Source organism: Gossypium raimondii, chromosome 4 (assembly GCF_025698545.1).
Source record: "Gossypium raimondii isolate GPD5lz chromosome 4, ASM2569854v1, whole genome shotgun sequence".
Lineage (NCBI taxonomy): Eukaryota > Viridiplantae > Streptophyta > Magnoliopsida > Malvales > Malvaceae > Gossypium > Gossypium raimondii.
The window spans coordinates 7,215,426-7,287,514 of record NC_068568.1 but is presented as its reverse complement, the minus strand read 5'-3'; the positions used below and the strand labels follow the sequence as shown (position 1 = coordinate 7,287,514).

Here is a 72,089-nt window from a genome sequence, read left to right as displayed (position 1 = left end):
GAAGAACTCGGCCTTACGGTGTTGCATGAGCACCATACTTAAAAGACCCACACAATCTACAAAATATATGAGGAAGAGTCCTTAATGAAATCTATTAATCCATCACATCTGGAAGCCACCTCATCTAGTCCATTTAGGTCAACTACAATAATGACCTAAGCTAACATTTGCTAGCTTATTACAACACCTATAAGATAGGGAACTCAATAGTTGGGTCTCACTCTTAACTTCCTTTCCTCTATAAATAACATCTCATCACTGGGTAAAAATGACAAGAAACATACATGATCCTTACTCTAGAAAACAACCCCTATTCACTCCCTTCAAACCTCCAAACCTAGTGGCTCTCTACACCCTCCACAACGTGAAATGCCCTAAACTTAATGGCTTTCACCACCCATTATAGTGTGAACTGTGATAACAAATCACCTCAAATTTTTTACTGTAATAATAATAAACCCACAACTTTCCCATTTTAAAAAACCAACATCTCACCATTAGCATCCACCTTTTTACTAGATTCCTCCAGCAAAGACTACCATATATTCATAACCATATTTATGAGTCAAGAAATTTTTTTTTTACATAATTATTTATTTCCATTGATTAATTGCAACATTATATCAAAAAATATTTATTATTACTTTTTTAGTGATCAAGGAAAGTTTTAATTATAATAAAAATGTTAGAGATTGACCCGATTAAGTAAGGAACAAGTTAAAATAGCAAAAGCAATTAAGAAATTGAACACACAAATTTAACGTGGAAAAACTCCTCCAAAGAGGATACAAAACCACGGGCAAATATAATTTTACTATAATGGCAAAAGAAACGAAGAGTACAAAAAGATGGAGATAAAAACTAAACCCCGAAAACTCGAAAATAAAGAACCCTCAAAACGTAAACACAAAATTCTCTAAATGTGTTATGAGTTCTAATATCTAATGGGTGTATTTTCTAAGGTTGTAAAAGAGCCTATTTATAGGCTAAAATCATATGTCAAATAATAATAATATAATATAAACTAATCAGTGTTTAATTGAAACAAATAAATAGAGTTTAACTAGAAGATTATTTCTCAAATTTGACTAAAATAAGAGTCATACTTAACAAATCTCCACCTTGACTCATATTTCTACAACACCATCCTTGCCAAAGCTCGTCATGAGCCTATCTTGAACTATGCAGAGAATTAACTGAGTCGAATTTGTGCTTAGAAACTGGAAGACTTCTAGTGTTCGAGTTGTACTCTGCCAAATCAAAACTAACCTGGGTCTGATTTTCACAAACATAGTGTCCTAACTTTTCAAAACTTGCATCCAAAAGAGAACCTCTCTTCAACAAAACGGTCATACATTTTTCCCTCCTATGGCCAAGTTGCTTCCGCTCCAAACGAGTTGACTTAGGCTCCGTAACGGACGAAGGACGTCCGATTTCACCAGTCACTGTAGAACCTTCCAAAATATAAAGAGTGCCAGTTCTTTTACCTTTTAACAAAATGAGAGCTCCACGAGATGCTTTAATGTCGCTCGACTTGATATTGATTCTGCATCCTTTCAAGTCTAAAATACTCAATGAGATAAGATTCTTTCGTAAATCAGGTACATACTTGACATCTGAGAGTGTCCTAATCGTCCCATCATGTATCCTGATTTTAATAGTAATGCGTGCAACTCCACCTTCAACCGAACTGTATGTGGAGAACCATTCTCTATTGGGACACATGTGGAAAGAACATCCCGAATCTAGGATCCACTCGAACGTGAGCTTAGAGTTATCGCTCATTGACACTAACAAGAAATCATCACCACTTTCATCGGCCAAATTAGCACCAGCTACATCTTCCTCGTTACTCTCAGCAGCTCTTTTATTTTGCAGTTTATAACAATTTGCTTTGACGTGACCTAACTTTTTACAATAACGACACCTTTTATCTCGTTTCTTTGATACTATCAAAATGGAAGCTTGCCTATCTGCCTTGCTATCCAAATGAAGATCATTTTCGAGTTTGTCTCTACTCAACAAATGACCCTTCAGATCTTCGAACGAGAGTTTGTCTCTACCATAAATCAGGGTCTCCCTGAAAGACTTGTATGAAGGGGGTAAAGAGCACAATAATAGCATAGCTTGATCTTCATTATCAGTATGAACCTCAACATTCTTTAAATCATTTAAAAGAGTAATGAATTGACTGATGTGATATCTAAGAAGCTCACCTTCGTTCATGCGAAATGTAAATAGACGTTGTTTTAACACAAAACGGTTAGCCAGAGACTTAGTTGCATAAAGAGTTTCTAACATTTTCCACAAGGCAGATGAGGTCTTCTCCATCAATACCTCCTGCAATACCGTATTCGCGAGGCACAACTAGATTGTAGACAAAGCATTTTCATCAAACTCTTCCCATTCTGTTTTATTTAGATTCTCAGGCTTTTTCTCGATAACAACCTTTTTCAAACCAGATTGAACTAGAATTGCCATCATCCGAACTTGCCATAGATTGAAATTTGTCTCACCCTCGAACTTTTTAATTTCAAACCTTGTTGTTGCCATATCTGAATGGGCTGATTTATGAAAATTGAACTAGCTCTGATACCACTTGTTAGAGATTGACCCGATTAAGCAAGGAACAAGTAAAAATAGCAAAAGAAATTAAGAAATTGAACACACAAATTTAACGTGAAAAAACTCCTCCAAAGATAATTTTACTATAATGGCAAAAGAAACGAAGAGTACAAAAAGATGGAGAAAAAAACTAAACCCCGAAAATTCGAAAACAAAGAACCCTCAAAACGTAAACACAAAATTCTCTAAATGTTTTTATGAGTTCTAATATCTAATGGGTGTATTTTCTACGGTTGTAAAAGAGCCTATTTATAGGCTAAATTCATATGTCAAATAATAATAAAATAATCTAAACTAATCGGTGTTTAATTGAAACAAATAAATAGAGTTTAACTAGAAGATTATTTCTCAAATTTGACTAAAATAGGAGTCATACTTAACAAAAAATTTGTAGGATTTTCCTAGAGTTTATATTTGCATTTGAATGACATAGAAATAGAATTTTACTAAAGTTATTTTTTAATTCCTAAAATGATAATTATAATGATAGAAAATAATATATGTAATTAGTATGAAATTTTAAAAGAATTATTATTATTTTCTTAATTAGAATAATTGTTATGTTATGTTTTCAAAACTTAATGATATTATTGTATTTTTTTCTTGTTTTCTTACAAATATTAGGATTTTTTATGCAATAAATGGCATAAGGCTTTTAACACTCCATAGTAATGAAAGAACCTAGATATTATGCTAGCACATATATCTTTTTGAAGCAAGCTGAAAAGTTCAGGCTTCAATTGATTGAATGTGTAATACCCCATACGCAGTCCAATTGCAAAACCCAAGCTATAGGATGCTACAACAGTAAACGGAAACATTCACATACAATTTACTCAATAGTATTCAATAAATCAATATATACAAGTTAAGTCTATGTTAAACATGCATTACAAACAAAATCGAGTTTTAATCAAGCTTACGAAAGCCCTTAAATCGGCTCAAAACCAAATTGGAACCATTTTGAATCTTTTACAAAAAGATAGGTAAAAACGTAAAATAGGAGTCACACAACCGTGTGGCCAGGCCGTGTGATAGGCTAAGGTCGTATGGTGTTGTATCACACAGCCGTGTCCCTGAACTGTATATCAGATTATTGTTGTGTAATCCAAAGTCACATGACCGTATAGCTAGGTCATGTAACTTGTTGTGGTTGTGTGGAACCAAACCCATCTTGAACAAACAGAGCATACGGTCGTGTCACCTACCCTTGTCTGACACACAGCCATATGGAATACTGTGTACAGCATATATAACAATTTTACTACAAAGAACATACCAACCCTACAAGGTCACCTAAAATGCCATTTTAGACCATTCAAACCTAATCCATAACACACACATTTCAAAGATAAAATATCCATCTATATAACCATCTAAACATCCAACCAATATGCCCTCATTGGCACCAATAGATGTTCAAACTCAAATCATTATGATTCAACCCAATTCACCTAACCATTTATTATGACAAACTCAACAATGCAAAACATAAACACTTACTAATTTATATACATAACACCATTCAAAACTTTGCATTATCATTAGCCTTCTAATACCAAACTTGACACAAACCATATCACACATATTAGGTTACCAAATAAACTTTTGTACAAGCATAACTATGCTAACACATTCATCAACTAAAACAAGTTTTAAACATCTTATGTACATGCCACAAATAACCAAGTTGAAACATCAAAAGCCTATCGAATCGAGAGACGATAAGTGTGTGCTTCTAACTGATCCGATCAACACGTTCCAAACATCCAAAATCTACAAAAAAGTAGTAACACGAGTAAATATTTAAAATACTTAGTAAGCTCATACTATATAAACATTAACTTACCTCAATCACTCAATATATACACAATTCATTCTATGAAATAATTATCCCTATCAAGGCACAATGCAATATCATTAATCACATAAGATTTTTAGCTCCAACCATACATATAACCTCATTAGTTCATATTCCATCATAATCCAACTTGTATCAACTATCTATATCATGAACATTCTTTCAGCCAACATCAACCTCATATCGTCACATTTCCATTTATTCATTTCCACCAGATGAAACTTAGTAAAAGAACTTCGTATGCAGGTGAAAATAATAGTGTCTGGCTACCCGTTTGGGTCAAACCTACACGATAAATAGCCTAATTAAGGCTTAGTGAACATGTATTCTAGTTTGCCGATGTAACACCAAATTGTCTCACCGTATCAGCGAGAATGTTATTCGAACCCTAATTTATTTTAACTAGTTTATTGAACCTCATATGTGATAACCAACCCGAAAAGTATAATTTTGGTCGTACTCTACTTCACTCCAGTGTCTTTAGTAAAACAAGTCTATGATTGGGCTTTATTCTTTACAGATGGTATACTGTCGGTATAAGTTTTTTCATCTTCCATGTCAAGTTACAAAATACCTATCAAGTTGCTCCTTCAAATGCCTATGACACCATGTGAATTTCAAACCAATGAAACCAAGGTCCTTTAGATTATTATCAAACACAAACTCCTGAAACAACTTACAAATGATGCTTTTCCCTTTAGAGCCCTCAAGCTTCTCATACGTGTTCAACAAGGTATTAAAGTCCCTAAGTAAAACCCATGCATTGATTAGTTTTTATGCAATCCCACTCAAACCATCCCAAAATGATTGTCTTTGTTTGGGATTCAAGCTCTTATAAATCGCCGTAAAAAATAATTGCTTCTTCGAACTATGTGATGACACTGGCATATGGATAAACTGGTTGTGCTTAATCAAAATATCTATACTCACCAAGTTATCCCAGAAAACCTAGATGCCTCCTAAAAACCCATGTACCTCAATTCTATAGGACTTTTAATAACCCAACTTCCAAATAACCCTAATCGCTTGTACACCACTTATCTTTGTTTCAAACAAACTAAAAATAGATGGATGATGTTCCAAATAAAAATCTAACAAGACTCGATTGACCAAGGGTGACCAACCCCCTGAAAATTCTATATGAATAAATTCATGGACATTAATAGAGAAATAAAAAAGACGAAAGTCACACCAATTTGAACTCAAGCAAGCTACTACTTACTCGCCCCCATCAAATTGCTATCTTACAATCGTCTTAGCCTATTAAATATAATTCGCACCATCATCCATCATGTCCTCAAGCCTACCCATAATCTCCTCCATAGCCACTAGAGTACTTATCGGCACTAAACCCTACCTGATACGAAACCTTGACCATGAACTTCCTTACGAACCTTACGCTACTTAACCATGTTGCAAGGCCATTCCCCAACAACACTAGACTTCAATTGTCCATCCTAAGTATTATCATCTTGATGCACCATGTTCGAATGCATATTGGGTAAGACTTTTCATCCAAGAAAACCATCATATGATTAAGCGGGGGTCCAATGAAAACCCAATCTGTTGTCCACCCTAGCAAGTTGAGCTCCCTTTCCACTTAAGAGTCAACTCTCGAATGGGCCCACCAATGAAACTTTCCCCACTTGAGCCTCTTGTCTTCTCACTCGGCCTACCATAAGCTTGTCATCCCTATTAGCTCCAGCAACAACAACCCTCTTCCCTTTTGCTCTTGAGCCCATTGTTCTGTGCACATTTGCCTAATCTTCTAAGTGGCACAAGGAGTCCAAGTTACCAATATTCAAACTTTACTCCACATCCCCTATTGATTCGTCCTCAAGATTAGATAAGGCATCAAAATTTGACTTATTAACCTTATCACCCAAAGCTTGTTTTCCCCTCATTCCGCCCCTCGCCTATTAATTTGTCTTCCACCCAGGGGTTAAAATTTTTTGTCTTCCACCTATTGATTATTACTTTTTGGAATACCATTTGCCGGTTCAAGCTCAGCCTCTGGCATCTCCCTCTCATTATTTTAGGGGCACAACTATTTCAAATGTCCATAACAACCACAAGTAAAATATATATTTAATAATGACTCATATTCTACACATTGCAATTGATCATCAATCCTAATTTTAGACACCAAAGGTTTCCAAAGATCCATACACAATGCCCTCCTAACAAGCTGACCCCTAATACTCACCAATCGCCTTCAAAATGCTCATCTTGTACAACATCCCAGCTAATCCTGGAAGACGAACCCAAACAACAACTTCAATTAGTCAAGTACTTTCCAAACACAACCCATAGTCCTTCAAATAAGGCTTTTGTGTAGTCCTCCACTACTTTAAACTTTGCCATAAAATAATCATTCTCATGGTCCATTAACTGAAAGTGTTGAGCTAGCTTCCAAATCGCATAAAGCTTACTCTAAAGTGCATATATCCAATCCTCCTTCCAAGTAGCTTAAGGATTACTTCCTTTGACATACTCTTTTCTATAATTTGATGAGCCCATGGAGAAAACTTAATTGACAAGACACCATTCACAACATCCTTTATTACATCCCCTTCCTTTAAAATAATGTCATCATCAGCTATATATGGGTCTGCGGACTACAAGTCTTACCATCCCCCATTAATGTATACTTGAACAATCTTATCAGTGTAACTATGCTAGATTCTATCACCCCTAAATCATTCAGGAAATCAAATTAACGAAACCTAACTTTCTTGGTTGCTTGTCCAACCCCTATAGATGAAACTGAGAGTCCATGCACTATATCCCCATGCTTGTCGTCCCACTCGCCAGCACAAGCCCCCGAATGCTAGCATCACCCATAAAGCTTATTATATATATATATATATATATATATATATATATATTAACTTTTTACAAATATTAGGATTTATTTTATATGCATAACCCATTTTTACTATAGCCAACAATGTATATGACTTATGAATTAGTGTTTCGTGTAGTGACAAATAACTTATCGTACTTAAATACCTTTTGATATTAGATTTCGAATTTAAACTTGAAAAATTATATGATGTATAGATGGTATATAATTTTATGCATTATTATTTATTATTGAAGTGGATGGTGTTACTTCATTAAAATAATTTTTATTTGTTTCAAAATTAATTATATAAGTTATCTTACTCACAGATAATGTATAAAATAATAAAAAATTAATTATATGCTATCAATGTAAAAATTATTTTTTACATGTTCCAAGTTGAGATTGGACCATAAAGGAGACTTGATACATCTATCATATAGTATATTCTTTGGCACTAATGTTATGTTATTAAAATTGTAAAAGGGACATTTAAGCTACCAACTTTGAACTTAAGTTTCTAAAATAGTACATCCATGTGGTGCATTACCACCATAGGCAACAACCCAGATTTTAAATTCGCTGTCGGGAACCCGAGACATCATTGTCTTTAGGGTTCGCCGACGCATGGTGGCCCAAAGATATTCCAACTTCTGCTATTATGGAAATATTGAAAAAAATGGAAACCAATGCAGCAATTTTCAAAACTGCTCAAAGCCGTATATAAAAGTAAACATAGTCAATGAAAAGCAGTAGCAGTGAGTAAGATGAATTGAGAAATGGTAGTTTTGGCCGGTTTTTCATCAAAAGAGATGGTGATGATGATGATGATGGCGCTGGTCGGTAGGAAAATAAAAAGTTGCATATTGCTATGACCAAGAATATAAGAAAAAGGAGGAATTGAAAATCAAGAAGATGATATCTATTTATGATGTTCATTGAATAATTCGGTATTCGTCGATTTAGTCAATTCGATTACTACAATTATCTGTTTTGACCATTTTCATTTGATACTTTTCTTTGTATGCAACCTTAATCAATCCTCCTTTACGATATGGCCATATTTTAAAAAAAATTTATAATACATAATATCAAAAAAAAAAAAGTGTAAGTAAAATATATTAGGTTATGTTATATTTAGGATGTAGTTAAAAATAATATTATGTAACAAATATATTTATAAAAAAATTGATATAATAAAATAAGATTATAATTGAAACGACAAAGTAGAGAAGTTGACGCATTTAATGTTTGGAGTTTAAATCTCATTATTTGTGTATTTTTAATATTAAAGATATTAAAAGATAAAAACACTCTCAAGATTATATAATTTACTTTGTGAAATAATAGTATTTTAATCATTATCCGACTAAGTTGGTGGTGTCCGATTAACTCGTGTTACTTTCTTTTCTTATCAAAATTCTTCTTTATTAATTTTATCAAAAATTATTTATTAAAATACTTTAAGCAATTGAATTTTTATTATTAATATTGATTTTGATTAATTTATTTTATAAAAATAATTAAATTATTTTTAAATTCACATTTATATAATTATTAATTATTCCGTTTTCTATCAAGCAAGAGTTTTTTAAATATATCATAATAACATCCTAAAACCACTTTTGACCCTTTTTTTATTCTAGTGACAGTAGATAGGATATGAGAACCCATTTGTCAAAAGCTCAAAATCAATTTAATTTTTACTACACAAAATTCTTTATTCACCTTTAACCTTTTTTTTTTTTGGGACCATGTTTCACACCTTAATCTTTAAAGTTTAGTCAATTGTTGTTTTTGAATGGAAAAATAGTTGGACTAATAAAATTTTAATGATGGTGACGTGACAAATTGCATAATAATTCATGTATATTTTATCACGACATAAAAAAATTTTGAACTTTCTTTTAATATTTTTGAATTTTATTTATTTATTTTTATGGAGTACATACATGGACTACTATGTGTGCTACTATGTTTAATATTCGTAATTATTTCTCTCAACAATGTTATCATTAAAGTTTAAACTTGTATTCTCTAATCGAGAGTATAATGTATTTTATTACTATATTCAATACTTATTAATAACTCTATTTAAATTTTAATGGTTGAGTTAGTTTAAATAATAATAATTTAACTAGGTTTAGAAAGTTGAGGATTGAATGATAATTAAAATTAAAATGAACCCTAAATGTATCCTCATGTCTATATATTAATAGATTGAAATTCTCAAAACATGTCTTCGTCACATCCTCAAAACATTAATTAGTTCTGGGCCTAAGCCCAAATATAATTTAAAAGGTAAACCCTAATTATGTTGTTCATCTTCCTATTCGTTTTTCCGTTGCTCATCATTTCACTTTTTCATAGGACGCTGTTCACTCTTTTTACTCTATTTCTTTTCATTTGGCATCCCCATAAAATTTTATACACATGTTTCCTTTTCTCGTTTTCAGATGGTTTTTTTTTTTATTGTATTTGACGCATGTACAACTTAAATTTTCTTCTTCTTCTTTTTTTGTATTTTGAAGTATTTATTACGTACTCAAGCATGCACTGCGTCAAACATCAATACAACACAAAAATAAGAAATATTTGACGTGTCAATGCTCTATAACACATAAATATTTATATACCTACTATATATAGAAAGAAAGTCCAAAGGTCAAACATCAATACAACACAAAAATAAGCAAAAAACTTAATGCTATGTAGAGATGATCATAAGTCAAATTGGATTCTGGATTAACTGTATCACAAAAAATTTTAGATCCAGTTGATAGGCTTGGCCATAAAAATAAGTCTAAAATTTTTATCAAGCTCAACATGTCAAATTTGAGCCAGGCCCAATTCGTATTAATTTTTAAAAAAAAAATTTTATTATATAAAATAAAATTTTAAAAATAACAATATATCAAATACACTAAAAATATTAAAATAAATATTTCCTAATAAATTAAAAATATATTAAAAAGTCTATATACTCGAGGCGGATTTAGGGGTTGAGAAGTCCTGCCCTCCTAAAATGAAAAATTTATCATTTTGGTTTTAAAATTTAAAAATTTTAAATTAGTAAAGGTAAAATTGCACTTTTCCCCTTTAAAAATGATAAAAATTTGATTTAATCTTTTAAAAATATAAAGATATAGAAAATTTAATTTCGACCTTCTAAAATTTTTTCTGGCTTCGCAGCTGTCTATACTAAAATCATTTTACAGTAATTAGATTAATAACAAGGAAAACATATAAGGTGTAATTAGAAATACCCTGAATATTCATTGGATTTCTATAATTTTCAACGATTAAAATATATTTACATAACTAACTTAGGTCATAACCTTCGACATACTTCATGCTTAGCCTGCATTCATTTATTTATTTTTAAAATAAAATAAAACCCACCATAATTTGATGAGTTCTAAAAGAACCTGCATTCAATTAAAAGCTTAAAATTATCTAGTGGCAAGTTGTTTCCTGATCATAGCAGTCCAGAGCAAGTCAGTTTTGACATTGCGAAAAGCCAACTAATTAAAAACCTATATTTCTCCATAATTATTATTATTTTAATTTTATCAAATGAATATTGCTTCACATGCACAGCTTCAGCACCATATGAGTTGATAATATAAATTTATTATTAAAATAATTAATAAATTTATTCCGGTTGGGCTGGGCCCGGGCTTGAAAATTCTTACCCGAGACTTGTCTCATTTAAAAAATAGGACTCATTTTTTGAGCCTATATTTTTTCCTAAATCCTCTCACTTTTCAGGTGGACCTCCGGGCCGAACCGGGTAACTCGACCCATGATCAGGTCTTATGCTATATAGCACATAAATATCTATCTATCTATCCATCTATCTATCTATCTATCTATCTATCTATCTATCTATTTATCTATCTATCTATCTATCTATCTATCTATCTATCTATCTATCTATCTATCTATATAAGGACTTAGGACCGATCTTGGTTGACACGTGTGTCACTTTTTTTGTTTTGCATTATAAAAAAGATAAAATTTTAATTTTGGTCCTTAAATTATCTTAACCTATATACAAGGGTCACTTTTTTTTCATTATTTAGAATAATGGCGTAGCTTAAGTATCAATTGTGAAAAATAATATGTTTAGGTATCAAATTGAAAAATGGTATAGTTTAGGTACCAATTTATGGGTTAATCTTTTTTAAATAGACTTAACAATTTGATTAATGAAAGTACTAACTTGAGAAAAAAGTTTTTAGGTATCATTTGTGAAAAAAAAGAGTTTATGCACCAAGATGAGAAAATGAGTATAGTTTAGATGCTAATTTATGGGTTCTGCCTTATTATTTTTTATCTCTGAAAAATTGATGTAATAAGTTTAGTTATATGATACTTTTTTTTTTTAAATCTACTAATGCATTTAAGTGATGGAGAGCAAAAGTTTATTACAAAACCCTAAACCTACCTCAGTCATCCAACAATCTCACATGCACTGGTTGACTTGGGAGGTGCTAATAGAGAGAAAAAAAACAAATAAAAATAATAATTATTAACTCCTACTTTTCCTAAAGAAATGCAAACAAAGCCCAAAACAATAAATCAAACCCTAAAAGCTCTCTATTTTATCTTCTCCAAGACTTTTCAAGTTCCATTTATTGCATAAATTCTTCGCCAGTCAACCGGGTCTTTTCATACCATCAATGTTACCTTTCTTGATTCCTAATGTCTTCGTTGAGTTCTGAGTTCATCGGAAGATTAAACCTTCATTTGCCTCCGGTCTCAGACTCTGCCATTACCCACAACCCTTTCATCAGCACTCTCCCTTGTCTCTGTTAACCACCCCTCCCACTTCCTTCGGGACTTACTCTATCCAATACATCAGAGTATTGTATTTGCATCTTTCCGTTGCCAGCACATGCACTGTGTAACACCCCTAACTCGTCTCCATTGTTGAATTAGGATTACAGAGTATTAGATACAAATAAGAACATTTAATTTCAAACAGAAGCTGAAAATAAACTCTTTTCAATGAATCAGAATAGTGGTTTCAGACCACAAATCTGATGTAAAAATATTTATTTTATTAATATTTTAATTTCTACGGTGGGTTAGTAGTGTTGCATAAAAATTTCTAACGAAATTTTTATGTTTCCATGTTTAATTAAGTAAAAAGGACTAAATCGTAAAAGGTGCAAAGTAGAGTTCTTGTAGCTAAAGGTATCAAATAGCTATGAAACTTTAAAATAAGAAGACTTAGATGGTAAATAGACCATTTATATAGTTAGTGGATATTCATGGATTGGTTTTATTAAATTTATTAATGTTTTAAAAGGGCAATTTGATAAATAGGTAAATAAATCATAAAACAAAAGAAAGAAAAATAAAGTATCATCTTCATCTTTGTTTTTCTTCAACTGAAATCACCATGAGAGCATGCTAGGGTTCAGCCAACAAGTCTCACTTGCATGGTATGATTTTTTATTCCGTTCTGAACGATTTTTATGTTTTTGGGATCGTTGCAGCTTAATTTAGCTAGCCTAAGGGCTAATTTGCAAAATTTTTAAAGGTTTAGAGTTTTACCATGGATGTACTTGCATGATTTTTAAATTTTAATGGAAGATTATGAGTCCTTGTTGTTAAATAAACAAGTTTTGTAAAGTGATTTTTGATGAAAATGTCATTTAGGGGCTTATTTATAAAAGTAGTAAAATTCATAGTGAAATTGTGAAATAATGGTTTATATGGGTTGATATAGGTTCTTAATGGTTTCGGTTAGCATGGAATAGGGATGAAAATGTTTAGATTTTAAATTATAATCTTAAGGACTAAATTGTAAAAAGTTAAAATGTTCAGGCAACACTATAATTATGCATAAATATGAATTATGGATTGAATTGAATGTTGAGATTGATTGAAATACTTAATTGAATATAATTATTTATTTAGATCAAGATAAATCTCAACCAGAACTAAATTGAGGAAAGGCAAAAATCACAGATTAGCTCGATCGCATTTCAACGCTCTAGTTGTTAATGTAAGTTCATAGCATTTCAATACGTAATTGAATTTCTATTTGTAAAATTTTACATTATAATTAATAAATTAAAAACTTATAATTAATTATACTCTGAATTGCACATATGAGCCCCTGTTTGTACTTCGGTAACCTTGAATTGCACATATGTGCCCTTGGTTGTACTTCGGTACCCTTGAATTACAGATAGTACCCCTGTTTATACTCTGGTACCCCTGAATAGCACATACGTTCCCCTATTTACACTCTTGTAACTTTAAATCGAGTAAAATATGAGTTGTACTAAATTGTAGTTAAGCTAAAACATATGTTATGTTCTTATTAAGCTCTATAAGATTATATATTTTTATATATTGTTTTGTAGATTGATATTGCTGACTCTTGGATGGATCGAATCTTCGGCTTGCACTATCCATCAATGTTGGTAGTTCTTGTTTTCCTTAGGGTCATGGCATGTATATGTTGCTATATAGGTTGTTATGGTACATTAGGACAAAAATACTAAACTAAAATGTTAGGTACTTTGTTAATATTGTAAATAGGTATCTTCTTAGTACAATTAGAAATGTATGGATTTGATCACTTGTGATTTGTTTTGGCTTGTGAATGAACGAAGTGCTATGCTTGAAATGGATCAAAATTTACATGTTTTAGTTGTTGATGTTGGATATAATTGTGGTGCCTATGAAAGGCATATTGGTTGGTTGTTTTTAGGATATCAGTATGTTTATGTCATGTTGTGTTGCTTGTGGTCTCAATTGTGATATGCTTTAAGATGATATTGAATTAGTTGTGTATTTTTTAAGTATGGTAATGCATATGTTTAGGTAAGATAGTTTGATCGTGATTGAGGTGCCTATAAGACATATTGGTTTAATGGATTTTGGTCTTTTGAATTGTCATTTTAATGCATGTTTTGGTATGTTTTGATTGCATTAGTTAAGGTTGCAAATGGCTTATAGGTACATGCTTGAAATGGGTGAAGGAAATGGCTTGATTTTGGCCAATTTCTTGTCCACACGGGCGTGTGAGGCCATTTTGAGAGTTACACGGCCTGCCACACAGGCATGTGGCTTGGCTGTGTGACCCAAGTCAGTGAGTTACACGGGCATGGACACGGGCTACGACACGACCGTGTGTCCTTATTTCAATTGTTACACGACCTATGACACGGGCGTGTGTCTCAGCCATGTGAGTCACACGCCCTGGCTAACATGTCGTGTGACCCTTTTAGTTTGAATTTTTCTAACTTTTTCCTCAATGTTTCAAATGTTCCTGATTTAGTCCCAAATCGTTTCTAAAGTGATTCTAAGGCCTCAAGGGCTCGATTAAGGGACAATATGCATGTATATTAATAAATTATGCTATGTTTATTGACATGTTTGGAAATGAATGATTTTAAGTTATGTTTATTCTGTAATACTCCATAACCGTAATTCATCGATGGATATGGGTTAGGGGTTTTATAGAAGAAATATAAAAATTACATAATAACATTCAATAATTTATTTTAATCAAGCAAAAATATACTTATGGGACTTAAACCGAGCCTACAAGGCCCTAAAAATAGTTTGGGAACGTTCGGGGATCATTTTGAAATAAATTAAAAAATTTGAAAAAATTGACAATTTTTTAAAACAAAGGTCACACATTTGTGTGGCCATGCCGTGTGCCACAAGGACATGGCCTTGTGGCCAATCGTACGACAGACCGTGTAACTTTCGAAATAGTTGCACACGACCATGCGACAGACCGTGTAACATTCGAAATACCCTCACACGACTATGTCACAGGCCGTGTGCTACACCATGTTCAATTTGATGATAGGTCACACGGCCTTGTCGCATGTTGTGTCCCAAATTGTGTAACTTATTGTCTTGAAACACATGGTCATGCTAAGAGACTGTATGCAACACACGGCCATGTGACAGCCCGTGTCCTAGGCCTTGTGCCCCTAATTTTTCTTTCAAATGCAAGCTTACCAAAACATGCTTACTTGAACATCAAGCAACTTATTTACCAAAAATTAAACCTGTTTAAAACATACTTAAACAAGCCCAAAACATGTTAAAATCATCCAACCTAAGTGCCTAACCAATGTGCATTCGTTGACACCACAATTCAATTAACAACTTAGCCACAAATCATATTAAATAAGTTACACTCTAACCTATAAGTTCATATATAAAAACACATATCAACTTACCATTTTATTCTATCTATTCAAATTCAATTCTACCACAATCCAAACATTTCCAAATGATTTATATCAACCAACCAAACACTAAGGTTATATGCACACTTCATTCCAAACACAAAAGGCACATACATAAGTGTTCTAAAACCAAGTTTAAACAACTTTACATCAACCAAATATGTAACACATAAAAATATGTATTCAACATAAATACAAAACACACCTATTACATGTCATATAACCCAAAGATGAACATATCAAAAACTACCAAAAAAATATCCAGATAGTATGATTCTTTGAGTTGATCCGATTGCTTGATTCCACAAAAACATAATCCACAAGAAAATAAGAGAAAATACACGAGTAAGCTTGATAGAGCTTAGTAAGTTCAACGGTTAAAACGATAACTTACCGTAAAAACATATTAGTCACACATTAACAGTTAAATAACTATATTCCTTTCAAACACAACCATTTAACAGATGAGTCTTATATCAATACTCATAATAAATAATCAATTCAATTATACTAGATCATTTAATATCAACTCAAGTTACGGATTCGGATATGTGGTTAACCATCCAAGACACACCAAGACGCTTAAATGAGCTAGCCAATGAAGAACACACCTGGGCATCAAGTGCCGAGGCCACAGGCTAACATCCCTCCGAAACACACCTAGGCACTAAGTGCCAAGCCCGAAGGCTTTACATTTTCCCCCGGTAACACACTTGAATCACTGAAAATATAACACGATAGTCTGCAACAAATGCTGGACTTCGGATATTCAGTAAACATGAATAAAATAGAAATCATCATATCATCATCAGAAAATCCCGTAAGGCATGCGATTTAACCTATTAGCATGCTTATTGTATCATATCTTACGTTCATCGGCTCAATTAATTATTTACTTTCTCAAAACATATCCACTTACTACAATTCAATACTTTCAGGAAATTCAACGATTTCAATTCATAAATAATATAACATTTAAATTTATACAAAATTTAACCGTACAACTTACTAGGGATAAGCTGCAAAAACAAAACAAGTTCAGGGACTATTCTGTAACTTTCCCTTTTCCTCAGTTATCTACTTGTTCTTAATCTTAATATAATTTTATTTCAAATATTAGCCTCAAATTCATATAATATTCAATTTAATACATATGACTTCTTATTTACAAAATTTCACATTTGCCCCAAACTTTTACACATTATTCAATTTAGTCCTTAAGACCAAAACTAGCTTATTCTACAATTAAATCTTATACCCATGCAACCGAATTTTTGTTCATCTTATTAGAGCCCTTTAATTTCAAAAATTCACAAGAAAACCAAGCCAACTTCAATATTTTACCTATTTAGTCCCTAAACTCAAAAATACTATAAATCACTTTACAATTTAAACCACCTAACATAAAAAAATTCAAAATCATCAATGGTAAATTTTTAAACGTTTGAAAGTTTCACAAATTAGTCCCTAAAGTAGCTAGATATCAAGACAATGATCACAAAAACATGAAAATCATAAAAAAATGGGTAAGAAATAACTTACATGCAAGGACTCAAACACAAACTGAAGCTTGGAGCTCCCCCAATAATGGTGTTCGGCCAAAAAAAGAAAAACAATGAAAAAGATGATGAAATTTCATCTTTTTGTTTACTTTAATTTGTTATTTAATTACCAAAATAACCTTTAAAATTAATGAAAATTTCAAAATAACCAAGCCAACACCACCCATTATAACTATTATGGTCTATTTACTATTTAAGTCTATAAATTTTCATTTCCATAGCCATTTAGTATCTATAAATAATAGGAACTAATTTTTGTAACTTTTATGATTTAGTCCTTTTGAGTTAATTAACTGCCTAAACATTAAAATTTCATAACTAAAATTTAATACGCCGCTAATGACTTCGTAAATATTAAATAGTTAATAATTACGAATTTACACGTCAAAAAAAGGGTCCCGACACCATTCTTTTCAACACCACTAAAAAACGGGCTATTACATGCTGCTTCGTCTGCCTTCTGAGGTATGTATTGGAATGGTATTTTCCTATATATCAATTTCATGTTCTTTATTTCATTGATCCAATTTCCAATTTTGATTGATTTTGTTGATTACTAATAAAGCATCTCCTTCAATAATGATCTCTCAAAATCCTAGTTCATCAGCAAAAACAACCGCTTAAAGACATGCCCTCATTTCTGCCATAGACGGGCTCGTGACATTCAACCATTGGTAAATACATAATGCCATAACTAATCCTTCGCTATTCCTTAAAATGATCCCAGAAATTGCTTTGTTTGGGTTCTGTTGATCGGCTACATCAAAATTAACTTTAAGTATATTATCATCTGGTGGTTCCCATCTGTCACAAACTTGTGTGGGGGTTGGTATAGTCGACTCTCCCACCTGCTGAATTTCTAGGCTATAGGCATTAATAAACACAACCACATCCCTAATTTTGTCCCTTATCCCCTCATGGTAAATTCTATTTCTATTATACCATATCGCCTAGTAGGATAGATCTAGCTTTGTGCATGTTTGAATACTTTGATTTTCTATTTCCAGTACTAACCAAAGCTTCCATTCTTGGTTTATGTTTGTCCATGAGGATATTACTCCCACTTCCTACAGGACCGATCTTGTGAAGGCACACTCTCGGAATAGATGAACAAGTATTTCCTCCACTCCACATACTAGGCAGAGGGAATTTATTACCAGATTTCTTTCTTTCAACGTACCTAGAGTAGGCATGTATTCGTTTGTAATTTTCCATAAGTTTATTTTAATCTTACTGGGTATATTAAGGTTCCATAGCTTCACGTAAAAAGTATTTAGGGCCATTCAATGTGATGTATTAATTTCCCCCAGCGTAGATTGAATATCTTAAGTTTATTTCAACGCAAAATCCCAACTCAAAAAAATTGGACACTCACCCTTGTACGAAATAGCAATGCACGAGACTAACTCATTGAAGGGACATTACTGTCAATATCCTCGCCTAAAAGAAATCCAATCGAAACTAAAACCGAGAAAAATCAAACGAAAAAGCAAGAATCAATTTTTTTGGCAAAAACTAAGAAGAACGAACATTAACAGAAATTCTATAAAAACTTACACAATTAACCTCACAGTCGAACTACAACGAAATGCTCTACTTCCCCAACCACACAATAGCAAAAATTTACAGCAACTTCAGAGATCAAGAAAGAGAAGAAAAAGAAGTAAAAAGAAAAAGGAACAGAAAAAAAAAAGAAAGGAAAAAAAACGTAAAGGAGAAAAGAAAGAAAAATGTTTTAATTATTATGTTTTTTTATAAAATAACAAATAACTAATCCTGAGGAGCGATAAAAATAGATCTTCGCTTCTCTTACACAGAGACTCGAACATAGGACTAGAGGTATACAAAAGATTAACCATTGAACTAGCAGACTCATTCTTAACACAGATTAATGCAAAAATAAACTTAAGTTGAAAGTTCAATGGTAGGGCTTAAACCAAAATAAATAGTAAAAATTCAAGAAGGAAGACTCGAACCCCCGATCTCTAACACATAAATCGCACACTTAACCACAGATACAAAAACTTAATTATTGACATAATTTATCAAACAAATGTTCAAAATTTGGGGCGTTATATAGGTCTCATGCCATTATTCAAAATAATATAATAAAAATTTTTTAATAATAAAAACATATCAAATAAAAAGAAAAAAATAATTTAGTAATTAAAATCGAATCGAGATCCTTTGAACGTCGGGTTCGCTTCTTAACCTGGTGGGTTATCTTTAAAGATAAAAATAAAAAGGGAGTGAACTATGAAGTTCAGTGTGAGTTTCATCACAAGCAAAATCAGTGCAAACGTATAAGTATATAGAAACAAAACACATAAAACAATTCACAATAGCAATTTTAGAATATCTGTATTTCAGATCACTCAATAATTTAAATATGTCATCTCAGAAAATCCAAGTTGTATGCATATGCTTTATGAATGCCATACAGTTTCGATTTAACAAAAAAGATCCTACCCCACCACTATATACCATACTATGAGTCCTCCAAAACTTATCCAACCTTATAACTCAGGGTTGTGGTTAAACCACCGCTAATTTACAATTACTGCCACTTGTAGGTGTACAACATATTTGGAAATTAAAGAAACTGCCACTTGGTTCGTGATTGAACCACATATTTGCAGTTACTACCATTTGTTATAGTTGCAAAACATATTTGTAGATTAAACAAACTGCCATTTGGTTCATGATCGAACCACATATTTGCAGTCACTGTCACTTGTTGTGGGTACACAACATATTTTCAGATTAAACAAATTGCCACTTGGTTCATGATCGAACTACATATTTGCACTTACTGCCACTTGTTGTGAGTGTACAACAAATTTGCTGATTAAATAAACTGCCACTCGGTTCGTGATCGAACCACATTGTTTGCAGATTAAACTGCCACTCTTCCTCTTTACATATCATCCCACCCCATGCAATGCAGTATGACATGCTTTGTAATAGGATAAATCAACACTAGTAATAATCATGCCTTAACAGGTATTCAATAGGGTGGTGTCAAAATTAATTCTAACAGATTATATGTTTCACACTGGTAGTAGCATGTAATATACCTTTCATATACGCTATAGCCATAATACTTCAATAATCAAATCAGCAGCTTCAGACTATCACAATATCATGGTCTTAATTGAGCAAATAAAAACTCTAAAAATAATTCAGGACATATACAGGGACTAAACAGAACATATCATAAATTTCTGGGCAAAACTATAAAATTTGTAAAATAGGGGCCACACAGCCATGTGGCCAGGTCGTGTGGAAGGCTATAGGCCAAGTAACAGGTTGTGGTCGTGTGGAAAATGCAAAAATTAACCTACAGGGAAGACACAACCATGTGGAAGGTTGTGTGGTTCACGAACTACACTAGGGTTTCCAGGGAATATGGTCATTTGGTGGGTCGTGTGGTCCGTACAATCGTGTGGCATTAATCCTAGGCACGATTTGCCCCGATTTGCTTGTAAAAGAACACACACCTTTCATTAGAAGTACGATCGATGTTCCCCACAATCAAATCTAATTTGATTCACCTAAATCGGGTCCTTCAAATGAAATTTATACACGATTTAACGATTGATTTCAAGATTTATCAAGATTATTGAAAGATTCAGCAAGAACCGAATCATAATTCACCCCTATGATGCAACTTAGTATTAGTTAAACCTTAGGTAATTAATGAGCCAATATTTTCTTATTTATTTTTCTTTTAATGCAGAAACCATGGAGAACACATATACAAAATATAATAATTAACTATGGAAATTTATTTAACCAATTTGTTCGAAAAATTAAAAGCACAATGACGAAATCACTAGACTAAGGGCACAAAAACCTAACATTGTAAAGTTCTAAAATATTAGCGTAACATCTAAGAAGGTTTTAAAATATTAGCGCACCCTTGATATCTCCTCCTGCATATCATAAGGGGGTGAAGAGAAAGATTAAAAAACTTCCAAAAGGGTTATAAACATGAACAAAGAGAAAAAAAAAGGTGTTCTTAGATTAAACCTTCCTTCGCTTGATAAGAATCTCCTACCTTATTGAAAAAGGTGATCTAAAGAGAGTACAAGTTAACAAGATAAATAACACCCAATGGTATAGTTCTAACCCTCAGTGTAAGAAGAATGCTTCAATAAGTCAAAAGGATCAATTTAGCCATCTTACTTTTCAAATCTTTTTACTGGAAGCAGCATGATCGTAGCAGTCAAAGAATGACATGACAGGAGATGAAGATAGTTCCAATACCTGTTTATCATAGGGTATAAAAAAGATGAAGACCTAACCTAGCATTTAGAAAAAAAGCATCAAAAGAACAAGGCAAGGCCCCATCTCTCTTAAGGAGTCAACTCAGGTGCGAGCTTTTCTCCTTTTTATGTCCTAAATGGTTAAGGTCAGAGGTCCCGTCCCCCTTGGTAGAATCAATTAAGGGCCAAGGCATGAAGTCTTGTCCCTATAAGGAGTCGGCATAGGTGCGAGGTTTTATCTCCCTTACGACCTTGAAGGATGATGTAAGAGGTCTCATCCCTTTTGAGCAATTGGCTAAGGTGAGAGGTCTCATCCCTCTTATGCATTTGAAGGCCAAGGCGAGAGGTCTTGTCTTGTTGGTAGAATTAGCCAAATGCCAAGGCATGAGGTGTTACCCCTCTTATGGAATTGGCTAAGGTAAGAGGTCTCGTCCCCCTCACACCCCTGAAGGCTAATGAAAGAGGTCTCATCCCTCTTGGTAGAACCAACCAAATTCCAAGGAATGAGGTCTTATCCTTTTTATGGAATTGGTTAAGGTGAGAGGTCTCATTCCCCTTACACCTTTGAAAGCTAATGCGAGAGGTCTTGCCTCTCTTAGTGGAATCAGCCGAAGGCCAATGCGTGAGGTCCCATAACTATTGAGGAATTGGCTAAAGTGTGAGGTATTGTCCCCATTACACCCTTAAAGTTCAAGGTGCGAAGTGTCGTTCCCTTCAAGAATTGGATAAGGCACGAGGCTTGTACCCTTTATGCCTTTGAAGGCTAAGGCAAAAGGTCAGGTGTCCTTTCGAAGAATCAACCAAAGGACAATGTGAGATGTCTTGTCTCCCTTAAGGAAATGGATAAGGTGTGAGTTCTCACCCTATTATTCCCTTAAAGGCCAAGATGAGATGTCTCGACCCCTAGGTAGAATCAATCGAAGCCAAATGTGTGAGATCTCGACCCTCTTTAAACTCTAAAAATCCAGGGTGAGAGGTCTCATCCCTTTCGTAGAATCAACTGAAGGATGAGATACAAGTCTTGTCCCTCTTGAAAAATAATGGTCATAGAAAAATACCTATGCGTAAGGACTTTTGACCTTCCCGCAAGAAAAAAGTTACCTTTTTAGACCTCAACAAACTTGCACAAAGCTATAACACCGCCTATTTAGGCCACACATGCCTCACCAGTCGTATAACTGTACAATTCACAAAAATATACAACACATCGATTCAATAAGACACCAATGCAAGAATAAAAGTGTGAGAAAAAGAGGACTAATTTCAAAAGCAGTAAAAGCCACAAAAGCATTTAAAGCCTCCTAATGACAAAGACAACAACTCTTAAAGGTAATTTTATTTTTCAAAAAAAAAAAAAGAATGACAATTATATAATCTATTCATCTATTCTTGTTCAAAATATGTATATTGAGAAACAAGGTTAGCCATTTCTTCAGCTCATTGGAAAAAGGATATTAAATATCAACTAATCTTTAAATGTTGTGCAAGGTACTAAGCCTAACCTCTCACAAATAAAAAGGAGCATAAGCAAATTGAATGTTACTCACGATGGTGTTGCTAATATTCATGACATTCTTGGGAAAATCTTGTTCAACCTAAGCATAAAAATGTTTAATATTGACTTGATATGTCTCCATGCTAAACTTTGCTTGCAGCTCTCTCATCGTTGACTCATCTTGAGCTTTTAACAGTTTCTAAAACAATGTCTTTAAAGAAGCATATAAATTAAACATTTGTATCATATAGATTACCTTGAGGGATATTGGCTCAAACAACTTGCTCCTCATTAGCTTTAAACTCTTTTTTTCACGAAGCAATTTGACTTGTCATTTCCTCCAACTCCTACTCTAGTGATGAAATGCACTAAAAGAATCAACACCAACTTCCCTTACATGTTTTATCACCACTATTGCACATGGCCTAGTGAATGAACCTATACTCTCTACAAAAAGATAACCAAATTAAAAATACCAATTAAAGGCTCACAAAGCAAAAACAATAGAGTTACAAACCATCGTTACATGTATCTGTCTCAAGTTAATTGCATTGTCGAACAACAATCTAGCCTATGCTAACCTTTGCCACCATGGCCTCTATTCATAGGTGTCTGCGTGCATAATAGGATACAAAGCTTGTAGGTTCTTCCTTTCTACTCAGAATCAACCTCGCCAAGTAATCCTCACCGTCACAAGGCCATTGTAGATGTGCCAACAGAGGAACACCTACAGTAGATATACTTATAATTTCTAATGTTTCATTTGGAGTGGTTCATTTGTGCTACATTCCCTAAAGTAGAACATAAAAAATTTGGATAGTGTCTACATGTTCTTAACAACAACCTTCCCTTACCAAAGGTAACAATGCTACCACTACGATGAAGTCTCCACCAAAGGAAGGGTGAGCTAGCAAGAACCAAAATGGTCTACTATAAAAAAACAAAGAAGAAGGAAAGTCCACTAGCTTATTGCTTATCATGACATAATTTTAAGGGAAAAAGGTAATATATTGAGAAAATTGATAAATAACTGACATCTCCTTCTCTCTTAAAAATAAAACTCCCTTATACTAAGAGAATCAATGAAAGCCAAGGAAAATAAGTTTTTAAAATTATAAATTGAAGGATTCTCTCGCATCTTTATATAATTAAGAAAATATAACACCTTTAAAAGATGTCCTCGATAGTTTCCCAAACATGACGTGATAAACCTACAAAATATTAGCATCCAATGATGGAGAGGTAGATGAAAACTCGCTTCAAATAAGTACATTGAATGAAAAAAATATCTACCCTTGGCCGTCACCTCACTCATATAGTAGACACCCAACGAAATGGTGAACTCATCCTTGTAATGGATTAATTAGAAACACCAATATTGCATCATGGCCACCATCTCTTTTGATGTCATCGTACACTTTAATTCATCACTGAAACACCCTTTACTCGACCCGATCGCCAGATCCGAATAACGGAATGTCACATTCGTTGCAAAAGCAATCCACATCAAGAACATTCAAATTTAAATACAATTTATAATTATTACAAATCATATACCATACATACATATTAAATTGAGATCAATAAGGACCTAATTATAAAAATCTAGAAAGGAAATGGGATTAGATTGTAAAATTTCAAAGTTTTAAAGTCAATATGAAAAGTTCATAGTTGGTATTGATGTCGTATCAATACCTTTTTAAAAATTGATACCAAATTACGATTTTACTTTTTTTGCAAATCAAAGGTATCGATATTTATCAATTGGTATCGGTAGTTTATGAAAAAGTATCGATACTTATATAAATATCGATACCATTTTGGCATTCTATTTGTTTCAAAATTGTTCATATGGTCAAGTATCGATACCAAATGCCAAAATATCGATACCTAAGTCCAGAAATGGTAAAATCTCATCTTTAAAATGTCCATTTCATGCCAAAAACACCTAAACCCAAATGTTACCTTATAAACACAATTATAACATAAAAATCATCAACTAAGGACCTTCCTATTCATTTCTAACATGTCAAAAACTTCACTTTAAAAATCAACTTAATTGGCTAATCAATACACCGCAATTGGCACCTCAAAACTTTGAACCTAACATGCAATCATCCAACCATTCAAACCATCTTTCAATTGATCCCATATTAGCCTTATAACTTGGGTGCAAGAATTATCAAATCATCTCAAACATTGCATAGCATAAGCATCATTATTCCATACTTATATACTAGTATATCATCTAAGTATCTTATAATCAAATAACATGCTCATCAACAACTTAACAAGTTACCCTTACCATGATCTTTACCATCACACACAAAAATATATACATATGATTCACAAAATGCCAATATAACCCAAAATGGACATCATATAACCATAAGACTTATTAGGTACATGCCAAGACCCAAAATGATACACATCACCAACACTTGAGTTCGAGATTGTTGCTAGATATTAGAATGAAAATCAAGTCTTTAAGTACCTTACCTAGGCACGAAAAAAAAATCGTACGCTGAATATAACTCAGTAGTATTTCTATAATCCGGAAAAATAAATCTAACATAATTCGTAAAGGTGCATAAATTAGAAAGAAAAAATGATATGCAATTAATTAAGTTTAATATGCCATTTCACATAATCATAAATTCAATACCATCTTATTTCTCCAATATTAACATACATCTATCACATTTCACAAGTTAATGATCATACAATTCATATAAGGCACATTTCATCTCAAATTCCAATTTCATATTTTTTTATTGAACATAACATATTAATGTTCCCAATTCAATCCGCAAACTTTCATTTCATTTCCCCAATTGCAATTCCAATTCTCATTCCTTTTGCTATATCAAAATCATATAATTCATTTCATCATTTATTTCCCTATTAACACGAGTTGAACTCTAACTGATACAAGGATCCAACCAACATACCAGTTTGGAATCCAATATACCAGTTTGGAATCCAATGCCTCGTCGGATAAATCCGAAGTAAATAGTTACGCCCAGCACTATAATTAAGTTGATACCCAATGTCTCATCAGTTAAACCGAAACAAATTGGCACCCAATGCCTTATCGACTCGTAGTCAGAGTAACCCTAAACAGTTCCTATCCTATGGCATGCCAACTATATCTATCTTTACCAGAATAGTTAATAGGGTTTCCGTTATATGATTCATTATGTTCAACAATCATCCCAATCCATAATTACTTTAATCATAATTACATTTAATCAATATATAGCAATAATAGATCATCACATACATACTCAATTTCACATTTGTATAAATATATACATTTTTCATATATATTCAATATAGTCCTCAAACATATCAACCAATCCAATTCAACTCAATTCATTACATTATCACAAATGAATCACCTAATATTCTTGCCATACACAAACAGTTCAAAATGTAACAATTTACGTAGAGTTAAGATTATAGAAACACAAACTGTAAACTCTGAACTATTCGTCGACGACTTTGTCTTTTCCTTTCTCTTTCGAGGAATTGGGATCGACGTTAGCTGCAGATTAAAACAACACATCAAATTATCAATTTACAACCATTTTCACATTCAATTGCTAAATTATGCAAATTTATCATTTTATTCAATTTAGCCCCTAAAATCGAGACTAACATAACTTCCAAATTTAACCCCAAATTTTTATTACAATTTCACTCTAAGCCTAATTTAACTTCTTATTTCTCATTTTTACTCCAAAATTTGGAAATTTTCATAATTTGGCCCCTATTGCACAAAATTAATTGACTTTACAATTTAGTCCTTTTTCAATTCTAAACTTAAAATCTATCGAATGAATCCTTAAAACTTTAACTATTCAACTATAATGACATTCTCAAACTTTAACAATACTAAAAAAATATGATATGGGTCTGCTAGCTCAAAGTACCGGGATTCCTAAAACATAAAAATTACAAAAAAAATGACTAAATTGAACTAACCAAATTAGGGCCTGAAATATTAGAAAAACCTAGCCATGCGTTGAGCTCTTCTCTCTCTAGTTTGAAGCTTTGAAATTGGAAGAGAAAATTAGTTCTCTTTCAATCGACTAAATGTTTTAAGTTTTAGTATATAATTTATTAATTAACATTATTTTATTAAAATTTATAACATTATACATATATATATCACTTACCAACTGATCACTATATACTTATTAAGGGTATATTTACCTTATAAATCCCTTACATGAGTTTTAATTAAAGATTCCTTAAGAATTGAAATTTTGGCACTTTTATGATTTAGTCCTTGTACTTTAATTAAACACTTTTTTGATGAAATTACCTATCCAAAATACAATTCACTTCTAATATAACTCCGTAAATATTTTTAATATTTACGAGTCTGATTTACGGAAGCGGAGTCCTAAAACCACACTTTCTGAGACCATTGACTTCCGGGTCGTTACAATCACCTTCCACCACATCTCTGATTAAAGAGTTATTGGCCATTTGAAAGAAAAAAGGGGACAAATGAACAAAGTTAATATTGGAGAATCATTGTGAAATATGAAAGATAGCAAAAGAAACACTCAATTAAGAATGTTCTAAACAATAAAATATTAGGAGAGAAAATGAATTAATATGCCAAGCAGAAAAGATGACATCCAAACGAATATCACTTTAATTAACAAGAAACCCCTACCGCCAAAATAGACAATGCCTCAAGACAGATCACTTTATAACTGCCTTTGACCTATGGGGGAACAATTTGTTATACCCTCATATTCAACTCAGATTAAAGTATGAAAAGCTCACTAATATAAAGCTCAAACTTACGATATCCAATTTAAACGACTCGACTTGGATCACGCAAATGCCACCTCACAATGCCCTACCCTTACAAACCGTGTCTAGGAAGCTTCACACTTGAAACCTCTTCACACCCTGGCCCAAACACCATCTTCTTAGAACCCACACAATCCGAAAAAGATATATTGGGAATACCTCTTTCAGGAACTCATCAACCCAATATCACGTTCAATAGCTCCCCCATCTGGTCTTTTCATGTCAAGTTCAACAATACCCTAGGCTAGCACTCACCACACTACAATGATGCCTAGGCTCACTGAATAGGGGTCGATGACTAGCCTCTTTTTCCCTTATAATTACCTCCCCAAATGAAAAAAAGGGAGAAATAACATTTAACCTTGTTTTTTCTAAGTCCTATCAAACTACCTTCTTGTCAACAATGCACCTCTCTCAGTGTGAACCCCCTTCAAAGCAATGACTCTATACACTACAGTCGTTGTGAATTGCCCTTGCTAATCATCCCCTATTTTTATTAATCTCATAAATTGAATTATATAAAATATTTAATAGTAACATTGAAGTGTATGTTAGGAAATAAATTCTTAAATGACAATCATGTAAATAATCTAATGGTTTGAGATGCCAAATCAATGTTTTATGAAGAGTATCATGCTTTGATCAGTCAGGAAAGAATCTTGAAAAGCAAGAATAAAACATGAAAAATAATTATATATTTTCTTTTTTACTTTTTATCTGCCTATTAAACACATCAATAGAAAATAATTATACTTGCCTATTTATTTTCTATTTTCCGACATATTTTATTCTTCCATCTCTTCTACGGAAGAGTCTACATTCGCCGAGCCTCGTTTGTGGACAGCAGTGTGTATATGTTTAGGAGGCATGCGCAGGATGTGCTTGACATTTGACAAACTCCTACCGCGACTTTTCGTACATAAAAAAAAAATGATTTGACAAAAAGCTTTAGAACAAACTGAGACTGAACCCTACCGGCCATCAAATTCTCGAATTCAATGCAATCATTCAAAGATGACACCACAATTGCCTCCTTTTTTCTTTCTCTTAAATTGCATTCTCCAAATTTCTACATTTGATCGAGTCTTTGACTGTCACTCTCACTGGCTCTATCTGATCCACAAATCATATCTAAGCACAAACGGCACTCGTCGTTAATACTCCACTAGCCTATTTTAAGTAATATTCTTAAGAAATTTTTTAAAAAATATTCTTAAGTAGTTCACATGGATTCAACTACCGAAAGAATGCCAAGGATTTATGTCAAATATTTAGTTTTAATCTCCAACGACACTTACCTTTCTTTTATGAGAAGAATTCCGTTTTTTACAATTTAAAACTAGTTTCATACCCGTATTATGTACGGGTTTATCATGTCAAAATATTTATTTAATTTATATTTTTAAATATAATATATTTACATAAAATAGAGTTTTGAAATTTAAAAAAATGGTAGCTAAAATATTGATAAAAAGGATTAAATAATAAAATATATAATAATGGTCGTTATAACTTATAAATGCATATTCGTTTTAAAAGGGTTTAAATATTAAAAACGGGTCAAAAATCAGATTCCATCTTAATCATGAAAATAAGCATAAATTGGACAGTATGAAAGTTTTGAGGAAATTGCACTACTATATAAACCTGATTGATTATAAAACATTAACATTATACTCTTAATTATTACATATTGTAATTTTTTAACATTAATTTTATTATAGTTTTTTTATATCTTCTCTTTTTATACAATGTCTAGAACTACTCATAATCCCTCTCCAACCCATAAATAGGAGGATAATATGTTTCAATGTATTTTAACCCACGTTCTCCTGCAGCGATAATAATATCTATGTTAATCGAACCCATAGTTTTATGTTAAATAATTTTGTAAAAATGATTATTATTTTTAAGTTTAAGTTTAAAAATATTTATTTGTTAACATTGTAGATTAATTTTTTAAGTTTTACATTATTTAAAAATTATAATTTAAATCATTTTAAATTTAATTATATATATTAGAAACTTGTTTAATTTAAAATATTGATAATTTTAAAACAACTTTTAAATAACTTGAAACAAATAAATTTATATTTACAATTATGGTCAATTATGGTCCGTTTATTTGCATGTAAAATGTTCTCCGTAAAACAATTAATTGTTTTACAATGTTTGTTTGGTGGAAAATGAATTACCAAAGAAAATCATTATTCAAAAAAGGGTAAAATCAATACTATTTTAAGGAAAATGTCTTACAAATTTTTTCCATAAGACATTTTCCAAACTGATAAGACTCTATTCATTGTCTTCATTGTCGAAGAAAAAAATGAGAAGCTCTCTTCACTGTCGAAGAAAATAGTCCTTTATATCCTAATTTTATATTTTTACGATTTAGTCCTTAAAATTCAAATTTCTACTATTCTACAATTTAATTCCTCAAAATATATTTTCTTATTCTACAGTTCAATCCTAAACCTCATTTTATAAAGTTTTGCAAAACAATCCATTTTCTAATATTTACAAATTTTATAATTTAGTCCTTAGAACTAATATTGTCGAATTTCAAAAATTAGTCCATGATTTTTGAAAAATTAAACTTTCATATTATATTTTCAGAATTGTAAATTCTCAAATAATTAAATTAGTCCTAAAACTCAAATTTTGAAATCTTTACAATTTAACCCTATAATTGCAAACTTTATTATTTTATGCTCAACTTTCCAAATTTTCATATTTCATAATCATATAATTTAGTTACTACATCAATGTTTCAGATTTCACTACTCAAACCCTTAGAATTTTAAAATTTACAAATTTTACAATTTGGTCCTTACTTCAATTTTATTAAATTAAAGCATTTTTCAACTAACTCGTCCAAATAATATTCAAAATAAATATTTACCACTTTCAAATTAATTAAACATAAATTTATAGATATAAATTTATACTCTCTAATGTATGAAATTAACAATTAAGCTTAATTAAGTAAATTAAGATTGATTATATTTGGGTAATTTTTCCAATCAGAATAAACTTATACTTCTTTGCAAATATATATTATACTTTGATATTTCTAGATAAGCCCAAAATTTTGGGAAAAAATAATTTTTAAAATATTACATATATAATAGTGGCTAAATTAGGCATTTATGGCCGTTTTTTTAAAATTGACTTTTTAGGCCGTTTTTGGAGACCTGGACGTGCATTCCTACCAACTGTGCACAAAGTGGGCCCACTTTACAACTCGAGGACGTACCTTTACAACTCGATTTACCAGTGGATGGGTTAGTCGTTATGGGGTTAGCAGTTGTTCCCGGTCAAGAGGACCTTTGCAAGACATTTTTGGGGAAGGTGCCAAATAAGTTTCAAGGTTGTTTGATAGATATGAAGTGGTTGGAAACCAGTTTTAAATATCTTCCTCTGAACGCACTCAACATCGTTAAAGAATAATACTCCCGAGCATTCATCTTAAGGTTAATCGTGGGCATCCTAATGCCTGATAAATCTCAAAATTTGGTACATATAAGGTGGCTACTACACCTAGTCGACTTCAAATAATGTGAATGAATGAGTTGGGGATCAGCCGTGTTGGTCACGTTGTACCGAGAGTTGTGTCGGGCGACAAAACCGGATAAAATGGCAATCGATGGTTACCTGCTCTTGCTGTAGTCATGGTTGTGGTGGCGGCTACCATTTCTACATCCCCGAGTGAACGACCCATATACATTTCCATTGGTGACAAGCTAAAAATCATTTGATAATAATATGTAGTTAGTATAGTAAATGTAGTTTATTTATTATATGTTTGAAGTAACATATCGCTTGAATAGGTGGAACTATGGACCGAGTTATGTGGGACTATCGGAGCAACTCGAAGATATTTGACTACTATTAGATCAATGCTCGAAAGCTGAGGCTTGTTATTTTTTTAAACCTATAAAAATTACGCAATGATTCATAATTTAAAATTTCGTACATAACGGAATTTACAATTGTGCATTGCTGTTTGAATGGATGTCATACACCGATTTGGATACCATAGAATGCATCCACTTGAAAATTTTTGCCATTCGGAGCATGTGGAATGCGAAGTTGCTATTGATAGTGTACGTGATGGTGGAGATGCATTAATCAGATCGAGTGATGCGATAGTTCAGATGGAGGCAAAAAATTCCACATCCATCGAGAGACATGAAAGCACTACACAGGTTGGATTTACGAAGGAAGATCGAAGAGAATTGGTAAGATTACCACAAGGAGTACATCGACATTTGGGACAATAAAATGGAATTCTTACCTATCCGTGAACCCTTTTTCTCATTGGACACGGTGGTCTATTTGGAGTACATGTCAAGTTTCAGAGTTGCAGGCAAGCCATATCTGCTATTGGTGGAGGCAAGGAGTAGGCAAAATTTTCAAAATAGGTGATGATGACTGCTTTAGCAACATAGGTCCAGAGGAGGTGTCACAACGGGTTCATCCCCAACTTTGACCCAAAAAGTGCCACCGATGTCTATGCCACATCCGAGTTAGTTCACTCCAATTATTCATGTCCATCTCATTAACCCTGTGTTTTTTCACAAGCACCACACTATGCACCATTGCAGCACCCTATATCTACACCTCCCGTAGGTATTTTTTTGGGGCACCTCCATTCCCGACCCCTTAATTCTACCTATAAACTTTCACGGTTAGAGTCGGCTTGGAAATGTTATTCGCCACGGTTAAGTATTCGCCAATGATATGGAAGTGCCTTCCCAAATGTCTCGGCGTGTAGAGTTGGTGTATTAGTCTATGCACATGAGTTTATAATTGTAGTATTATTCTCGCTTTTGTATTTCATCAAAAGAGTTGAGTCTTTTCTTTTCTGGAGCTCACTAAGTTCTTATGAACTTACCCCTCTTTTATTTTCCCCTCTTCCAGGTGGTACTCCATCTTAGATTGTTGAAGGGACTCAACCAGAAAGAGCGACCTTTATCGTGAGCTTCGTCTGTATTTGTTTTGTAACATGAATATATTCTATGGGGGTGGCGTGTAACTCTAATTTGAATCTGAATTTGTAATAAATTACATTTTATTTAACTATAGTTTTATTTGAATGATACCCTTGAAGAATTTGATAATTTTTATGAATTATGTTTCGTGAAGTATTTTTTGCTTATATACACCAAACTATTTTATATGTTATGACTATTGCTAGTAATATTGTATTTTCAAAGGAAAAGATTTTCAACTGAAAGTTTAAAACTCAATTGCATATACAACATGGCATATACTAGGTTGGAAACTTGTGTTTTTGAAACTTTTCCAAGTTAACAAACCATTGTAATTATTGTTCCTTGAAATTATGTATAAGTCTGCTTTCCGTGTAACACCTCAGCCGAACGTTGAGGATTGGAGTGTTATAAAACCCTAATCTTAACCCCAAAAAAATTAAAACACTCTATCCTTATGAAAATTGGCGTGAAACGCATCCAGCTAGGTGCGCTGTAACAACCCAATTTTGACCCTAATCGAAACAGTAATTTCAGGACCACAAATTCGAGTCTAAAAAATATTTTAAAATTATTTTCTGATTTTATTATGTGTGAATTTACTTGTGTGAAAATTTTGTGCTTTAATTTCGTCGTTTGAGTGTCCGATTAAATAAAAGGATTAAATTGCGTAAAATAAAAATTAGGTGGTTATTTCTAAAAGGGATGAATAGTCGTTGTCTTTATAAAATGGAGGTATTATGTGGCAATGAGGCCATTTTAATGTTAGTGGACGGCTTTAGGTGATAATATATAGTTTTTATATTATTAATATTATTTATAAATTTTATAACAATGTATATTATATTACTATGATATAATAAAACATTATAAGCCATTATCATTTTATTTCCTTCATCTTTTATCACCGAAACTAAAAAAAAGAAAAAGAAAGAAAAAAACCTAGCTACATTCGGCCATATTGAAGTTTGATTAAGGTTAGTTCTTTATTCGATTTTTGATAATTTTTATGTTTTTGAGATTGTTGCTTCGAGTACTATCCAGCCCATGCTAGAATTTTTTATTTTGATGAATATTTTGAGTTATGCCATTGATGAATAATTGTGTTTTGTGATGTTTGATGCTGAATTATGAAATATATGTTTTGGATATATATGTTTTGTATTGAAATTTTTTATGATTTTGAGTAATTAGGGCTAAATTGAAAAAATAATAAATTGAGGGACTAAAATGTGAAATAAATGAAATTCATGGACTTGTATGAATACAAGGAAGATTCGGCCTAAATATGTTGTTGTGAGATTTTGCGTATTTTGTGTTTGGTGAAATTTGGACTAAAATGTATAAAGTGTAAAATGTCAGGGGCAAAATGGTAATTCACCCATTTATGTGTTTTTGGACTAAATTGAATGGAATTATTTTTAAATTAGTTTATTTTGAATACATTTAGATCAAGAACCAAAGAAATCGGAGTTGGATCGGGGAAAAATCAAAGTCGTTGATTAATCGTTAAATTAGAGTGTATGTGAATTTTATATGATGAATTTAATTGTATGAATTTTCATATTAATAGCCGAATGTATAAATGCTTGTGAGATTTGGGTACAAGTTCGATTTAACTAAGATACGACGTTTGAAAAGCTTAGTATGAACCTTAAAGTATAATTAGGATTTCCTATATATGAATTATGTGTAAGACCGACTTTGTATCAGTGATATTCGGGCTCTATGCCTAGCAGGCTTTATGCTCGTGAATTATAACAAGCTTTATGCCTAGCAGGCTTCATGCCGGTGTACCATATCAGGCTTTATGCCTAGCAGGCTTCGTGCCGGTGTATCATATCTAGCTTTGTGCCTAGAAGGCTTTATGCCGGTGTATTTTAATAAGCTTTATACCTCACAGGCTTTATGCCGACGTGGTATCGAATGTGATTAATGAGTTAAAATGATCAGGTATGTGATGTTTAATTATCTATTTGATAATTAGGTAAGTAAGTTTGTTTGATATATAACAAAAATAATACATAATGTTGTTATAAGTATGTGTGTGTATATGAAAGGTATGTTCAACCTTATGTTAATTATAGGTATATGATTGGAAGCTAGTGTATAAACGATTAGCCATGACAAAAATGATTTGAGATTTGTGAATGTATTAGTAATGTTTATATATGTGTTTATTTGGCCTTGATAAATTGCTTATGAAATTATATGTTATATATATTTGCTTAAGGCTTACTAAGCTAAGTTAGCTTACTTTGTATATTTATTTGTCATTATTTTTTTTTTAGATTTTGGAGGTCGTTACATGCTCGGGGATCCTCAGTGAAGTCATTCACACTGTCGTCTACTTTCGGTACTTTTAAAAGTTTTATTTCGAACTTATGGCATGTATAGGCTAATATGTATTTTGGTCTGATTTTGGACATGTATATAATAAGCCATGCGAAAATGGCTTGTTCATTTTCTAAATCTTGAAATTTATGCCTTTGCTTACTGATTTTGTATGGTTGCAGTTGGTTGATTAGGTTTCGGTATATATATATATCTTGTGTCTAGTAATATGTTAAATTGGTTAATGATGTATTTTGATTAAAGGTTGGATGTGAGTAGTGAATATACTTGGTTAATATTCAGTTATGTTTTGTATTTATATATGTGAGTTTTGTTGGTATATTTTGCTAAGAATTATTTATAAATTTTTGGTATTGATATTCTTATTATAAACATGTAAGGTGTTTAATTCATTTGTGATTTGGCTATTTGGTTTTGGGATGTGATGGAAAGTTTATATATATATATATATGTTATGTTTAAATATTAGGTGTTTATGTTTAGTTTAATATGACTTATTTTATGAGTAAGTAACATGTTCTATAATTATTTTAATGGTCCGATTAAGCTTTGCATTATTAGATGAAACATATTTCATTTAGATTTATTAAAATTGTTTGTGCTTAGCCGAATAGAAAATTTTAGGATTAGTCTTAATATGACACTTGATACATTGCAAATTATGAGAGATTAGCATGTTTAATTCGGTTGGAAAATTTCAATGTATTAGCCAAATGGTTGCTAAGTTATTTGCTCGAACACATAGTTTTGATGTTTTTAATATGGTATGAAATTTTTGCATAATATACGAATTGACTTTATACAGAATTATATGCATGTTTATGTTTGGCTAAGAATTTGGTAAAGCACCAAATGAATAGTATTTTGGTTCAAATATGCATAATTGTTTACATGCAAAGTTGGCTTGTTCGCATAATGGTATACTTTTGAGAAATATAGTAATTCATGCAATAAGAAAATAAAAGGGTTATATGCTAATTAGGTAAATTTTGAGTTGTCATTGTTTGAATTGATTTTCTTTTAAATAAATCCCTTGGTTTAATTCTTTTTAACCGAATGGATGTTTTTACAAAAGGTAAAATATGCATATTTTGTATGCTAAATTGGTTAGTCCTTTTGATTTATAAATCAATGTGATCATAAGTTGAACAAGCTAGATATGCCGAATATAGTATGGTTTAATGATAGGTGCATTGAATTATTAGTTTTATATGATTCATGCATGGATTAATAGAATGAGATAATTTTATTATCTTAGTTGTGCGCACATGCTTATGGGATGTATTTAATTTTGGTGCTTATGATTTAAGTGGCTACATATATATTAGTTATATGTTAAAAAAAGAAGAATAAGAGAGATTTGTAAGTGATTATTTAACTGTATTATTTAAAGTTGATTTATTCAAGAGAATTAAACATGTGTACATGTATAATTGTTCAAAAGTTGTGATTTGTTTGGTAATGCTTCGTAACTCCTTTCCAGCGATGGATACGGGTTAGGGGTGTTACGCGTGCCTTCCTGCCACCTGTGGAAAAGGTGCTCCCAGTTGGATGTGCTTTCACTCACTCTTTCTTGAAAATCAGTCCATTTCCCTAATTTAAAAAAATAACCTAAAAGGCCAATTAATTTTTTTTTTGCATATACCTCTAATTTAGCCTAAAATAGTGTAAATAAATATTCGAAATTATATAAAGGGAATATTTTTCTTAAGTACAATCAAAGTTTATATACAATATGAAGGAGAGAAATTTAATATCACAACTTAAACCTTAAACTTTAAATCTTGAGGTGTCAACACAAAGTTTAACCATGTATTCTCTTTGAGTTGTTGGACAAAAGTATATATATAATTATAATGCTACCAACTGAGTGAGATTCTTGAATATTTTGTTCAGTGCATTCATTTGAGGCTGTAAAGAAAAATCTAATAATAAAATACAACATGTAAAAGAATAAGTCTCACTTATCAATTAAAACAAACTGAGACTGTTGAAAAACATATGAAAAGAAGGATATTAGAAGCAAAATTTTAGAGCCACCTATTTATTGATCTTGCAATCCTTTTAAAATGAATGTTATAATATTTATAGAATCAGTGATGAGTAATTAAATTTAAAAATAATTAGGATTTAAATATTTAAATATTAACAGATAATAATGATTAAAAAAAACAAAAAACCTTGAAAACTTAAAAGATAATAAATGTTAAATCTAATCTATACTTTTTGAGAGCTATATAATTTAATAGATAATGAAAATTTAAATACAAAATAAATTTAAATAATTCCACATTATATTCTTTTGTGGCGCAATAAATAACATAGATAAAAATTTTAAAATTTTAATCTGATAGATAATAAAAATTAAAAATTATAGAAATTAGATAAAAAAGAGATCGTCACTTGTCATTATTAGATGCTTTTGTACCTTGTTATATAATATATATATATATATATATATATATATATTAGTTTGTATATTCTTTCAATGCACGGGTTAATGTTATGTATTAATTAGTATCAATTAAAATATATAAATTTATTTTTATAATTTTTAAAAATTTATAAAATTTTAGAAATAACATTAGTAAAAAATAAAGGAACAATATTATAAATGTTTGATATTATGACCAATATCAAATAAAATAATTAAATTAAAAATTAACTTTTCAATATTTCATATTTTAAATGTCTGCCATTAAAGTTGCTTCAAGATGAAATTATAAGTCCAATTATGGAAAATATTACTAATGATTTATTATTGTGTTTAAATCATTTACATTTGTGTAAATAAATTAAATAATTATAATTCATGATTTGAAATAATTTATTTAATCACTTTTACCTATTTCTTTACTATTGCAAGGTGTTCTCTTTTATGTAATAAATGACATTAGATTCCAAAGTTTGAAATGTAAAAAAAAAAACAACAATTGTTAAATCCATTATCACCATTCATATATAAGAATTTTTAAAATTTATTTATCTAGTTAAATGTTTATTTTAAATATAAAATCAAAAATATCAAATTAAAAATAGCTATAGGGTTTAAAGTTTAATATATGCTAATAATTAAAATAAATAAATACTATATATATAATATAAATAGTATATAATTTAGTAAATAAAAATTATTTAATTTAATTTAAATAGAAAATAAATAATTTAATTTAATAAATAAAAATTATTTCATTTAAATTATTAACTTAAATTTTATATTTATCTAATATAATATTTACTTTAACATAAAATTAACTTAAAAATTAATTATAGATAATATATAATTAAATCATTTTTTATTTAAGTTAAATTAAATGAGTACATTTTATTTAAATAAAATAAAATAAAAGTTGCATTATGTGTCACGTACCTTCTTATATTATATATATATGATTTCTTTAATAATTATTTTAACTATTTGATAAATTAATATTTTTAATAAATTGTAGGCTTTAGGGTCAAAAAAGTTTAGCATATAAAATCAATTAATTTGGGTGAAAAAATGCACTAATTAATCCTTCGACCACAAAAAACCAATTAGGTAAATTCATTAATGAAAATCAACATTTATGGATTTGGCTTGTAACAATCATTTATGCGTTTCAACAAAAAATAATTGTTTATGTGGCTGACAGAAGTTAAAAAAAAAATTTGACATGTGACATGCTACATTGATAAGTATACTAGTGTGGCATACCCGTCAACATATATTTAAAAAAAATCTTAAAAATTTTAAAATAATAAACTCAAAAAATTATATAAAAATCAAAATTACACAAAACGAAAAAAAAAGTCTAATATACTTTCATAAAAATTTCCCAAAAAAGTAAAAAAAATTAAGAATATATAATAATTCAAAATTGAATCATAGTTAACTTCATTAGGTAGCCAAGATCTTGATTACAAATATGGTCCCAATCTAATGCAAAGCAACAACTGAATCCTTTTTGCTAGCACTATCCTATCGACTTCCATTGATTTATAGCAAACCTCAAAGCTTCCTCTATAACTTTTCATGAGATGCTCTCGCAGACCCAACGTAAAACATTAGGATCAAACCACAAAATATTAAGTTGTAGTTTGTCGATATTTCATCGTTGTACAACCAATCAAAAGAGTCTATCTTTTTTAGCAATAATAATGTAGACTAAAGAAAGAATGTCAAATTGATTAAAAAAATAATAGTGCATGGAAGTATGTAAGTCAATATTTATAATTGATATACTTTCTTCTTAATTTTATTTCGTTTCTTTCAGATCTTGGTTTGATTTTCCTGTTTTTTGCCTTTTTCTGTTGATCATTCTTTTCTGATTTGATCTTGTTTGTTTACTGTGTTTTCCTCATTCTTTGTCCATGGATTAGCGATCTTTGTTTGCTTCGAATGAGGATCAAGTTCTTGAATTATTTCCACCTCAAATCCATGATGGATTGGTCACTATTAAACCTCCTGTTGATGTTATTGAAGAGGGGGTACAAAAATGGTCAGTTTCTTTGGTAGCGCAATTTCTAGGTCGGCCTCCCATTTTTGGCTCATTGCATAAGCTTGTAAATATCCTTTGGAGCAAATAGGGAGCGGTCGATGTTATGTTGGGTGGTGAGAACCTGTACATATTTCAATTTACCATAACTGTTGCAGGGGACTGGGTCTTAGAGCATGGCCCTTGGCACATTTAAAATAAGCCGATGAGAGCCAAATTTGAAGAAACATGAGTTTTGTATGGATCAGATGCCTGTTTGGATTTAGGTTTCTCAAGTTTCATTAGATTTTTTTCACTTGGAAGGGTTTTAGTTATGCTGCTAGTGCGCTTGGCAAACCTCTTTACATGGATGGAATCACTGTATCTCAGCAACGTCTTGCTTTTGATAAGGTGTGTGTAGAAATTGTTGTTGGATTTATGATTCCTAAATCTATCGATGTTGAGTTGAATGATAGACCTGTTGTTTCTGTAGGAGTGGATGTCTCATGGATGCCTCATTTTTGCTCATTTTGTAATTCCTTTAGGCATCCTGATAAAGGCTGCCCTCATAAGGAGAAGGGGAAGGTAAGGAAGCCTAAGTAAATATGACCTAATATTCCTATAAGTGAGGCTCCTAAGTCTTTACCTATTGAATTAGGTGCGTCGGTTGCTGGTTCTTATATGGTTGATCCTGGTCTTGTCTCAGATGTTGTTAAGGTAGTTGAGAAGGTTAGTGCTTTGGATAAGGGCAAGGGGGTTGTCATTGATAAATCTCCTATATTTGTAATGCCAAAATAGTTGAGCTTTGTTGGATCAAGTAATAGATTTGATGTTTTCAATCTGGAATTGGATGATTGTGATGGTTTTAATGATGTTCCTGCTTTGGATGAGGCATCTAAGCAGATGATTCATTCTCCTAAAAAGCCTCGAGTGGCTTCTAAAGAAGTTGTTATTGATGTTTGAGCAGTTGTAGGAAGATCTTCCTGCTTTTATATTGATTAGTACAAAAAGAAAGTTTTGGCAAAGTCCCCTACCTTGGGAGATTCTTTTTCTAGGAAGGAATGATCCTTTCCTTTTGGAATGTCAGAAGGTTGAATAATCCTCTTAAACAGAGGCAAGTGATTGCCAGGATGCAGAAGTTGTAGATAGATGTTCTCTATTTACTTGAGACTAAGGTAAAGGTGAATAACTCTTTTTCTATTCTTAGAAAATTCTTTATTGGTTGGAATTCTTGTTACAATTATGTGGAAGCTTTGAATGGTAGGATCTAATTTCTTTGGAAGGATTTTTTGTCTATTAAGACTATTTTAGTTTTAGATTAGAGTATTACATGTAAGCTTGTCTATCAAGGGTGTTCTATTTTCCTAACTGCTATATATACTGATAATGACCCTCTAGAAAGAAAACAGTTATGGACTCACTTAGGTGTTGTGAAATCCTTGGTTAGTGACTCTCATTGGCTACTTTGGGGAGATTTTAATGTCATACGTTTTCTTGAAGAGATTTTTGTGTTTAATGGTACACAATGTGCTTTTACTGATATGAGAGACTTTTAGGAGGCAATTGATAGTCTGGGGATTGTTGATCATGTTCTTTCTGGGGCTAGGTTTACTCAGTCTAACCATCAGGTTGCTTATCCCCTTGCTAAGAGACTTGATAGAGTCTTGGTAAGTCCTGCTCGGTTGATGTGTTTTCCCAATTTGAGGGATGACTTCATTGCCCCAGGTGTTTCTGACCATTGTCTCTCCATTGTCTGGTTGGATAAGGATTGCTTTTCTCCTCCAAAGCCTTTTAAGTTTTTTAATTTTTGGTGTAGGCATAAGGATTTTTTTGTCCACTGTTGAGTAGTCTTAGCAACAGGTGGTTACTGGTGATCTAATGGTGAGGTTGTTTGATCTTCCGTAATTAGATATGTCTAATTAGGCTCCTTATTGTACTTAATGAGCTTTTTCTCAAGCACTTTTAATGTTTTTTCATAGTGTTCTTTTAATTTTTGTTCTTTAGCTTTGATTTCATGCCTTTTATGCTTATTTTGTGCTATTTTGAAACCCAAATTGGCCAATGGTGTTTTTTTGACCCCGATGAGTGATTGAGTGTTGTAGGAGCATATTCGTGTCCCAAAATTAAGTGGAAACCATGCCACAAGCAGAGGTATCGTGATATCGGATCTTGGATATCGCAACATCTTTGTCAAACCCGAAATGAAGAAGAAAATTAGTCATCAAATAAAACATGAAGAGGTGCATTTTAGGCAACATTTTAGGGTCAAAATCAGCTTTAAAAGGCCAAAAATTGGCTAAAGGAAAGGAGGTTGTAGTTTTAAGGTTAAAAAGCCTTGTAATTTAGGTTTTCTTTCATCTTTTAGCTTAGGAGTTGAGTAGATTTCTTCTCCATAGTTTAGGGTTTACTTTTCCTACAGATTTTCTTGTTTTTCTTAGTATTAATAGTAGTTAGTTAATTTATTTATCACTGTAGCTAGGTTTATTTTCATGTTTAGGACCTTTACTTTGCTTGTAATTACACTTTCATATTTGGGTTAATGGATTTCAGTTTTCTTTCTTATTATATGTTAAAGATCTCATCTTTATTGTTCTTTTTCTTTATCTTTATGTTAGTTGCTTTTTATTTAAGTTTATTAAGTTAAAAACCAAAGCTTTCATCTTTTTGTTAAAGTTTATGTTAATGGCTTACGTGGTTGTTTCTTTCATGCTTGTTAGCTTTAATATGATAATAGGTAGCTAAACCATAGGTGGTTAGTTGATGTAAATGTTGGGTAGTTGATTCTAGGATTTAGGGAGTAAATCATAAAATTGGACTAAATTGAATAAACATCAAAACTTGAGATTGGCGGCCCTAAGGGAACATTAAGATAAGTTAGACCGAGAGGTAACCTTACTGGGAAGCAATTTATTAGTCCGGGTTAGCCGATGAGATCGAGAGATAAACTAGACTAATTTGTCTAATTTGGTAAAGTTGAGATCGAGATGTAATATCGAGCCAATTTAAGAGTGTTAATAATTTAAATCCCTATTTCGAGAGTTAATTAACATGGAAACCAACCAACTGCTGTCTGTTATCGTATTTGGTAGTTTTATATTTTGCATTATTTGCAATTTAGGTCTTTTTTATTTTAGGTTATTCACTAGTTTAATTTCTCTCAAAATAATGATTTTTCATACTATATCAATTACTGAGTAGCTAGCTAGACTACTTTCTTGCATGCACTTCTGAATAGAAACAACTAAATCATTGACTCTTTTGGGTTCGATCCTTGGAATAATTGGAACGACGAAAATGTGCAAGTGTACACAATCGCAATAAGTAATGAAGTGACAAGTAACTGTCGAGTTATCGTACCCACAGAGACTGTAAAATGGAATATTTATGAAATTAATGTTAAAACACTTTGGTGATGGAAAATATTTTGGTTTAAAGATGATTAAAAACTAAGGGTTAAAAACTAAATAAAATAATTTACAAATAAAAAGGTTCTAATGCACGATTTCAAATAAAGTTTAATCAAGATGATATAATTGTGTTGGATTAATTACATTCCTTTAACTTAGAATTATTAAACTTATGTTTATACTGCTACGAACAAATTCACAGCAACTCGGTAATTTGCTAACTACTGCTCATACATACTAATTAAATTAATCAATCTCTTGAACATTTTCCAATGTCAATCCAAGCGATTAATCAACCTTCACAAGCATATAAAAGATCAAGTGAGGTAACAAAGTATTTCTACCTTGAAACAGTTTAATCACAATAATCTTGCAAGTTATGCAAGGCATATGTATCGCCAAATACAATGCTAAATTAACTTCAGCTACCTTAAAAGAATAAACATGCACTGATTAAGTATTGTGTCAATTAATTACAATTTCAATACGATTTAATAATTAATTCATTAGTTATCTAACAATTAATATCGCAAGAATAACTTAGGCATGATTTTACTTAACATCTTCCCGAAGCCTATAACAGCACAAGCACAATTTCAATAATTCAAGCAGGCAAATTATAATCAAGCCAACACGGGTTAAATTCAAGCTATATTGATTAAAATAACCATTTCAATAGCATAAATATTCATAAACATGTTTGTCAAAACAACAACGAAATTTATAGAGATAGGGAACAAGAAGCAAATCCGGTGTTTCTCCGTGGCTTGATTGATTTCTCCGTTCTTCGTTCTCCGTTGTCCTCGGCTATCAAGGTGGCTTATGAAAACTTTAATTGCTGCTGAACAATGGCTGATGAGGACCTATTTCCCAAGAGAAGAAATCGACATTTGAACAAAAGGGAAAATGGGAAGGAGAAGTTGAGAGAAAGTGAGAGAGGAAAAGAGAGAATGAGAGTGTGAGGGATGAGTTGAATGATCAGCAATGGGTGGCATTTATAGCTGATTGTGGCTGCTAAAAATAGAAAATTCAATCAGCCAAAGAGACCCCCCTTTTCTGGCCACACACATGGTAAAGTTGAGAGATTCAACTTTGCTAAAAATAGCCTGGGGCAAATCCAAAAAGCCACATTTTTTGGAGGGGTTTGAATGCAAGGTTGAAAGTTCTTCAAGGGCTTATTTGCAAGCTTATTTAGTCAGCTAAAATGCCGCTTTGGGTCAGCATATGGACGGTTCTGGGCAGCCCAATTGGTGGCTGGTTCGGTTCACTAGATTCGGTTCAACCAATGCGGTTCAAGTAGACCCTTTTTTCCATAATTAATTAATAATAATTTATTTAGCCCAAATTAAATTGGGAATAAATTAAAATTAATTATATTATGAATTAACACACATTTTTGGACCATCTTAGGCTGGAAATAAATTTACCTTGATGCTTCAAATTGTTTCTCGATTTTATTCTTCGAGCATTGTCTCTCAAGCCAATTTTCGCCCTTTGTGCGAATCTATCGAAAATAGTCAAAATTAATCAAAATTAACTATAAAATTATTTAAAATTCATCATGTTCATATTTTTAACATAATTTAATTATTTTATAATATTTAATTATTTTTCGACAAGAATTTAACTGAAATAACATGATTTTATGTTAAAAAAGGCATGTAAAAACACATAAATTTTTGTGTTTCCACACCCCCAAACTTAATTCATTGCTCGTCCCGAGTAATGCACAAATTTGAAAAGAATTTTCTTGGAAACACTTTTTGAAAAACTCCTTTAGAACAACATTTTTCCCTAAATCATGAAATCAATATACTTATGCTCAAAAACAATAAATTTAATAATTATGCTACTCAAGTATATATATCGTTCAAATTAATCTCAGCAATTACTACAATAGCAAAATTAGACTAAATATTTCTTAAAGACATGTTAATCCCTACCAATTTGATTTTAATCCCTTATTCAAAATTAAATTGCAATCATTAAGCTTAACTGATGTCTTCATATGTTGAATAGAGCAATTTCTCTCCACTAATGTAGGTAACATTGAAACTTTGAATCAATAGGTCTTTAACAAGGTTGTAACGTGGCTGGGCTTAGGGGTAGATAAAAGATAGATAATTTTAGGTTTAAAATAAAAATCCTAGACTCAGCCTGTATCAACCTTTCGAAATAATTACCTTCAATACATCAACTTTTCTTTCCTTTTCACATGCTCTTTAGTGCAATTTACTTCAAGTACATATGCTTTTTTTTTCGAGTATTTTACTGCATGTACTACAATTTTTAGAGCATTTCATAATTCTTTGTGACTCCCCCAAACTTATTTTCAAAGAATACTCTGAATAGTACTGAGTCTAGTGTTTGGGACATTTTTAAGATAATTAAGAAAAGTGATGGCTAACTTTGTAAGGGTTCAAATAAAACTAGGTCATAAAGTCTCAAAGTTGGTTTCAAAGGATAAAAATTTCATCATGGTTGGCTTGAAAGGCTCAAACGGTCCAAACAACAGTTGCCTAAATCATTTTCAACATTCCATGCTGCCTAGGATTTCGCCTCAAAAAACTACTAAGTCAATTCTAAAGACTTAAACTTTCATGCATGCCAAACTTTTCTAAAGAACTAAAATTTTATGGTATGATTTGCATGCTTTATTGGAAATACATTTCATGTCATTATTAAGCTAACATAACAATTTATTGAAATAATTAAACTTTATTCATACTTAAATTTAGCATACTTAACGAAATTCAAATTTATTGAACAAAAATATATCATATTCATAATTAAAAGAAAATTTTTATTCTGAGTGGAAATAATTTCAATTTTCGGTCCCCCCAACTTAAAATGAACAATGTCCTCATTGTTTAAAGTGAATAGATACTATTCACCAGGTAGGATTCCAGAAAAGAGGAGGTGAGTAAATTTGACTGCTTAAGTACCAAGCTCTTCCTAGATCCAATCCTAGACATGGATATACCTATTGCCACACTTTAGACTTTACTACTTGTCCATATTTACTTTTGATTCCCATCTCTTATTTTATTGTGCAGAAATAAAAAAAATTCCTAATTAATCCTAATTCTAAGCTAAGTTGATAAAAATTAATATATAAATTATAAATAATATAATTATATATTAAGGTTTATCAAATTATTAATAATATTAAAGATATTTATTCTATATGCTTTTTGAAAATATTCACAAAGAAAGGCACCTAGTTTTTTTATTTACGAAAAGAGCGACTAAATTTTAAAAATAATTCAATTAAGTCCCTAGACTTAATGAAAATTTAAAATTGAATTGCAAATTAAAACTTGGATCAAAATTGACCCTTTTATTTGAAACTAAAAAAATATTTTTCCATTTAGGGGATAATTTCTTGGAAAACTATGTCAAAATAAATTCTTAGGAAAGATTGGAGGGGTCACAAACGGTCCCGCTTAAGTTCCAATCTCCTAGACAAAATTTATTTAAACATACTTTACCCAAAAATATACCCTAAATCATTTATTCAAAAAGAAAAACGAAAAATTAAGTATCCGATAAAATGAACGAGGCTTTATCTCGTTCAATTTTATCTCCCCAATAATGTTTCAGGCGCTGAGCATTAACTCGAAAATTACCTCCCTTACCTTGAAGTTCTACAACTCCATATGGATAGACTTGGTGAATTGTAAATGGACCGGACCAACATGATTTTAGCTTACCTGGAAATAACTTCGATTTGGAATTGAACAACAAGACTTGCTGACCTGTTTTAAATTCTTGAACTCGAATGTGGTTGTCATGCCATTTCTTGAGTCTTTCTTTAAGTAATTTGACATTTTCATATGAGAACATTCGGAACCCTTCTAACTCATTGAGTTGGAACATCCGTTTCTCTTTCGCGAGCTTAGAATCCAAATTAAGCTATTGAAGAGCCCAGTAAGCTTTGTGCTCTAACTCCAATGGTAGATGGTAGGCTTTCCCAAAGACCAACCTATAGGGTGAAATCCCTAATGGTGTCTTGTATGTTGTTCTGTAAGACCATAAAGCATCATCTAATCCTGTGGACCAATCTCGTCGGTTCGGGTATACTACCTTCTCAAGTTTGCCTTTGATCTCCTTATTTCCCAGTTCAGCTTGCTTATTTGTCTGCGGATGGTAAGCTGTTGCAACTTTGTGTTTCATTCCGTGCTTGTCTAATAACCATTTTAACCACTTGTTCACAAAGTGGGATCCTTCATCACTGATGATAACTATTGGGGTTCCAAACCTTGTGAACACATGCTTCTGCAGAAACTTCATCACATCCTTAGCATCGTTTGTCGGATATGTCTCGGCCTCGACCTAATTAGACACATAGTCTACTGCTACTAGTATGTACTTGTGATCACAAGACAGAGGAAAAGGACCAAGAAAGTCAATACCCCATACATCGAACAACTCTACCTCAATAATGTTTGTTCGGGGCATCTCACTTCTGTTGGTGACATTTCCAACCCTTTGACATTGACCACAACTCTTCATGTAATCATATGCATCCTTGAATAGTGTTGGACAAAAGAATCCAGCTTGCAATACTTGGCCCGCTGTACGTGTACCTCCAAAGTGTCCCCCACTTGGAGCTGAGTGATAGTGGTATAAAATCTTTGGTATTTCATCTTCTGCCACGCATCTCTTGATCATCTGATCTGCACACTTTTTAAACACATATGGCTCTTCTCAGAAATAGTATTTCATATCGTGAAAAAAATTTTTCCTTTGTTGATACGTCTTATCAATTGGCATCAAACCACAAGCTAAATAGTTAGCAATATCAGCAAACCAAGGGGTATTACGGACATGATTTACCTTCAGGATATGTTTGTCTGGAAACGTCTTCTGAATTGGTATAAGAGGAGAATTCCCTTCTTGTAGCTCCAATCTGGACAAGTGATCTGCTACCTGATTTTCGACTCCCTTTAGATCTTGAATTTCTAGATCAAACTCTTGAAGTAGAAGTACCCATCAGATCAGCCTCGGCTTACCATCTTTCTTCGCAAGTAAATACTTAATTATCGAGTGGTCCATATAGACAGTCACTTTGGTACCTACCAGATAAGATCGAAACTTGTCGAAAGCAAACAAAACAAGTAACTTTTTTTCTGTTACCGTATAATTTAGTTGAGCTCCTGTTAGGGTTTGACTTGCATAGTCGATGGGATGAAAAACTTTGTTCCTTCGCTGGCCCAAGACAGCTCCAATTGCGAAGTCACTTGCGTCACACATCAATTCGAATGGCAAATCCTAGTCTGGTGTGACGATTATGGGTGCCGTGACTAATCGACTCTTCAAATCATTGAAGGCTTTTAAGCATTCCTCATCAAACTTGAATATAGAGTCCTTCTCCAATAATTTGCATAAAGGTTTAGCAACTTTGGAGAAGTCCTTAATAAATCTTCGATAAATATCAGCGCGGCTCGAAAAGCTCCTAACACCCTTTACAGATATTGAAGGTGGGAGTTTCTCAATAACGTCTACCTTTGCTTTGTCTACCTCGATCCCATGTCTCGTTATCCGGTGCCCTAGAACAACTCCTTCTCGTACCATAAAATAACACTTTTCTCAGTTGAGTACGAGATTCATTTCTTTGCATCGCCTTAGTACCTTAGTTAGATTGGCTAAGTAATCATCGTAAGTATCTCCGAATATTGAAAAATCATCCATAAAAACTTCCAAATATTTCTCAACCATGTCAGTAAAAATAGACATCATACATCTTTGAAATGTAGCAGGTGCATTATATAAACCAAAAGGCATGCATCTAAATTTAAACATACCATACGGGTAGGTGAATGTTGTTTGGTGTTGATCTTCCGGTGCTACTGTAATCTGATTATACCCTGAGTATCCATCGCGAAAGCAGTAGTAATCTCGATCGACGCTTTTGGTTAGGAATAGTCCCTCTTTTCTAACTCCAAAGATTCAAAATGGGATTGCGGATTAAATCCCCTTTGATTAGCTTCTAGCAAAGCTAAGTATTCATCCTCCTCTTCATCATTTGGAGGATCCAATGTCAAAATTCTTTCTAGTGGGTCCTCAACACAGTTGAGTTCCTTCTCCACTATTAAATTCTCTAAGTCAGACATTGCAGAGAAATCATCCATTGTGTCAGGAAATTGCATAGATTTAAAGATGTTAAATGTTACCTGATCATCCTGAACATACATAGTGAGCTCGCCCTTCTGCACATCAATAAGGGTCCTTCTAGTTGCTAGGAACGGCCTTCCTAGAAAAATTGGTATTTCTTTGTCTGCTTCAAAATCTAGAATTACAAAGTCAGCAGGAAAGATAAACTTATTTACATGTACCAATACGTCCTCGATTTTTCCTTCGGGATGTGCTAAGGATCAATCTTCTAGTTGAAGCGTAACTGTAGTTGGTCTAACTTCTCCTATCCCTAACTTCCTAAATATTGACATAGGCATCAAGTTGATACTTGCATCGAAGTCACATAATGCCTTACCACAATATGTTGCTCCAATGTTGCACGGTATGGTAAAACATCCAAGATCCTTCAATTTTGGGGGTAGTTTGTCTTGAAGATATGCACTGCATTCCTTCGTCAGAGCTACCGTCTAAAATTCTCCAAGTCTTCATTTCTTAGACAAGATATCTTTCATGAAATTGACGTAGTTCAGCATTTGCTCAAGTGCTTCAACCAACGGGATGTTGATGTGAAGTTGCTTGAGTACGTCAAGAAACTTCTTGAATTGAATCTCCTGTTTCTGTTTCTGAAGTCTTTAAGGTTAGGGTGGTGGTGGTTTCATTATTAGGACTGATTCTGGTTGATTCGTCTTTGACGACAATTCTGCATCTAGCGACATTGTTAATTGATCAGAATTAGCTGGTCCTAAGGTTACTTTATCGGTTTTGCAGATTCTAGTTCTGGCGAAACTAGAATTTCAACACTTGGTTGAACTTCTTCTGAATCTTGAGCATCAGCTGGCTCCTTTTCAACTTCGACAGTGTTAGGCTCTACTGTCTTTCTGCTCCTCAATGTCAACGCTTTACAATGTTCTTTCCTCAGATTTCTCGAATTCTCCGTGTCACTAGGTAGAGCCCCTTGTGGTCGGTTTCTAAGTTCCGTAGCAATCCGGCCCACTTGATTGTCTAAGCTATTGGATGGTTCCGCTTGGGTTAGGTTCTGAACTTGTTGGGGGAAACTAGGCGGCTGAGTTGGTCTAGGTTGGGTGTAACTGTTACTGGTTTTAGCCCCTTGGTTACTCCAAGAAAAATTCAGGTGATTTTGCCACGATGAGTTATAAAAGTTGGATTGCAGTCCTTGCCTCCCTCGGTTTTGGTTTTGGTTACCCATGTAATATACGGATCCGGGGTTTGATGGACATTATTTAAACAAATGTCATTCCTCACAATACACACAGGCTATATTCTCAACTTGGTTAGGTGGTTGGGCTGTAAAACTGTTAGACCAATTAGTGGTAAGATTCTTAAGCATTGAGGATATTGAAGATACCTGAGATGTGAGTGAAGTGAGAGCGTCCACTTCATGTATCCCAGCAACTCGTCTTTCTGACGCTGCTCTATTAGTTGGCCGTTGATAATTGTTGCTGGCAATCCTCTCAATAATTTCGTAAGCCTCATTATAAGACTTAAAAAGGAGAGCACCATTAGTAGAGGCGTCCACTACCATCCTCGTGTGAGCGTTGAGACCATTATAGAATGTCTCAAGTTGAATGCAGTGTGGGATTCCATGATGAGGGCACTTTCTTAATAACTCTTTGTCCCTTTCTCATGCCTCATACAGGGACTCGTCATCCATTTTTTGGAAGGCAGTGATCTCATTCCTCAACTTGGCATTCTTGCTCAGCGAGAAATACTTCCTAAGGAATCTCTCGACTAACTCTTGCCATGTAGAAATGGAGTTCGGTGGCAATGAGTTTAACCAGGCACGAGCTTTGTCTCTTAATGAATATGGGGATAGCTTCAGTCGTAATGCATCTTCGGGTATTTCGGCTAACTTGAAAGAATCACTCACTTTCATAAATAGTCTTAAGTGAAGATGAGGATCTTCAGTAGGAATTCCACTAAATTGGCCCACAATCTAAAGCATCTAGAACATGACTGGCTTCAGCACAAATTATTGTGCCTAGATTTCGAGTCTACTAATACCCTAATTAATATCGTTAAATACTGGTACGACATACTGTTGTAAAGCTCTATCCCTATCATCAGTAATAAGGATAGGATTCTGAGCAAGGTTTACTCTGTTTTCTTGATCCGTATTCTCAAAGTTTATCTTTTTGGTCTTTCTCTGGTTCGCTTGTCTTCTTCAATTTCAAAAGGTTCGTTCTATTTCAGGGTCCACAGGGAGTAAGTCGATAATCTGGTCAATACTCATAAACACCTGAAATAATCGCGGAAAGATTAAATAAGAAAATATTTAAAAAAGGAAAATAAATAAACCAAAATGTAAAAACAGATTCACAAATAATGACTTTTTTTTTAAAACAGTCCCCAGCAACGGCTCCAAAAACTTAGAACGACGAAAATGTGCAAGTGTACACAATTGCAACAAGTAATAAAGTGACAAGTAAATGTCGAGTTATCGTACCTACAGGGACTGTAAAAGGAATATTTATGAAATTAATGTTAAAACACTTTGGTGATGGAAAATATTTTGGTTTAAAGATGATTAAAAACTAAGGGTTAAAAACTAAGTAAAAAAATAAAAAAGTTTCTAATGCACGATTTCAAATAAAGTTTAATCAAGATGATATAATTGTGTTGGATTAATTACATTCCTTTAACTTAAAATTATTAAACTTATGTTTATACTGCTACGAACAAATTCACGACAACTCGGTAATTTGCTAACTACTGCTCATACATACTTATTACATTAATCAACCTCTTGAACAATTTCCAATGTCAATCCAAGCGATTAATCAATCTTCACAAGCATATAAAAGATCAAGTGAGGTAACAGAGTATTTCTACCTTGAAACAGTTTAATCACAATAATCTTGCAAGTTATGCAAGGTATATGTATCGCCAAATACAATGCTAAATTAACTTTAGCTACCTTAAAAGAATAAACATGCATTGATTAAGTATTGTGTCGATTAATTAAAATTTCAATACGATTTAATAATTAATTCATTAGTTATCTAACAATTAAATTGCAAGAATAACTTAGGCATGATTTTACTTAACATCTTCCCGAGGCCTATAACAACACAAGCACAATTTCAATAATTCAAGCAGGCAAAATATAATCAAGCCAACACGAATTAAATTCAATCCAGATTGATTAAAATAACCATTTCAATAGCATTAATATTCATAAACATGTTTGTCAAAACAACAACGAAATTTAAAGAGATAGGGAACAAAAAGAAAATCCGGTGTTTCCCGGTGGCTTGACTGATTTCTCTGTTCTTCGTTCTCTGTTGTCCTCGACTATCAAGGTGGCTTATGAAAACTTTAATTGCTGCTGAACAGTGGCTGATGAGGACCTATTTCCCAAGAGAAGAAATCGACATTTGAACAAAAGGGAAAATAGGAAGGAAAAGTTGAGAGAAAGTGAAAGAGAAAAAGAGAGAATGAGAGTGTGAGGGATGAGTTGAATGGTAAAAAATGGGTGGCTTTTATAGCTGATTGTGGCTGCTAAAAGTATAAAATTCCATCAGCCAAAGAGACCCCCTTGGCTGGCCACACACATGGCAAAGTTGAGAGACTCAACTTTGCTAAAAATAGCCTGGGGCAAATCCAAAAAGCCACATTTTTTGGAGGGGTTTGAATGCAAGGTTGAAAGTTCTTCAAGGGCACATGGACGGTTCTAGGCAGCCCAATTGGCGGCTGGTTCGGTTCACTAGATTCGGTTCAACCAATGCGGTTCAACTAGACCCTTTTTTTCCATAATTAATTAATAATAATTTATTTAGCCCAAATTAAATTGGGAATAAATTAAAAATAATTATATTATGAATTAACACAGATTTTTGGACCGTATTAGGCTGGAAATAAATTTTCCTCGATGCTTCAAATTGCTTCTCGATTTTATTTTTCGAGCATTGTCTGTTGAGCCAATTTTCGCCCTTTGTGCGAATCTATCAAAAATAGTCAAAATTAATCAAAATTAACTATAAAATTAATTAAAATTCATCATGTTCATATTTTTAGCATAATTTAATTATTTTATAATATTTAATTATTTTTCGACAAGAATTTAACCGAAATAACATGATTTTCAGTTAAAAAGGGCATGTAAAAACACATAAATTTTCATGTTTTCAGTAATCTTGTGTTCAATTGTAACACTACAAATATTACAACTGAACTGTCACACTTGCAGTAAGTACGATAGTTATATTTGTTTTAATGTTGATTTCTCTCCCCCGTTCACAATAATAGGGGAGAGGTGGTCAAGTTGTTGGTGTCGTTGTCGCGGATTCGGTGTAATAGTTAGTGATTTTTATGTGATTGTTGCATTCTTGTTATGGAGATAATTAGTGAAAGTTAAGCTTATAGATACGATACTTTATTTTAATGTTTTTTCTTATTTTTGTCTTGTTGATAATTGACTAATAGTTATGTTTCATGATGACTATAGGTGGCCTGAAGGTCCATTTGTGTTTGATATGGATGGTACTTCAACGTTCAACTGGGATTATGAGGGCCCATGAGAGTAAAGGATTTGATCCTTTGTATGATTCTTATAGTTACAACCAATGATGGAAAGGTAGTGACCCAACACATGACTCGTATGACCCGTATTCTTCTTATTCTTACAAGGATGGAGGTGCGTTTTGGGAGGAGCCTAAGGAAGATTCCTACCTAACCATTCGGGGTAGCGCATTTGAGGATGCCATGCCTGAGTTGCAAGATAACGTGAAAGCTATTAGTAATTGGTTGGACCAATTATTTGAACTCCTCCAATTTGAAGCTAGAGAGAATGTTCTGATGGATGAGTTTGTAGAACTGGACTCTATAGAAGTTGAGACTGAAGCCCCCGATATAAGGGTCCATTTGTTTGCCAGTAAAATGTTTTCCGTAAAATGATTTCTAGAAAATGTTTTACTTTTCTGTAAAATGATTTACTGGAAAATATTTTCTGGTGTTTGGATGAATCTGTGTAAAATATTTTCTTACATTTGGATTTCAAAAATATTTTTCGGAAAAGTTATTTTACCTATATTAATATATATTAATAAATTTTATATTTGAAATTGTTTTTACATATATTGCAATGATTTATTTATAATAATACTCAATTATTAAGCTACAATATTAACCGTCATAAATTGAAAACAACTAATATCAAATAAATTATTTGTAATTGTGCTAAACAAACCAAGGATTGAATAATTATAAATTAGCTTCGAAACCACAATGAATACTAGAAATTAATAATATTATCCAAATGCATAATTAGTAGTACACCACATAATAACAACAACATTGTCCAAGTAGAACGTGCAAAGAAGTTTGAACAAGAAGAAAACTGAATTTGACCTCCAAAAATCAGATCTTTTTCATTGACTTGAGAAGCATTGTAACACTGCTCCCACTAATACATGACTAAAGCCTAGCTAGAATTACATACAAAATGTAGCTGACATACCAGCTATAACATCAAACATAAATCAACAACTACTCCTACTAACTTTAAGTATAAATTACATTGAAACTAAATCAAGTTACAAATGACCAAAATAAACAAAATGCTGCTGCTTCTCTGGTTCAACTTGGATGCTGCTCTGCATGCTGGTTTGCTGTTGGTTTCCTGTTGCATTGCAGACCAAAGTTCAACAACATCCTGTACCTTGCTTACTAACAAAGTAGTGCATATTCCTTTTAGTGCATTAAGGGGAATTATGATTATGGTATGTTAGACATCAAAAGAACCTATATATTCTTAAAAAGTAAAGATATGAAAAAGCAGAGTGTTGAAATGGCTACAATGACATTGAAAATAATATATGGCTGTCCAAAATTCAGATTCAATAGCATAAACAAGGCAGATAACAAAGAAAATGTCACCACAGAAACTGTACACTAAATGAAATATCCTGCAAGGCTGATCCAGAGATAAGAAATAAAATCTTTATTTGAAGTTCAAGGTCTTTGGAATGAACATACCTAAGCAAGCAACAAGGTATCTTCCAAAGCAATACATTGCAAATGATTACTAGCAATCATGTAGTATTGAAGAATCAACACTAACTGATGGATGCACCAATGATACAAACTGTTAAAATAATCCAGGTTAGTGTTCATAGGAAGAAAAAACAGAACAGATTGATTGAGAACTTACATAATGACCCCTCATGTTACGCCATAATGTTGAATTATCTTTGCAAGGTTGAGTGAAAGATGCAATATGGATCGATGTTCCCTTGCTCAATTTGAGCAGCTCGAAGAGCATTCATGCATTGCAGAGATGGATGTGTAGAGGATCCCAAGTCACATGCAACTCGTAAACTTTGATAAGATGAATCAGAAATCAAACCCTGAGTCCACCAGTATTTGAATGTGCCAATGAAATCATAGTAGTCATCCGTTACAGCATTTCCAACCTATATATATAATGACAGAACAAAAACACAAGTCATTTGCACAAATTACAACAATTGAAGTTGCAATCATGTGCAGAATGCGTAGGAATCTAGTGTCGGACAGATGCTTCAAGAAAACAAAGAATCATAGACATTCTCACCAAAAATCCCTATGCAAAGTAAAATATTGCAGTAAAAAGGAAAAAAAGTTACTAAAGTAAAAAAATGACCTGTATAACTTTCACCAGCAATGTAGAAATCTCTATGCTTGTATTGTGGAAACCTTTTAAATTAGTAAACCAGAAAAACATATGCATCTTCAGCTGTAAATTGAGCAAGGGAACATATGAACCAAGTCCCTCAAAAACTTAGGCAAAACTAACTACATCTATGTGACTCGGTCTGAATATGCATTAACAAACAGACCAAAGATCTGAATCTACCAAAATATCTGAATTTAGCAAGTCAAAAAATTGTAAAAAGTAAAGTAGCTAATCAATTCATATATCAGAATCTGTCATCCCCAAAAACAAAATGGATTCAAAAAAAGGATTCAATATCCTATCAACAAAAGTAAAGCGGATTCAAATATAAGACTCATCAAGATACCCAAATTCTATTGTTTATATTGATTGTACCTGCATTGTTTACTGCAAATACCTTATAATGTTAGTAAAGACAAAATAGGTGAAGTTATAGGAATTTAAGCTCAATGAAATGCCCTAAAGCTATATAGGTAGTACGCATTATAGTTCCAGATAAAGAAACAGCTAGAAAGCTAATCAAGAAAATTCAAAATTGTTTGGTTTTAAATTTTGTTTGGTAAATAGCATTCAATTACCGATTATGTCAGGTACAAACTTCTTTTCCATCATCACTCGAGCTAGCTCCTTAACGTTGTTATCTAACCTCTGTGAATCCAAAAAAAGAGCAAAAAATCATATCAGTGATGAAATTCTGAGAACTGCCAAAAAAAGGAAGATACAGAAATGAATCGAAGAACAACAGGACAGACCGCATCGACATTGAGGAGGAGGTGACGCTCAGCGACGGAGCTCGATTGGAGGAATTGAGTTTTCTTAGGAGCAGAACAATCGATTACGGTGTAGCCTCTCTTGGAACAACCGATCAAGGATGGGGAAGGGAAAAGGAAGAGGAAGGGAAGGGAAGGGAAGGGAAGGAAGATTTGTGTTCCTTCTAATTTTCCTGAAAATGTCTTACCGAATTAGAAAGGGTAAGACATTTTCCAAAATTAACGCCTTCTTTTCCCGTGTTTTATAATTGGTTTTACAGTAGGAAAATATTTTCAGCCAAACAAACACCGAAAAAGGCTGAAAATATTTTCCGAAAAATGTTTTACTTCTAACAAACGGACCCTAAGTGTTGAACAACAAGACTTGAACGTTGGTTGTCAATAAGGAATAGAGGACAGAGAATTACGTGAAGTGTTGAGCGTTATCGAGGAAATCTACAACCCTAGTAGTGTGGAGGAGTTACCACACTTCTCAGACGCTTTAGAAGAAACCCTACAACTGGAATCAGTCAAAGAAATGCTCCAATAGAGGTATGTTCAAATGGATGTGGAGAACTTAAAACAAGTTGAGTTTGTGATCTTGAAATTGATGATCCCTCGGAAGGTGCATTGGACTGGATTCAGTTTTAGTGAGAATTGACTTTAAATGTACATATCGAATCGGCCCAAGTCAAGGCGGGTTCGATATGTTCATTTGCTGAAAGAAGCCCTAATCATCCCGATGATGAACAAGCAAAGGGCCAAATTTTATAGAACTTCACCAAAGTTCCACTTTGGGGGCATGACGTATCGTCAAAGAGCTAGTCTAGTTCAGTTTTGATAAATAATTAAACTAATTGAATTGAGGCTCGATTTACTTTTGTTCAGTTTAGGCTTTAAATTGGTGCATGTTAAATTTAGGGTATTTTAGATTTAATTTTTGTGTAGTTAAGATTTTAGGTTGAAAAATTATGAATTTTGGGGTATATTACAATGATATTGCAATGCCCATGAGTCAGTATCGCGATACCACAAATAGTTTCGAGGAGAGGTTAGAAATTAGGTGGATATTGCAATACCGATATTTTGATATCACAATATCCCTGGAATTTCAAAAAATAAAATTTGGCCAAACAATTAGTGGTATCGTCTTATTGATCCCTCGATATCGCAATACCATCAATAGTTTCAAAAGTTAGGGGGTCCAAAAATTGTAAGGCATCACGATACCCACCCTCGATATCGCGATACCCATGTTGGGTCATGCAAAAGACCGTGTTTGGCTATCGCGATCCACGCATTTTCACCCTTAAAACCCCCAAAATCCCTCCATTCTACAACCATGTCACCCAAATATTCATCAATTTTCATTCTCCTTCCCATTTTTCTTTCAAGTTTCTTTCTAACCTTTTCCAACATTTTTTTTATTTGGCGTTATTTTTGTTTGTTTTTCTTTCTTACTTTCAAGTTTCCTTTGTCCGTACTTTAGAATAACGTTGCTAAATCAACACAATCCGATTTATCTTCGACAGCAACAACGGTTAAAAGTTCTAACTTTCTCTTTTGTTTTTCAAATTTTGGTTGTTGCAAAATTGTTAGTGCAGTTTTTGGGATAGTTGAGAACTAGTTATTCAATAGTATTACATTGGTATTGTTGTTGTTAGCTAGTTGCTTAGACTTGGGTTGTATTTTGCTATTGTCTTATTTACTAGGGAAATTGACAAAAATGCCCAAAGACAACAAAAATGGTCTCGATCCCAAGCCACGTTTGCGTTGTCGTCGGGGTTTGATAGTAATAAATTTCCACAAAAAGAGGCCGCAAAATTTTATCATACGATTTAGGGATGAATGTTTATCCCTGAACGTGGTTTTGACTCAGTTTCTTCATTTGATGAACAAGTTTGGGATCTTATCCATTTTCACAGATAGGACAATTTTTGTCAATTACCTCATGCGCCTATCCTAGTACCTATTGTTTTGGAGTTTTACTCCAATTTAGAAATTTCTCGCCATGACTGGGTGTACATCAGGCATGCTAATGTTGACATTTCTGCCTCTGCCATTTGCGATTATTATGGCATCCCATTCTATTAGGAGGAGGATCTTTCTCACTCGATTTAAATCGCTTTACTTATGTAGAAATAGATGTCATTTTGAACTTCCTAATAGAAGGTAGAGGTGAGTGGAAATGGGAAGCATTAATGGAGCACCCATTCTCTTTTAAATAGGCAATTATGTTTCCCATCGCTAAGCTTTGGATGCAACGAATTTTCTCTGTACTTGACAAAAATAATGTTAATTTTTTTCTAGGGGCATTATCGTTTTCTATCTTGCAACACAAACAAATTTGTATAGGTTGATGGATTTACCAATAAATGAGGCACTACATTGTTAGAGGTAAAGGGGGGATTTATTTCTCGCACCTAGTCACTGATTTTAGTCGTAGAGCGGGTGTGGAAATGCAACAAACTCAGCAAAGCCATTGCATTGATTTCATGTTCAAACAATTTCAAGTACTGCATCGAAAGAAGATTTGGGAATGGAATTAAAGGTGCAAACATAGGATGGAAATGGCTCCAGCCTCGATAAATAAACTTATGTCAAACAAAGATGACGAAGACACACAGTGACAGTGGAAGCAGTTCAAACAGATGCACCACAACACTCGAATGCTCCATGCAATGAAACCATTCTTGGATCAATTAGCAATGAGCCAAGGGATAGAGGGCTTGTAGTGGCCCGAAGGATCGAGTGAATCATCCATAATCGGAGCTGACAAGAAAGAAGGAAGAGAAGAGACCGAGGAAAAGCAAGCTGATGAGGATGATGAGACCATGGAGGATGATGTTGAGCCATACCATGACAACTTTTAGGAGGTCTTCATGCCCGTACGCCTTGCCATAGCAGGTTTCGTCATCCGAGACCCTAGTGATCGACCAAGACGTCTTATAAAAGGGAGGTCGTTAAAAGTAAGGGGAATGAGTAGTTGGATCGAAGCCAAACTCCAACGATGAAGACTAGTTACATGTTTACGCATTATTCTTATTTTTATTTGTGCGGCATGTAAACTATTTAAACTACTGAACTACTTTTGGATTTGTCTTTCGTGTCTTTTATTTATGTTATTTTGTTATTATTTGCTTTTGTTTCATTTTTGTTTGATTGTTTTTTGATTTTTTGTGCAGCCATTCATCCCGAAAGCTACACAACAATTTCAAGCTTCAATGAAAAGGTGGATGACCTGAGCTAGTCTGACACTCATTCCAGGGACGTGCAATAACCTCTTATCTTTTATTTTGTGCACAAATTGGGGACAATGTGTAGTTTAAGTTTGAGGGGTGCACATAGTTTTAGTTTCTTTGTTTTGTTTTGTCTTGTTTGTGTGTTTATTTTAGTTTTTACGTATTTTTTTTTCAAAATTTTTGTAAACATTTAAAATATATTTTTCTTTTATTTCTTTAATTTTTGTTGTTGATTGCATGGTGCTTAAACTTCAAGTGATTGAATTTGATGAATTATGGCATGATATTGTGAATTAAGTTCTTTGGATGTATAAATTTTAATTGATGTTTGATGAATTCTTTGCTTTGTGAATAAATTGTTTAGTTCGATTAATTACATTGTATAATTGGATAAAGGTGGTTGAAAAATTCTTTATTTTATCCAAATGATCAATAGGAATGGAAATAGGTCTATACATGCATGTTTTAGAAATTGATATTATTTATTGAGATAAGTAGAAACATGTTTTAGTTTTGTATTCATTGAAATGCTAAGGGATGAACTAAGGTATTGTTTGTGTAGCCTAAATCCTAAAGGACCAATCTTAGATGCTACATTATCCCTAGTGCCGAATTTGAGCCTTACATTATCCTTTCTTGATGAGCCTTTATGTTTGAAACCTTGAACCGAAATTGACTTCAAAACTTAGTCCCTAAACTTTGTATTGCAATATCAAACGAAGGTCAGACCATGGAAATTGGGGGTTAGGTAGGAACATTGCAGAGGTTTCTTAAAAAAATGTACTTAAATAACTAGCGAAGAGAGTTTGATTTAGCTCGTATTTGACTCTTACTAAAAATTGTGCATGAAAAGAAGGAAAAATGTGAAAGAAAGAAATATAACGAGGATCAAAAGCATTATGAGAGAAAAAAAATGAATGAAAATTTTTCTCAAAATAAGAAAAAGAAAATAGCATAACATTAATGTCTCAAAATCATAGTGTACAAAAAACGAGCTAATATCAACCCATCTCCTCCAAAATACTGGAGTGATAAGGAGAAATAAGGCAATGAGATCAAACGAACACATTTGAGGGGGGATTGGGAACAATATCATGTGCTTGAACCATTTTGAGCTTACTTTTTGTTGAATCCGCACCAACCTAAACCTCAGAACGTTATAAGCCACTAAGCCTTATGTGATCTTAACGTCTCCGTGTATAAATTGAAACTTGTAGAAGCTTATGGTAAATGAATAATTCAAATTTTTTTTTGTACATAGATACATCATATATCCATGCCTTATTGTGATGGAATAAGGTATAAAATTTGATTTGCATAAACTACCTCTGCTTCTGTTTGCTCTATAACTTTTCGAACTAAAATGATTTGCTCTCAGAACTATGAATTTTCAGTGCATCAATAATAAAAAGGACTTGGTACACAGTGCATGCCCATTCACCAATTGTTAAATAAATTCATTGTTTAAGGGTCGTCTTTTATTGCTTGTTTGATGTTTGCTTTAGGACAAGCAAAGTGTTAAGTGTGGGAGAGTTTCATCTGTCGTAATTAAATGTGTCAAATTAAGCTCCCCGTCATTCTTAATGACCTTGTTCTCTAGAAATTTTAATGTTTTTTCATAATGTTCCTTTAATTTTTGTTCTTTAGCTTTAATAAGCTCTTCATGCTTTTTATGTTTATTTTGTGCCATTTTAAGACCCAAATTGACCAAGGGTGCCATTTGGACCTTAATGAGTGGTTGAGTGTTGTAGGAGAATGTTGGTGGCCCAAAGTTGATGGAAACCATGCCACAAGAAGAGGTATCTTGACATTGGAGCTTGGATATAGCAACACCTCTATTGGGTATTGGGATACCCCTTTCATATGAGGATAAAAAATGACATTAGGGGTAGTCTTTGTCCACCCAAAGTACCAATCAAATAAAAGATGAAGAGGGGCATTTTAGGTAATATTTTGGGGTCAAAATCAACTTTAAAAAGCCAAAAATTGGATGAAGAAAAGGAGGCTATAGTTTTAAGGTTAAAAAGCTTTTTAGTTTAGGTTTTCTTTCATCTTTTAGCTTAGTAGTAGAGTAGTTTTCTTCTTTATAATTTAGGGTTTATTTTTCATGCACATTTTCTTATTTCCTTAGTATTAATGGTAGTTAGTTAATTTAGTTATCATTGTAGCTAGGGTTTATTTTCATGTTTAGGAAATTTTCTTTGCTTGTAATGACACTTTCATCTTTGTGTTAATGTATTTAAGTTTTCTTTCTTGTTATTTGTTAAAGATCTCATCTTTATTGTTCTTGTTCTTTTATCTTTGTGTTAGTTGCTTTTCATTTAAGTTTATTAAGTTAAAAACCAAATCTTTCATTTTTTTTGTTCAAGTTCATGTTAATGGCTTCCATAGTTGTTTCTTTCATGCTTGTTAGCTTTAATATGAAAATGGGTTGCTAAACTCTGGGTGGTTGGTTGATGGAAATGTTGGGTAGTTGATTCTAGGATTTAGGGACTAAATTGTAAAATTGGACTAAATCAAATGAACATCAAACCTTAGAATTGTAACACCTCTTACTTAGTCCGGTCTTTGAGCTAAGTTAGGAGATGTTATTATTGTATTTAGAACCAAAAACATTAAGATAATCATTCATATCTCTATCATGATCATATGATGTCATTTAAATAGAAATCGAAATTAAAATCGAGCTTACGGAAGATCTATTGATGACCCGACAAGAATTAAGACCAAATCGCAAAGTCATTAAAAGTTGGGTTCCACGTTGTGACGAGCCATTTCAAACATTGTAACGAGCCATTTCCCACATCGTGACATCGACTGATAATGAGTCACATCTCAACATTGGACCACTTGACGTCGGGACATCATAGGCTGTTGGCCTACGTTGCAACGAGAACTCTATTTTTGTGAAAATAAGAACACTTGGTACCTATTTCATGCCAAGCGAAACCATATGATCAAATGATTCATATTTGGCCATTCAAACCTGCACAAAAACAATTTAAATAAATACCAACATATCCATTTAACTAACAACAAAACCAATCAAGCTATCCCAAATGAAATAGACGTCTTGCTAAGCTTTTAATCTATGAAATCATCATTGTCTCAAGTATAGCTCACCATTCATGTTTCACACTCCAAATTCAACACGGATCACATTCAAATTATAACATTCAATGACTTAACATATGTCTTAACACCATACCATAATGCATATTCAAACTCACTATCTAAAACCATCCAAATGCAAGTATTATCTAAGATTTAAAACTATCATATTCATATGATATTATACATTTAATAATACTCAAAACACTCATTATGCACTTAAACATGTCATTTAATCCTTGTTATTCAGCACTTCCTTCTTTGCTTAGAACATTGCTAACATTAACTTGTAAGTATGTAATATTTGACCATTTCAAAATTTAAACTATAATCATAATTCTAAACATCATCACTTAAGTACACTTATGTACATAACATTTCCTATATACATGCCACATAATTGGGTTCAAAAACAATTAAAAGTTTTGGGCCAAAATTTTAAAAGGGAAGATAAAAGGAATAATTTTTGGGGATGGAGTGGCTCAAACTCGGGTATGCTAGAAGGAGGAGTGGCGTGTTGACCATTAGGCTGCTCCAAATAATATTTACTTTAGTGTGGTTTTCATCTTAGTTTGTTGAAAATATAAAGAAAGAAAATGGGAGAGGAGTGGTTTGAACCTAGGATCTCTAAGGAGTGTAATAACTACTTAATCATTAAGCATAGGCCATTTCTTAGTTAATTATTTCAATTAAATTCTATATTTTGGGGTGTGACAACTCTCACCTTCTTAGAGAAATTTCATCCTTGAAATTTACCTTGTTCGAATAGATGAAGATATTATTAACAAATTGCTACTTTTGGTTCCCGCATGGCTTCCTCAATGCCATAGTCCCGTCACAGAATCTTAACCAGTGGGATCTATTTTCTTCTTAGAACCTTTGCCTCACGATCTAAATTTTACACATCCTCAAGGAACAGGTTTAGTTGCATCTCAATCTCTTCGATCAGAACAATGTAGGAAGGGTCGGATCGATATTGTCTCAATATGGAGACATGAAAAACATTCTAAATTCAATCTAGTTCAAGAGGTAATTCTAGTTGGTATGCCATTGACCAACTCTTTTAAGAATTCAGTAGGGTCTTATGAACCTCAGATTTAACTTACCCTTTTGACAAAAGCTTAACACTTTCCTCTATAGGGATACTTTTAGGAAGACTTGATCATTGACACCATACTCAATGTCATTCCTCTTTAAATATGTGTATGAATTTTTTCTATCCAAAGTCGTTTTCAACCTATTTTGTATTAGTCTAATTTTCCCCTCAGAATCTTACACTAACTTGAGACCCAAAACTTTCCTTTCACCCAGCCAACATAAAGTTGTTCGACATTTACAGCCATACAAGGCCTCATAAAGTGCCATTTGGATACTCGATTGGAAACTACTATTGTAAGAAAATTAGGCTAAAGAAAAATGTTCTTCCCATCTACCCTGGAGTTCGATAATGCAACCCCTTAACATATCTTCCAATATTTATATAACCCATTTAGACTGTCTGTTAGTCTGCGGATGGAAGGCAGTGCTAAAGTCCAAACAAATAGTTAGTGACTCTTACAATTTCTTCTAGAATTGAGATGTAAAACGAGGATCCCGATCTGAAATGATTGATATGGGTACCCCATGCAACCTTACAATCTCCAACTTTAGGGAATAGTCCATGCGGATAGGTAAGAAATGAGCTAACTTGGTTAATCGATCTACTATCACCCAGATTGAATGTTTCTTAGTGGGTTTTAAAGGTAACCCAATAACAAAGTCCATTGTCAATTTTTCCCACTTTCGCTCAAGAATCTTGATTGGCCACAACAACCCAAAAGGAAACTGGTGTTCTGCTTTCACTTGCTAGCATGTTAAGCACTTAGCTATCAATTCTATTACATCACATTTTATCCCAGGCCACTAGTAAAGTTCACTCAAGTCCCGATACATCGTATTTCCTTTGGGATGCATTGCATAAGGACTACTATGCGCTTCTCGAAGAATAGACTATCTTAATTCCTTATCATTTGGCATACAATACCTCTATCGGAAACATAGGATTCCATCGATGTTGAACCTAAAATATTCGGTCTTGCTCTTCTTAACTTATTTAATCTAAGGTAACAAGGACAATTCTAGGGGTTGTTTATCTTTAATTTCGCTAACCAAGATGGGTTTCACTTGTAGTTCTACTAAAAAGCTTCCATCATCAACTAGACTTAACCTAGCAAACATTGATTTTAGGTCAGTCATTTCCTTCATACTTAAGGCATCCACCACAACAGTAGCATTTTTGGGATGATATCCAATTACACAGTCATATTCTTTTAACAATTCTATCCATCTTCGTTGTCTCAAGTTCAACTCTTTTTTAGTGAGAAGATACTCGAGACTCTTATCATTTGTGTAGATGTAGTAGTTCTCACCATACAAGTAGTGTCTCCAAAGTTTTAAAGCAAACACTATGGCTCTCAATTCCAAGTCATAAGTCGATTTGTTGCACTCATGTTGCTTCAAATGCCTTCATGCATAAGCAACTACTCTCCCACCTTATATTAACACACAACCCAGGCTTGCATAAGACACATCACTATACACCACGTACTCTTTTCCCGACTCAGGCTGAATTAATATAGGAGCTTGGGTTAACACAACCTTTAGCTTTTCAAAGCCAGATTGTTGCTCATCCATCCATTTAAATGGAGCATTCTTTCTCAACAACTTGGTTAAAAGAGTAGCAATCAAAGAGAACACTTCAACAAACCTATGATAGTATCCATTTAAACCAAAGAAACTTCATATTTTCAAAAACATTTTTCGGTTGTTTCTATTCTATGATAGCTTCTACCTTTTTTGGATCTAATCAGATACCCTCTGCAGATACCATATGACCTAGAAACGTGACCTCCTTAAGCCCGAATTTGCATTTCCTTGGTTTGGCATAAAGTTTCTTTTCTCGAGGGATTTGCAGGATTTTTCTAGGGTGCTTATCATGCTCAATTTCAGTTTTTGAGTATACTAAGGTGTCATCGATGAACACAACAACAAACTAATTAAGGAAGGGTTGGAACACACAATTCATTAGGTCTATGAAAGCGGTCGGAGCATTGGTTAAACCTAAAGGAATCATAAGAAACTTGTAATGACCATACCGAGTCCTAAACGTGATTTTAAGCACATTCATCTCCTTAACTTTTAGTTGATAGTACCCCGATCTTAGATCTATTTAGGAAAGCACAGTTGCACCTCTAAATTGGTTGAATAGATTGTCGATTCTAGGAAAGAGATATTTATTCTTAATGGTTTGCTTATTTAACTGTCGATAATCTACACATAGTTTTAGGGAACCTTCTTTCTTGACAAATAGGACCAGAGTTCCCTAAAGAGAAACACTAAGTCTAATTAACCCACAATCTAAAAGCTCTTAAAGTTGGATTTTTAATTCTTGTAGCTCCTCAGGTGTCATGCGGTAGGGAGCAATAGACACTAGAGTAGTTTTTTGTAGCAGTTCGGTTCAGAATTTTACCTCACAATTTGGAGGGAACCCTGACAACTCCTTGAGAAACACATCTAGGAATTCCCTAACAATTAGAATACTGTCTATGGGAAAACCATTTGCATTCATATCTAACACGTAAGTTAGATAAGCCTCACAACATTTTTGGACTAACTTTTCAGCTACCATAGCAAAGATCACATTTGACAAATAATTACGTCGTTCACCAACCACAATAATCTCGCTAGCCTTGGTGTTTTCAAGGTTACCCTTTTAGATGCATAATATAAGCTAACATGATGTTCAACTAACCAATCCATTCCCAGAATTAGGTCAAACTCACTAAAAAGTGACTCCATAAGGTCGATCGGAAACACTACCCCTTGCACTTTCAATGGACATCTCCTATAAAGTTTATTTACCATAAAAAATTGTACTAATAGGCTTACTACAGTAACATCAGTAGAGATTTTCTCTACCCCAATACCTAGTTTACTAATCATATTATAAGATACATAAAAGTAGGTAGATCATATATCTATCAAGGTAAGGTATGACACAAAGTGGATGGTGAAAGTACTTGTTATGACATCAGATGCATCCCCATCCTCACGTCCTCTAATGTTGTAAATGAGGGCAAGTTGTCTAGTCTCAGTTTGGTTCGCACCCGTTACAACAGTACTTTTGGCTCTATTCTGACCTCGGCCCCTCAAAGGTAACTTACCTGTTCGTTGATTTTGGGCTGGAACTTGTGTCAATTCGGTCTGTCGAGGACAATCCTTTACCAAGTGCTATGTTGACCCATACTTTAGACAAGCACCCAATTTTCTCCAACATTAACCCGGGTGGTGCTTGTTACAATAAGTACATTTGTGAACCCTATCCCCAGAATTAGCCACAGCAACCCCTTGTTGCGGTCTACCCTCTCTAGCCCACTTCGGAGGATGGGAATTTAAACCAGCAAAATCAGAACCTCTTTTAACCGAAGCCTTAATCTTCTTCTATTTTTCCCGTTCTGTAAGTTTAATCTCTTCCATGATTTTAGTTTTCTCCATTAGGGTCTTAAACACCCATTCTTGGTGTAGAGCATATTGAATCCTGAGGTTGGAACGCAACCTATTTTTGAACCTCACACATTTTTACTTTTCTGTGGTGACCATACCTTGGGCATTGCAACGTCTACCTTGAGTGTTCATATTGCTTGTTGAAGTCTAAAGTTTAAAGTATATCTACAATTTTCACACAAAGATTTCAAGCATTAGCTATCTAAATGTTCATGGTTTAAGGTCTATAATTTTTAATAATAATAGTAACTAAGTTAGGATCGAAATTAGATTCCCGGATTTAATTTCTTACAAAAAATCAATTAGTCAAAAGTTAGTGGCACAATTTTTCCAAAAATACCCTTTTTATGCATGCAGACTCACTTAAATTTCACAAACTGAGTTTAAAAATCCTAACTCTGATACCACCAAATGTAACCTCCTCAACCTGGCCTAGACGTTAGACTCAAATTCAGAATATTACATTTGCCACTAAAATGGCCCAATAAGGTAATGGAGTTTATAGAATAGTCATTCTAAAAAAATTACCTTTAGAGGAAACTTAATTTATTTTTAGACAAAGTTAGTGTTTTACCTCCCTTGCAAAATAATACGGTTAATCCGAAACCGATTGTTTTACAAATTATCTACTCATTTAAAAACTCATTTTAACAATGTAGTGGAAAAGTGATAATAATGAAGTTTTAATGAAAACCATGTTTCATGCATGATAACATAAAATGAAAACTCATGTTTTAATAGCCTAAAAATACCATGCATGCCCTAAATAAATCCGGAACTAAGTCCTGATTCATAGTTTAAATATGGCGTTACAGTTCTCAAATAATAGGAATTATAAATAATAATAGTTGAAATAAATATTTATATATCTTTAATCCGAGTCGAGTCCTCCGATTTGATGATTCCGCTTCCTAACCTGGTGGTTTATCTGTAAAGATGTAAATTAAAGGGGAGTGATCTATGAAGCCCAGTGTGAGTTCGATCACAAGAAAATCGAAACAAAAAAGTAGGCAAAGCACAAGGGTTAACAATTTTGAGAATGATCACAATCATAAAGCACTTCAAGTTAACAAATTTTCATATCATTACTTCACTGCTCTATCTCAATAATCATAGTTTTATATGCAAGTACTAATGAATGGCAATGCAATTTCAATTTATCAGAAAAGGGTCCTATTCGACTCCGCTACACATCTCACTTATGAGTTTCCCAGAACTCATCTACCATATCACTCCAGGTTGTGGATGAACCATCACTGATTTGCAGATAACCTACCACTTGTTGTGGATACACAAATAAGTGCAAATAAAAGTTGTCACCGGGTTTGTAAAAATTTGTGGGTAAACCACCAGTATTTTTAGATAAAAACATTTACAAACAAGTGTGAGTTCGATCACAAGAAAACCAAAACAAAATAGTAGACAAAGCATATGGGTTAACAATTTTGTGAATAATCACAATCATAAAGCATTAACAGTTTTTCATATCATTTTTTCACTACACTATCTTAGAAATCATAATTATTATATGCGCATGCTAATGAATGGCAATGCAATTTCAATTTATTAGAAAAGGGTCCTATCCAACTCTACTACACATCTCACTTTTGAGTTCCCCAAAACTCATCTACTATATCACTCCGGGTTATGGATGAACCACCGTTTAGTTGCAAATAACCTACCACTTGTTATGGGTACACAACATAATTGCAGATAAAAGCTGTCACTAGGTTTGTAAAAAATATGTTCAGCAGCAAAGATGTAAAATTTGGTGTAAAAGAGAGGAAAGAAAAGAAAAGAGAGAAAAAGAGGGAAAAATAAGAAAATCCTATTTAGTTTTGAAGAGAAATCAAAATCCTAGTTTTATTGGGGAAAGTTGGATTAAATATCTAGGGATTGGGAACCCTAGGAGGGTAAGGGCAGTTTTCTCAAATTTTTGGGCTGAAATTTTAAAAGGGAAAATAAAAGGAACAATTTTGGAGGATGGAGTAGCTTGAATTCGGGTATGCTAGAAGAAGTGGCATGTTGACCATTGGGTTCTTGCCCATTTATTATTTAGTTTCTACTTCAAATAATATTTATTTTTGTGCGGTTTTCATCTTAGTTTGTTGAAAATAAAAATAAAAAAAATGAGAGAGGAGTGGTTTGAACCTAGAATCTCTAGGGATTGTACTAACTAATTAACAATTAAGTTTAGGTCATTTCCTGGTTAATTATTTCAGTTAACCCCTATATTTTGGGGCATGACATTAGAGGGCAATCCTTGCTTGTTGGGGTCTTGAAGCTTGCATGAATTGTCTTAATGCACACAAGTTGGTGTGAGCATAATGCTCAGGTGTTTGGGCGTGCTCCCTCGTCTGTTGATGCTATTGTTTTGAGAATTAAGAGTGGTTCAAATTTGTATGAGAGGGAAGCTGTTTAACAGAGTTGATTTAGTTAACATTTTAATCAGTTCTAATTGGGGTTTCGCCTGATTTTTTTTTTTTTTTTTGGTTTGTTCTGATTGCTTCTTTCGTATTGTTTTGACAATTTGATTTGTTATTGTTGACAGTTTTGTTGTAATGTTGTTTGACTGTAGCAGTGGACTGCTTGTATAAATGAAATTCAATTGTCCCAAAAAAATAATTTTATCTTAAATTTATTTTATAAAAAGTGATTTTAAAAGATAAAATTATTATTTTCGTTTTAAAAATAAAATAATTTTAAAATTAAAATATATTAATTATTTAGCACGTTGAACTCATACCGAATATGATTACAAAATTATACAAACAATAAAGAAAAAAATACAGTTAGAAAATATATGCACGCGTTAAAATATTTTGTGGGGACAGTATAAGCTCTTTTGTTAGTTTAGTATGAATTAAAATATTTTAATTGATAATTATTATATTTTATTTAAAATTTATGAGTTTAATAAGTGAAATAAAAATTTGAAATTTTTATTTATCCATTTTATTTAATTTATATAAATAATTTAAAACTTATAAAATATTTAATTTATTTAATTTAAAATTTATAAAAAGTAATTATGAAAGTAATTATTCTATCTTTTAAATTCTATAAAATGTACGAGTTTACTAAGTGAAACAAAAATTTGAAAATGTTTATTTATCCATTGTATTTAATTTATATAAATAATTTAAAATTTATAAAAGGTAATTATTAATAAATGATCATATAAAATAATTATAAGAAGTATTTATATAAATAATTATTTTATCTTTTAAAATTTATAAAATTAATGATAAAAGTATTTTCAAATTTATATAATTTAATATTATTTATATAAATAATTAATTTATCTAATTTATATAAACAATCTCGCCTTTTAAAAATGTTTATTAATCTAATTTAAAATTTATAAAATATCAATGTCATTTTCAATGAAATCATAAATTTCAATATTTTATAATAAGAAACACCCTAAAGTTCCATTCTAATTACTAGAATATAAAACTTAACACTAATTGTAATAGCCCGAATTTGGACCTAGTCGAAACAGTAGTTTCGGGACCACAAATGTAATATTTTAAAATTTTCTACAGTAAGATATTATCCTTGGTATAGTAAAATAAGGAAATAAAGTAACAAAAAGGGAAATTTTGAGTCATGTCAACATTGAGAAGTATATTATGACATATTAATGCAAGGAAGGATTAAATCGCAAAAGTGAGAAAAGTATTGTTGCCCAAGAGTAAATACTCAAAATTTGAGGGGTTAAAGTGTAAATATGAAAAAGTTGAAGGACCAAAGGTGTAAATATTTTAAGGGTGGAATGATCTAGAAACTAAGGAAAATGGATGAATTAGGACCAAATTGAATAAGATAAGAATTATGAGGGACTAAATCATAATTTTACCAAATTAAGTGTGACTCAATGGTGGAATTTTAAAAGATTATGAAGGGCAAAATGGTCAATTAGAAGAGAGAGAAATCTAGAAGGTAATGATGATGTTGGTGATATTTTAGATTAATTAATTAAATAAATATTAGTTTATTAATATTTTAATATGATTTTAAATGATATTTTATTAATTTATTATTATTATATTTAATATATATATGAAAGGAAAGATGAGGAATTATCATCTTCTTCCCCATGCAACCAACGTATGAAGATGAAAGAAAGAAAGAAACTTTCTTTTCTTTACAATTTGGTCCTTTTATCAAAAATTCACCATTTTCACTTAGAAATCAAAAGAATTTCCATATCCATCAAGAGAGAAAGATAATAAGGAGACTATGGGGAGCTAGAATATCAAGTTAGATTCAAGAAATAGAAGCTGGAGGAGAGAGAAAATCAGGTTAAAGATTGAAATCAATTGAGCAAGGTAAGAACATCAAGATTTCAATATATTTTTGAGTTTGATATTATTGAAAATGTATGAAATTGATGTTAATGTAGAGTTTTATTATATAAGGTTTTATGTTCTTGGTATTTTAGTGAAGAGAAAATAAGAGAAAGTGATGAGAAATAGTGTAGAGAAAGAAAATAAGAGTGTTATAAACTTAGTAATCAATATTTTACACTAAAATAGTTTGGACAGCAGCAGTAGGTTAACTTTGAAAAATCACCAAACATTGTGGGAATTGAATTAGAAGATGAATAAAATATGAAATTAAAGCTTATTGAATCTAGTTTCTCATAGAAGAAACGGTGTAAGCAATAGAATTGTAAATCATGAGATATAATAA

At 32.5% G+C, this 72,089-nt stretch overlaps 1 protein-coding gene, 1 long non-coding RNA gene and 1 other non-coding gene across 3 annotated transcripts; 1 reads left to right on the top strand and 2 right to left on the bottom strand.

Annotated features, from left to right (window-relative positions):
• Positions 1–46,851: 46,851 nt before the first annotated feature.
• Positions 46,852–47,610, bottom strand: LOC128040406 (uncharacterized). The gene is made up of 2 exons (XM_052629149.1): positions 47,352–47,610; positions 46,852–47,123 (listed from the first exon to the last, which is right to left on the bottom strand). The coding sequence occupies exons 1-2, from the start codon at positions 47,608–47,610 to the stop codon at positions 46,852–46,854; spliced, it is 531 nt and encodes a 176-aa protein (XP_052485109.1).
• Positions 47,611–50,672: 3,062 nt separating this feature from the next.
• LOC128040741 (small nucleolar RNA R71) lies at positions 50,673–50,779 on the top strand. The gene has a single exon (XR_008195547.1). It is a non-coding gene; the product is annotated as a small nucleolar RNA R71 (small nucleolar RNA).
• A 3,652-nt stretch (positions 50,780–54,431) lies between these two features.
• LOC105778755 (uncharacterized) lies at positions 54,432–55,111 on the bottom strand. Its single transcript, XR_001128872.2, has 2 exons — positions 55,069–55,111; positions 54,432–54,759 (listed from the first exon to the last, which is right to left on the bottom strand). It is a non-coding gene; the product is annotated as an uncharacterized LOC105778755 (long non-coding RNA).
• Positions 55,112–72,089: the final 16,978 nt, after the last annotated feature.

What these genes read in the sequence shown, in the direction of transcription:
- LOC128040406 (XM_052629149.1), bottom strand. Translation starts at nt 47,610, where the DNA reads ATGATCAAGAGATGCGTGGCAGAAGATGAAATACCAAAGATTTTATAC. An exon ending in AGAGTTGTTCGATGTATGGG is followed by an intron (nt 47,124 to 47,351) that starts GTATTGACTTTC and finishes AATGGTTATTAG; the next exon opens with ACAAGCACGGAATGAAACAC.